This window comes from Amphibalanus amphitrite, unplaced genomic scaffold (genome assembly GCF_019059575.1).
Source record: "Amphibalanus amphitrite isolate SeventyFive unplaced genomic scaffold, NRLGWU_Aamphi_draft 002173F_arrow, whole genome shotgun sequence".
Taxonomy (NCBI): domain Eukaryota; kingdom Metazoa; phylum Arthropoda; class Thecostraca; order Balanomorpha; family Balanidae; genus Amphibalanus; species Amphibalanus amphitrite.
The window spans coordinates 1-55,365 of NW_024883666.1; the positions used below are offsets into that span (position 1 = coordinate 1).

The window sequence follows — 55,365 nt, forward strand, 5'->3', positions numbered from 1 at the left end:
GAGCCCTGCACGTGCGGAAGGGCGAGAGGGTGCTTCCAGCGGCTTGCGCAAAGCACCCTTCTAACCGGTCGCTAGCGGTGTACCAAATTTGAACGCAATCGGCCCAGCCGTTCCGAGATCTGGAAGCGGCATTCTGCACGTGCGCACGTGCGAACGGGGTCCAAACTGACTTTTGCACGGCACCCTACTAGCTGGTCCCCAACCGTACCAATTTGAGCGCAATCGGCCCAGCCGTTCTCGAGATCTGGAAGCGCCCCCTGCACGTGCGCACGTGCAGTAGCACCTTAACCGCAACACATGGAATGCATTGCCTGGTGGGTGCCTACCTGTATGCCAAGTTTTCATCGAAATCGCCCCAGTAATCCGAGTTATTAAATGGGAACAAATTTGACACCTCTTATTGTTGTATTTTGCACGTGCACTGGGGTGACCCACATGCATCGAGAGTATCCTATTTTGGGTAGAAGGGATGCTGCTACCCTACAAAAATTACCGCAAGTCAATCGCCCAAGCGGATGCTGAGATATGAGCCTCTCAAAATCACTACTTTTGCAAAACAGCTTGAACACCCTTGACTTTTCACGTGGCACGTGCCACGACGGTCACTGAGATGTATCAAAATTAGTCAATTACGGGGTAGAAGGGATGGGGCTACCCAGCAAAAAAGACCGCAGGCCAATCGGTCCAGCGGTTGCTGAGATATAAGCCTCTCAAAAGCGTTACAGGCCGGGCCGGGCCGGGCCGGGCCGGGCCGCTCATACTGAGATTTTTCCGTTATATTGAAAAGACTCACTTCGCTCGCTGCGCTCGCTCGCTCGTAACAACTGTGACTTGAGAGGGTGAAATACTGTGTGTTGTGTTTCGGTTCTCGTTTTTTTTTTTGCTCCCTTACACCTACCCATATGTGCGTCTGTACTGTATGTTCTGTCACGTTTTGTTCTTGTCCTACATGTCATTTGACTGATTATTATGTATTCATCGCTCTGGGTGATTGCTATTGGATTGACATGGATTGACGTGAAATGTATTTGCCGTCTCTTTATGATAGGTGCTTCCCCCATCTTGCCGTGCTACTATCTTTTGCATACTGTCATCCCTGACAAGTGACAATGATATTTTATATCTGATTTTATGACAATGATATCTGATACTTAACTTCCCATGGCTTGTAAGATTGACTGTCCCCTGCGAATTATCCACCATAGCAATGCATCCTTCTAAGTTTCTACCTTTTTTGACACTGTTCTCTTTACGACACTTCCCTTTGACTCCTCTGTGACCACCCAATTGACACTTTTCCCCTTTAGCAACCCATGACACCCCTTTTGACACCCTAAACCCCCTATAGTCTCCCTTCTGACTCTCTGTCCTCTGTCTCTGTTGCCAGACTGAAGAACACCTTACAGTAGTTACGCCGCTCCAGTACGTCAGACTGACGTCATACATGACGTCACACCTCGTCACTTGGTCCGTGTGTGACGTCACATCTGGCGAATCAATGTGTGACGTCACATGCTCCGACGACTGGAACATTTAGGGGAAAGTGTAAATTTCGGCGATTGTAGACGCGTTAGTAGCCAGCCGTTCAATCCAAACGCTGTGTTGTTGTAGTCTGAAGAGACGCTTTGAAATCATGACGTTGATTGTAGTAGAGCTGTCCTGCTGTTTTGAAGTCTTAAATTTGGGGAAGAAATGTAGTGTAAGCTTGCGGAGATATGTAAAATGTGTTGACTTTTATAGTTGCTCTTACGCAAATAATGATGACGATTCGTAATTCAACTTTATCAGTTTTTAGCTCCACTCCAATGCTGGATTTTACATGTGGGCAATTGAATCAATCAAGAATTGTGTGATTTGCCTTCTCGTTTAATTTCGGTAAAAGTTCTGTTCATATGGAGCCCGGGAGTATCGTATGGTGCCTGATTGCGCTGGTTTGTCTGTTTGTTGGTGGGCTTGACTGTCGGGAGGGGGGAGTAACCGGGAGGGGTTGGTAGTTGAGGGGGGGGGCTGAGGGTATACTCGTATGTCGGATTTCGCTGGGGCAGGCTTCTGCAATGCAGTGCTATTTGAAACGATAGCCGACGTAGCCTCTATCCAGGAGACAGCCGTAGGCTCTGCTGACGCGATAGATTTGGAGTTCGAATGGTTATAGCCTCTACCTGGTTTCAGCTAACGAGTGAATCGGTTCGAACGAGGCCTTCTGTTGTCTTCCTTTTTGGGACAATGACATGGGCTGCGAATGCACCTCTCAAAACGAACTACTGCTGATAATTTGTGTTTGTTGGTGGTGTGTGGTTTTTAACTATTTAAGACCTTTTTCTGTGCCCTAAACTACTTCATTCTTCTAAGTTTGCGATGCATAAATCTCCTTTTTTAACGAATATTTTGACAAATCTGGGCACATACGAAAACATCGGTAGAAATCTGCTTTAGAAACGCTGCACACTTCGAACTGTTAAAGGAAGGGTGCCACCTTTTGGACACAACGCAGTTTTTACAAGATTAGCCTCACATGAACCTAAAAACCGGCTTCACTTACCTATGCTCGAGACGGTCAGCATTGAATCCGCACGTGAAGTTATCATTTGCGAGTTTTGCTGCCAGCATTCGGGCAGGCAAAAATCTTCAGCACTATTTCCTCGTCGTGTTAAGGGTATTTTATAAAACATGAAATCAGCAAAGGTATGTATAAAAGTTATACTTTTGAAGCATGTTTTATCATTTTGAAAGGGTATATTTTTTCTTTATGGTATACACTTAAGTTTTAAAATTTTAATTGGGAAGTTTTTCTAGTAAGTTGCATGAAGGGTGAAGGGTTCCATAGATCTCTTAAGCATTGTAAAGGAAAAACCTTTACTCGACTTATTTGATGGGTGGCAAATATGGCCAGCAGTTACCTACTTGGTTACCTACAACTTAGTTCAAATCATGTTATCTTTTTCCTTTTTATTTGTTCATCTTTTTGTCTCAGTTGCGCCATCAATGCAAATGGCAGAATGATATGTTGCCATGACAACAGGATATGCCAGCCGTCCTAGCTGCCACATCAAACGACCTTGAGTTGTAGTGGTGATATAAACAACGATCTTTTTTTTGGCCAATGTATTAAATGCAATGTTTCGGTTTTTTGTATATTGTGGACGCGCTAACCACGTCTAAAAATTCAAATAAGTAAAATAGATTCATAGAACAAAAATTTCGGAAGGTGGCACCCTTCCTTTAATAATTGGCTTGCTAGAGGTTTTAATTTCAGCTCGTTTGCAAAACTGACACTGTACTTTCTGAGATTGGATTACTCTGGGATCGTTTTTAGTTAGCCGCTGCCCAGGATTCCACAACTTCAGCTAGCCTTTGACCAGTCTCTCTCCTTCTAAACTGGCCCTCCCCTTACCCGTTGTTTCTGTTGGACTTTGTTTGCGGTGTGACTGAACAGAATCAGCGGTTTAATTGTCATCCAGTGTGGGGGCCGCGACCCGCGTACGTTACAAATGATCAACTGCCACTTACAATGTCAACCCAACAATAGTCGGATCAATGTAAACTGTACACTGCACAGACGTGAAATTATATGTTGCTCGCGTTAATAGATTCGCTGGTCTATGTTGTGTTTCTTTACTATCAATTAGAGGAGAAAGTGGTAGCCAAACGGGACAACTCTTATGCAGGACAGCATCAATAGTGAACAATTATGACAAAGACATCTGACATGATGCATAACCAGTATAACGCCTTTTGTGGCGACTAACGGAGCGAGCGAGAGGGTGGGCCTTGCACGTGCGAAATTGCGAGGGGGTACCTTCAACTGACTTGTGCACGGCACCTTACTAACCGGTCTCTAGCGATGTGCCAAATTTGAGCACAATCGGCCTAGCCGTTCTCGAGATCTGGAAGCGGCACCCTGCACGTGCGCACGTGCAAAATGGGTCCCAACTGACTTGTGCACGGCACCCTACTAACTGCTCCGTAGCCGTGTACCAAATTTGAGCGCAATCGGTCCAGCCGTCCTCGAGATCTGGAATCGACCCCTGCACGTGCGCACGTGCAGCAGCACCCCAACTCTGGCACATGGATATGCATTGCCTAGTGGGTGCCTACCTACATGCCAACTCTCAGCGCAATCGGCCCAGTAGTTACCGAGATATTGCAACAATTACAAAACTGACACCTCTTCGTTTTGCACGTGGCACGTGCATAAGGGGTCACCCACATGCATCGGGAATAGTGCAATACTTGGTAGAAGGAATGAGGCTACCCTACAAAATTTACCGCATGTAAATCGGTCAAGTGGTTGCTGAGATATAAGCTCGCAAAAGCGTGACCACGGCCGGCCGCTCATACTCAGAAATTTCCGTTAATCTAAGGAAAGACTACGCTCGCTTCGCTCGCTCCGTAACGATATTATTCTTCTAGCGGGATGCGTTCAATGACAGAAAGTGATTAGGCAATTACTACTTATGCTCCAAACTATTTATTCTTTCCTTAGTCACGCGGCACAATCCAATGCATTCAATCGCAAAATATGTGAATGGGCACTTTCAATCCCGTGTAAACAATGTAACAAGATAAGGATTGGCGCTTCTAAGCACATACCATCCTGACGCCACCACATTACAAACACTTACGGGTGAGTGCGGCCCCCCTCCCCGCTCCATAGCCGTTGCTGACATTTCGACATTGGCCACTTTTCTGTCTGGGGTCGCAACTTTTCAAGTGTGTAGAAAAACATGTAGCCATCTCTCTGCTGGCTTTCACCGAGTGCATCCGATTCGCGGATTCGACTAACTCGGTGGTCATCGTAGCGGAACCAGCATTCGCGTTCAGCGCTGTAAACGGTGGCCACGAAGTGGCCCGCGTGAGTATCGCCGCCATAGTGGCTTACCACGCCTACTAGCTGGTACGCGTGGTCACCGGCCAGGTTCGCCGGGCACGGCGACAGGTTATCCCCCGCGTGGGGCTCTGGCAGCTGTGCCTGTTCAGAGGCCTCTGTCACTTCTGTTTGCCGTATTTTAACCTCCTGCGGTTCACAGTTTTTGTCTTCGTTAGTCTGTGGCGACTTCCACTCGGATTCGGCGAGGTCTAGCTTGGATGGCGGTATTGACATCTCTGCTGCAGCCACCTCTGACGAGGGAGGAACCGATGTCGTGATTCGCAGTGGTGCTGTGGCCCCGACTGGATCCTGCGGAGTGGCAGCTCGAACTGGAGGTGACGGTCCAGAGGCGAGCGGTAGTCCTGAGAGGTCCGGCTCAGACTCCTCGGCGTCGCTGAGCGTGCCCATTGTTGGGCGCCGATGTAGGGAATCGGTGACCTCACCTGCGACGTACTTATTTAAGGACAAAATCTTAGGAATACCAACACTCGCACGGATCTTCTTGGGCCTATCTCCAAGAAAGGCGCAGCGATTCAGCTGCAGGATCAGAGTCCTGGGTAGCTGACTGATCTTCAAGGTGACGCAGGATTCATCGTGGCCGCAGTGCTGGCAGAGCATGGTGCGTCGTTCGGGGCACATGCTGAGATGTAGCGCTTCCTGCAGTGTCGGTATGTCGGTGCTCTGGCGGCGTGGCACGTTGACAAACCAGCAGATGTTATTCAGGTGCTTCATCACCGTCTGACCACATTTGATGCACGTCTTACTCTCCAGGATCTGATGTTGAAAATGTTCTCGAACCGGGTTATCCGTCAGGTGGCACGCATCTATCTCGTCGCTCATGGTGCCCAAAAGGCGCAGCAAAAACTCGCCGGCGTCCTGCATTTCTGTGCCACCGTACACCGGGTCCATGTCGGCAAACACTTCGTGCAGCTGTTTGAGGTGGGTAGCGACTGACTCAGTGAGCGCCTTTTGTCGGAGCATCATAAGTTTGGCAACAGCGCTCGTAGTGTCACATTGGCCACTTTCCCACTGACAAGGACCGGAGATCAGCGACATCATCTCACTCAGAAATGGATGCAGGCCCAACAGTGACTGTGGCGCAGCGTTCTGGTAACATGTGTTGCCATGGTTAGGTAGACCGATGTATAACGGGTCACCGCTTTTCCAGTCCGCCTCTTGCTGTCGAGTAGCCGAGAGCGATTGTGCCTCACGGCTGGCGGTCCGCGCCACCCCGTCATAACGCTGCTGTGCCTGCACCTTGCTGCTTTCAACAGACTTGGGATGTGATGGTGGCTGATTCGTTTTCTGGCTATCAGCGCAGCTGGAGTCTCTGGCGTCACTCGACTCCGTTGATGTTTTGCTGGTGACTTGTTTAGTTGGTTTCCGGGGAACCCGGCCCTCTTGAATTGAGCATGCTGTTGCTAGGATGGCCGCAGCGTTTCCCCGAATGATGGCCAAGGACACGCGCTGCCGCAGCCAAGCGACCTCTCTGCGATCTCCTGTGAGCTCAGAGATCCTCCTGCCCAGCTCTGCCAGGAGGGCTGTGGCCGCTGGTCCCAGCACTCCGGTAGTTTCTACGGCCACTGGGACGAAGATGTGCCTCTCGGCAATATCTGCGTACTTCGTTCTTTTGCGAGCTTCCGCGGCTGCCGCTGGTGAGCCTGGCTCCAGGGCGGCTTTTGCAACGGCGCTGTCGGCAAATGTGTCTACGCAGGTTGCATCCCACACGAGGCTCTTTCCCTGCCTGTATGGGAAGAGAGTGACGCCGTCCGGTCTCTTGCCGTCCCCTCGGTCGAGTCCCTGTGGCTCTAGGATGGAGGGCATTCCTGCGCTGGTCAGCGCACGCCTTACCACGTCATTGAGGTTTGCGTGACGTGGAAGGCGCCCGGCTGACTTTTTGCAAGAGAGTCCATGGTGACCTTGAGAGTCCACTGGGCGGCTACATTGGCTGCAGTTGTGCGGCTTGCAGATAGGAGCTCCCAGTCGTAGAGCCACAGCGACTCTTACGGTTTCTGCGTCGAGATGGAGGCCAAGATTAGCCGCCGGCATCGCCTGCAGCCAGGCTGCCGTGTGAGGTTTGCAGGCGGCGAGGAGGCGGGCCCGGTCCACTTGATTTGCTGAATCGATCAGTCGTTCGCGGACTGTCTTGCATGCCAGGTCATCCCAGGCTCGCTGCAGATGTTTCTCGTGTTTTTCTGGGACGTCATCCAGGCTCAGAAGCTTCATGAATTCGTTCATAGCAGGCTCGACGATGCTGAGCGTGGGAATGCTGACGTCCATCGGGCTGATAGTCGCCATCAGCGAGGCTGCGGCGTGCAAGGATGCCAAGTAACAAGGAAGGGCGAGGGACTCAACAGAGCGGATGCCGATCCCCCCATGTCTTAAGGGCAGTGACGCTTGGATCCAAGTAGATTCAGATATATCGACGTTAGTAACGTCGGCTAGGGTTGACCTTACGATTTCATCGATTTTGCCAAGGCCAGCGCTTTCGATGTACAGTGGACTGGAGCGCAGTAGGTAGGTGACACGGGGCGCCGATACATGATGAGCGAGGAAGAAAAGGCCTGTGTGCCTATCCAAGAGGCGGATCCGCTCGCAGAGCTTTGAGATCATGTCGGCGACGTTTTTTGCCGCGTTTGAGAGTCCGTCTTCGTGTAAGGGAGAACCCAGAAGCTGAATAGATCTCACTGACGTTTCCGAGATCTCGGGGAGGGTGCGTTTCACTTCATAGATCGCCGTTTTTTGCTGGTCCTCTCTCATGTCGTTCAAGATCGTCACTTCACATTTGGCGGGATTTAGGTGAAGGCCGACCTCTGGGAGCATCTTGGTGACCGTTTGAAGGTCGGAGATGACGTCAGCAACCGGGCCTCCAATTGTGGCATCGTCCAAATACCATATGTTCAGGGGGGACTTGAGGCTGCGTGCGCACGTGTTGACAGCCAGTGCGAATGCGAGCGGGCCCAGCGGGTCGCCTTGCTGGACACCCGTGGAAGACAACAGATCATTCAGCACTCCAAACTTAGTGCTGAATGATCTGTTAAGTGCTTTTTGTGCGTTATTATTTCTGATCTCGCATTGCAGCTGGGTTAACCCTATTCCTGGCGGGGGGGGGGGGCCTCAGGAGCCCCCCCCTGAGGTTTTTTGGTTATATCTCCCAAACGCGTTGAGCTAGGAAGCTCAAATTTTCTGACTTTTCCTAAAAGGCTTCTACGCAACATGTCTGAAAATTTTGAGTTGATCTGACCTCAGGTCAGGTCACCAGAGGCGGTTTGGTGACGCTACCTCAGAAAAGTTTGCAATCACGCCAGAGCTAGAGTTTTTGACCGATCAATTTCTTCTCTTCAGGGTTTAGTTAGGGTACCAGTATGTGCAATTTGTATATCTCGGAATTTTGATGTCGGTGACCTAAGGTCAGGTCAATTTCGCGACCTCCCCATTATAAGTCAATGGGGGAAAAATCAACTCCCTGTTTTTACCACTAAAACGGGTCGGAATGGCCCCATATACCATACATGACTTCATATACGATCAACCTTCACTACCTTGAGGTCTGTTTTGCTGTTGGGCAGCTGTGAGGTCATGTGACGTCATCAAAGGTCACCAAAGGTTTTTGGCCAATAACTCCGTACAGGAACAAGATACAGACGCGTGGATGGTCTCATTGTGTTCAGCTCGTCAAGACGCATCGAATGATATACATGATGACCTCGAGGTCACGTGACCTGAGGTCAACCTTTGACCTTGACCTTTCGAGGTCAACATATATATCATTCGATGCGGATTGACGAGAGAATCACGATGATGCCCTTAGTTTGTTCCTATCTTGACTAATTCGAAAGTTATTCGAGAAAAACTCTCTCCATATCTAGTGCCGCCATTTTGACTTTTTCGACCCCTGTGACGTCATCTTTGACCTGACCTGAAAATGACCTTAGTAAAAATTGTAGATCTTGGCCGTGCGTATCCGATGCCGTTTACCGCTTGTCGCTATCTTGCTTCGTTCTCGAGATCTCAGGGGGGGGGGCCGAATCGGCCCCCCCCCGCCAGTTTCTTGTCCCGGCGGAGCCCGCCAGGAATAGGGTTAAAGGTAGTGTGCCACCTTTGAAAGATTTCCCATTTTATTTTTCCCAGGATAAGAAGCTTCTGTTTTTACCTAATATCGCAAAAAAAAATCAAAAATGGGCCTGGAATAGTGCCTTTTTCGCCTAAAAGTTTTTCGGTTTTTAGATATGTATAACAACTGTAGTGGGCTCACCTGCAAACAGGCGTCGGGCAACAATCGCGAATGCGGCGCACTTGTGACAATAAGCAAAGGTCATTATAGTGTTACGACCATACGACGTACGGGAATGAGTTATCAGCTGTCTAATCGTAGACAACACAATGTCGAGCCTTAAACTGTAAGCCCGTATTGGTATTGTTTCTTTTATTTGGCTGTCGAACATTATTTATGGTTTGAAATATGATTTTATGTAAAATAATTGATATGAAAAAGCCGTCTTATAAGTTATGACCCCATTTCACCACACGCAAGTGGCAGAAATGACAATGATCAGCTGACGCATTTTTCTTGGCCGAAGTCAGAGTGCGCGGCCCGACGCACCACGCGTATTTGGAAATTCCGACCTCGACGAGCATCAGAAGCCACCTAACAGGCGTGTTCGAAACCGCAGGAGATGATGATGAACGGGTTTATCGAAACTTGATTGGATGAGCATATCGGTAATAGCGATTTCAGTGTGTGCATTTATTGTTCATAGTGGTGTGAAATGTGGTTGGGGTACGACCGACAACCCGTCGGGGCGAATTTCGCACTGGGGTACTCAAAATTTGAAGAATTTAAGACGTTTCCATGAGTTTTGAAGGTATGGATAAGTTCTAAAAATCCGGTTCTCCTTATCTGGGCCATTAACTCCATACGGTCCAAGAAAGCTGGCACACTACCTTTAAATTGACAGAGGCTTCTATGTAGTTATAATTTCAAATGACCTTTTCCTCGATAATTAATTGAAAAAGCAATACAAAGCAAATATTATATTGTTTGACAAATTTTCGAACAACAGTTCATTCTCAAGCCACATGAAACAATTCATACTATTTCTTCTGACAGAGGCTTCCTTGGAGCGGTAATGCTTGGGTAATGCGGCCATCGCTGCTCAGTGTAAGCGACTGTCAGCCTACTCGGGTACTACAGCTTTGTCATATGGCCGCCAGGTGGCAGCGACGCACGAGCTATGGTGAAGCTCTGACTAAGGTCACCGCACTATTATAGCATCATTGATTTGTTTCAGAGCATAACTATTGTTCCAAAGTTCAGAAACGGTGGCGGATCCAGGGGAGGGCAAAAAGGGCAATCGCCCCTCCCAAACGGCATAAATTTAACATTACGCTTAGAACGGTGCATGGGGAGAACCAATTAGGCCTACCTAATTGTTATGGTTTGCCCCTCCCAAAACTCTGAACTGGATTCGCCAATGCAGAAACATGACTTTCATATTTTTGTGAGTGATATATTTGTGCTTGAAAGTCCAAAAAAGCTACAATGAAACACTTCGACCTTCGGTTTCATCACAGTCGTGCCTGTGGATGGTACGAATGCGTTACATCTCTTTTTCTTTCTCATCCTTGCTCTCTCTCTCTCTCTCTCTCTCTCTCTCTCTCTCTCTCTCCCTGCCTCCCTCCCTCCTCCCTCTCTTCCTCCCTCCCCCGCTCACGGGCATACCGGCGGGTTCCATGTCTGACAAATTGGCCTCAGATAGACCGACGTACAATAATAATCACGCCACCCTTCAGTCTGAATTTCCACACAGTCCTCATTACCATTATTGTTTGGCTGGCCGATTTTCCAATACGGTAGCTTTTCCGACACCTCGCCTTTGCCATCATCTCCAATGAACTGCCCCTCAATTTCCAGATCGTTGATCCCGAGCCAGCCCCTCCACCCTGCGGCAGCATCGAGAACACATTGGTTCTCATCGTCGGTTCTCGGAACGGCGAGGTGACCCTGGAGGTCTTCACAGGTGTCCATAGCCGTGGGATAGTTCTCATTGGAGACGACGTGGCGGTAGCAGCGTCCGGCGCAGGGTAGGAACAGGCCCGGACATTGACACTGCGACCAGTCTGTGAATAAAGGGGAGCCGTGGTTATGACGAGAGTAAGATGTCGAGACTTGGGCTTTAGCAAGAAATTGATTGGTGAATGCACGTCTCTCTCTCTCTCTCTCTCTCTCTCTCTCTCTCTCTCTCTCTCTCTCTCTCTCTCTCTCTCTCTCTCGCTCTCTCTCTCTCTCTCTTCTCTCTCTCGCTCTCCCTCTCTTTTTTCTTTTTTCTCTCTCTCTCCCTCTTTATCCCTTTTTCTTTTTTTCTCTATCTTTCTATCTGTCTATATATCTATCTAGCTCTCTCTCTCTCTCCTCTCTTTTCCCCTCTCTTATCTTACTCTCTTCTAGGTCTCTGGGTATTTTTCGTCATCTTTTTTTCTGTTCAGTCCTATCTACCATTTACAAACACGTTTAAGTTTCCTTCTATCCATAGCTTACCCGTTTCTGTTGTGGTAGCTGGCGTCGTTGATGAGGTGCTCGACATCGTTGTTGTAATGGTATGAGTTAGAAGGTCCCCGGTTCCTAACAAAGCCGACTCAAAAGCGGAATTCGTCAGAATTTCAGAATTTGCCACCACCGGCGCCAAGGTAGTGGTGGAAGCAGTTGTAGAACTTGTTGCTTCTGAGCTTGTTGTTTCCATTTCTGTTGGGTTTATATTTGTATTGCGTTCTGCATTTGTAGCTACAGGAGTTGTAGCTTCGATGCCCGTTGAGGGAACACTTGTGGTAGTGTCTACATTTCCAGTTCCGATATTTGCTGTTTCGGAATTTGGTGGAACCGCTCCATCAGCTTCTGTGGCAATGCTACTGGTCGTCGTAAGTTCTCGTGTTGTTTGGATAGTCGGGCTGATCGTTGTCTCTGAAGAAGCTGTTTGCACAGATGTTCCCAAAGAATTCAGTGTTGTGTCTGTTGGTATCGCTGTGGTAATTGCTGAACCTGAGTTCGTCATTCCCACCGTCATTCCTTGAGTCTGGTCTGTGGTTGTTGGCGTAGTTCCACCAATATCTCCAACCGTGACTGGCTGTCGCAGATAGATAGCCACATCAACCACCACATCTCCACTCACCCCAGACCCAGAGACGTTTGAGTAGCTATACATCCTGCAGGATCTTCCCCCTGCATCAAACGTGAAGGCGCCACAGCTTCCGGAAGCGGTGCAGTGAGCAGAACAGTGCAGCGGTGAAACGGCCGGGGTTGAAATCGAAACACCGTCGAGCTGCACGCTCTGGCGCCGGTACAAAACACTAGCGGTGGTAGCGAAAAGGAAGGATATCAAGAGCAGAAAATAGAACAGCCGCCGATGAGAGATGGCCATGGCGGCGGCGGCTGCTGTTTGTGTGATTCTGGTGCTCCCGCTGCTGTTGGTTTTTGTTTGGTTCTAAGGCTGCTGGATTAGCTGCTGAACGTACTTAGCTTTTACTGACGATGTTGCTTGTGTTGCTGTTTCTGCTATTTCTGTCGTTGTTACTTCGTCTGTTGTACGCGCGAGTGCCGCTCTCCCTCTTAGGGGCCTTTTCCTTTTTTATTTTTCTGTTCTCTCTCTAAATAGTCACCGCACCTGTCTCACTGCTTTTTCAGCTACTGTCTTAGACGTACTATCCTCTCTTCCCCTTTTTCTACGGCAAGTTCTTCTCGGGTCCTACAGAAGCCCCCACTGTCAGTGCGGCCACAGTGCAGCACCAAATGAATCCGCCATTCGGCGCCGTCCGACCTTTTGCTGACCTGGCTGGATCAACTGCCTAACACACCGTCTTGTGACTCGATCAACACTGTAAATACTATCCAACGATATTGTCTGATTGGATACCTGTCAGTGGCCGGTTATTAGCGATGTGGCTAAGGTATTTGCTGTCCTACCCAGGTCTGGTAATTTGATTCCAGCGTCCATCGGGTTCAGTGAAAAATAACGATTTTCTCGTCATCTTGTGGCCTGTGCAGTACACACTTCGTTACAATAACACGGCATATGAGCTTAGTTATTTTTCTTTTCAGGCAAAGCACTTGCTTTGGATTTCGGAAATGCTGGCGCCTGTTCCCTCTTCATGTTTAAAGGGACCCTCCCACCTTAACATTAGTTTTGAGTTGAGATAGCCAAGTTTGCGGCCAGGCTCAGAAACCACCATTTATCCTGGTCGCAACCCCTGCAGCTTTATGGTGTTCAAGAAATTTCTTCCCTTTACTTGCAGGGTGGGACCAGCGTGGTCCCTATCTCTTAACCATTACGGGAATCTGATGACGTCATCAGGCTTTCGAACGTCCGTTAAATGTTTGACTAAAACGTTTTGTAGCACGCGGTGGTATATGCTGCTTTGCGCGCAACAAATGCCGCACTTTCAAATAAAGTCGCTAGGAGCAGCGGAGATCCCAAAAAGTAAACAAAAGTAAAAGTCTAATATCTTGAAAGCCGGTGAATATTTTTCGATGAAATTTGGTAGATATTCGTTTTTGCTCTTTCTGAACCGAGCGACATCACTTTCATGCCAATTCATTAACTTTTTTGAAGGTGGGAGGGTCCCTTTAAATTAATGCTGAGTTAAATTTGCCTTCTTGGCTTTCGAGTCTCTACATTTATTTACGCTAAAATTAGATGGCCAACGACCTAGTTTGCCTCGCCTATCAGATGATCTTGCTCATGCTATTCATCCCTGATACTTGCTTACCTTGCCTTGCGTTTTCGATAGCCTTTTGCAGTTTGTGGCATACTGCTTCCCTATTGGTAGTTAGTCTACGCAGTTTGTGGCATACTGCTTCCCTATTGGTAGTTAGTCTACGCAGTTTGTGGCATACTGCTTCCCTATTGGTAGTTAGTCTACGCAGTTTGTGGCATACTGCTTCCCTATTGGTAGTTAGTCTACGCAGTTTGGGGCATACTGCCTCCCTATTGGTAGTTAGTCTACGCAGTTTGTGGCATACTGCTTCCCTATTGGTAGTTAGTCTACGCAGTTTGGGGCATACTGCCTCCCTATTGGTAGTTAGTCTACGCAGTTTGTGGCATACTGCTTCCCTATTGATAGTTAGTCTACGCAACACTCCCACAGGCCGCTTGTTCAGGCTCGGCCCACCCACAGCGAATACCGCCCATTAGCGTCCTCTACCGACTGCCAGCCATATTTGTTTTTTGTTTTGTTTTGTTGGGTTAGGCCCTTTCGGTCGACAAGACCATTGCAGAGCCGGAAGGATGATAGGAATTAGGGGGAGACATTGGTCTGGGCAGGCACCTTAGTGAGTCGCCGGGGCTGAGCCCGTCCAGAGGACAGGCCACCCAGCCCCAAAGCACTCACTGCACCCGGCTACGGGGTGCGCTCCCTCGGGAGCAGCGGTGCCGCTCCAAGGGAGCAGCCCGCATGAGATAAAGTTGCCTGCCCAGCCCGGTAGGGGGTTGTGGCGTGGAGGAGAAGGATTTCAGTATCCTGAGGATAGAAGCACGGACAGGTGCCAGCCATATCTTCGGTAATTATCGTTAGACTGCGCCGTCGTACACCGCGTCCTGCGGAACAGTCTACCTTCAGGCGACTACCACTAGTGACATCTAGCGGCAGGATTCTCGCCACTCGCCTTCCATGGACAGGGTACCTCCCAATGTGCGCTGAGCGCATTAAGGGAACTATATTTTATATGTTGTGATGTTACTTCAAAAGTTACCCCGAATCTGTTACCTCTCTTTTGGGCTATTTTATCAATTTCAGGTGGACTGTTAAGTTAGATGTTATTGACAAAAAGGAACACTTTCTTGTTGGCAGGAAAACCACGAAAACAGTGAAGCTCTGTTACACAGCTTACTAAACTAAGAAAGCCTGAATAAATCGGAAGGTTGAGAGAGACAGCATTTGCATAACAATTCTTATGTACACACCTGATGAGTAGGTTTCTTACATTTAGGCAGTAAAATGCCTTAATTGCATTCTTTGGATTAGATGACGTATTGCTTGCCTTGTTACTTCGCATTCCACCAATTTTGCCCGTATTTCGTTGTTTGCACCTCCGCGGTCCACCTAGCTCACATACATAAGACACGAACTCTAGGTAATTACGTGCATATTTACACAACTTTGATAGCTGACCAACCGATCTTGCAACCCAATTTTCCTTTCCAATATGTGAAGATTGCTATCTGAGCAACCCTAAGTAAATGGCGAAGTACCTACGCGTACACTGTACAGCATGATAATTTATATTTTAGGATAACCTTATCGCTCAATGATTTCAAAAGGCTTCAAAAACAAAATATGAAAGGAATCCGGAACAACTCAATCAACTCAACTAGCCGTTATTGTAGCAAAACAGTCTTTTTCAAACAAAGCACATACATAATCGCGGGAATTGTAACTGCGTCGTGTCCGAAGCAACCACACAATCACATTCTCTGCCAATCGAAGACGGCTGGTACACTCACTTGGACGGTTTTGCGTCTTGTGGCAGCAGCTGCGGCAGGGACCATATCATCGACAGCAGCATCAGAAATTACATCGCCAGAATGAAGTGGTAACGGTGGTAGCAGCAGGAGGGAACGGAAAGAAGGCGTAAGAAAATAAGGACACTAGTAAGCAGGACAAGAAAGCTTACAACAAATAGCAAAAAAAAAACAACAACAAACAACAACGAATATCAGCAAGATCAGCAGCAGCAGCGACCATGACTGCCAGTCGCCTGCTGCCCTCTTCGCTTCTGCTGATGTCGCTCTTCGTCACCGCCGTCATGGGCGTCTTTTTCGAACGTCAAAACGTACAGCTAGCCGGTACCGCGGCAACTGTCACCGCCATCTCGACGATGCAGTGTGGCGCCCAGTGCAGGGCCAAAATCGGCGCTTGTGAAGCCTTTGAGTTCCGCGCTAGCGATTGCGCATGTCGGATTTTTCGGAATGTCATCTTTATTGGTGAGCAGGACGATGGAGCTGGTGTTGTCAGCTACCTGAGACAGGAAGTAACACCAGTGCTGAATAGTGGGGCAGATTCAGCTGTGGAGACAACTGCTGACGCGATGACTTCGGACGCGTCGACTGCAGGTCCACCAGCTGCAGAAACAGAAACAGCATCAACAGGAGAGGCGACAGCAGAGACAACAGTAGCGATTGGAGGAGCTCCAAGCGATCTTACTGCAGAACCTACTATATCGGAGAGAGCAAGTGCTGAAGCATTGCAGACAATGGAAACTGCGGGAACGACAACAGCTGAAGAGGCAACGACGGAAACATTAGCAGAGCAAACGGTGACGGCGGCAGTAGAAAGTACGACACCAACAACTCTCGGACTACCAGCTGAAGGATCAACATCTGAAGACACAACTGCCGCAGGGACGACCACTTCAGGAACAGCCATTTTGAAAACAATAGCGGAAGCAAGCATGCTCGAGCAAGCATCTGCAGAAATAGCTTCGGAAAGCACAGCTGCTCCGCACACAGCAACGCCTCACGGCACAGCCCGTGAAGCAGTTAACTCAGTATCTGAAAGCAGAAGCACGGAAGCACATACCACTTCCACTCCGTCGATTTCTACTTTCTTGACCACGCTGACTGCAACCACACTGACTGCTGCCACAAGTACTACAACCGCCACGACAGCTGAACCAGCATCTCAACCAATTACACAAACAACAAGAGCGGATACCACTAGTTTACCAACAGCTGAAACTCACCTAGCTACTTCTTCAGCGTCTGCTATCTCCTTAGCTTCCTCTGCCTTTGTGTCGCCCACACAGACGCAATCTTCAGCTGAAGCTTTACAAACTCTCGACTCCGAGACGACGACCTTGGCATCCGATACGACAGCGATTAACCTTAGTGGCGATAAACTTGCGGGGAGTATGAACGGATCGATTCAACGACTTTCGACGCAACCTACACTGCAGTCAGCTGAAGAGGCTGCTGCCGCGGAGTTGGCCACTGGAGAAACAGCAACTACGGAGCCTTCAACTGCAGAACATTCAGCAGCTTTAACTGTCATTCCTTTAACTACCATTCCCATCGCCACATCAAACACTATCACTAATCCTTTCACCACATCAACTGCCATTACCCATACCACTACCGCCACTATCACCAGTGTCCCTACCCCTACCACCACTACCCCTACCACAGCATCTACCCCTACCACAACATCTACCCTTACCACAACATCTACCCCTACCACAGCCACTATCCCTACCACAACCACCATCCCCACCACAACAACAACAACTACAACGACGACGACGACGACGGCAGAGCCAAAGACGACGGGTTCGACGACTGGTGAGTGAAATTATTTTGCACTTTTTGTCGCCATTTATTATCGGCCACCCCATCGCCAACGCAAAGTAGCGAAAATATTGTTTCCTAATTTTGTTTGTGCTTGAGATATCTTAAATCGAGTTTGGTAGTCGTTGTAGCTCGTAATTCGATTTTGCTTGTTCACCAACTAATTTTCCAAGTTTATCCGAACTTGAATGACCGATAAATCCCCGGTAGTTTCTAACCTGATACTTTCCAAGTGCTCTAGAGTTAGTGTTTGTTTACCAGTAGTTGTGTGGCCACTGATCCTTCAATATCTTCTCACTGATGAAAACTAAACAAATGTCAGTCGTCCATTTAGTCTTGCCATTTTCAGTAACTTAGTAATGGACTGTTATCTAACCTGTAACTCACCCCTCTCTTTGCCCCCTACCTCACTCTCTGTGCCCGCAGTGGCCCCAACAACACGTGACTGGAGCGATTGCACCTGCCCTACCGGTCACGCTCTCTGCGCAGGACGCTGTTATCTATTCCTGGACATCATGCTTAGCTATGGAGAGGCTGTTCTCCGCTGCAGTGAATTTGGCTACGGTCTGGCGGTACCCACAACCGACGAAGAGTTCAACTGTCTGATAAAAATCGCCATGGGCAGGAGGGCATGGCTGGGGGTACGACGAGCAGCTAGCGGAGATCATTTCGTTGGATGCGGCGGAAAGGTCTCGTTTGGACTGGACCATCATTTCTGGGCGTCGGGTCAGCCGGGAACCTCGAGCACGGAGAACTGTGTGGAGCTGCTACCTGACGGTTGGAATGATGTCCTGTGCACCAACTCAGGACCGAGAATGTTCTGTCAGGTGCCCGAGCCTCCTCTTTGTCTTCACTGAGATGTTAACGTGAGCTGACATGCTGGATCAAATTCCGTACGCTCATTCCAGTGGACTGGTTGCTCTACTAGGAATGGCGGCGTGTTCGTGTGACAATGGTATACCTATGCACCGTGTTAGGCGTTAATTTGGAAGAGAGGTGTTCTCTGCTCTACCTGAGATTGGTGTAATGGAGGTAGGGGAAGCCGGGGGAAGCCCGGGCGCGGGGGAAGCCCGGCCACCCCGTTTCCGGCTAAATTATTCACAATAAAATGCTCAACTGTTTGTCCTTTCAGAGTGGCAGCTAAGGTAACGCCAGCAAAAAAGTTAAGGCTAACAAAAATTGCATATTGTTAAAGTTATAGAGAAAAAATGATATTTTAAGGGTTTTTAGCTAAAAAGTGAGATATGTTGCACTGTTAATGTTATACCATACAGCACTAATATTTATACGAATGTTATGTTAGGACCGTTTAAGTGTTTGTAGTGAGGGGTGACGAGGCAGGTTGGCTTAAGGATGACATTTTTTTTCGAACATCGCTGTTCTAAAATAAAAAATAGCACATTGGGGTAACCCCGGGCGAGTGGCCAAGCTTACCCCCAACCGAGAGCAATGCCACTAAACCACTGTTTTCCATGAGATAATAGGTACTGAGCAGGTTTGGTTTACATCTAGATCAAAGATAACTTTCGAAAATAAGCATGTTATCATAGACAAAGCCAGTCATGTCACTTAAGGTCAACTAGGGTCAAACTACCTTTTTGCAGATAACGCGACAGACAATGAAGCTAGAGCTTCAAAAATGGTGTCGTTGTGTTCTTCTTCATCAGCCGAGTCGAATGATATGCAATATGATGCATTAACCCGCGCCCTGCTGGGGGTCCTGGATTTCCACGCCCTGCTGGGGGGGGGGGTGTTTGAACACCCCCCCCCTTGTAACTCGGCTCCTGGGCCACGTAGCGATACGCGGAAGGCGGCGTTCGAAAGAGCGTCAAAAATAATGACGAAATCACTTCAGTCAATTTTTTGGTCAGGTCAAAGGTCAGGTCACCAGAGGTCATTGAAGGCAAAATTTCGCCGATTTCCAGGTCGAATGTCGAAAATTTCCAAGAAGCCAACGCATAACTCGGGAACCAATAGAGCTACAGCGCCGCGGAAAAGCGCATTCGATAGCCCTATTAACGCCCTTTCTTAATAATTCTCTCAGATTTGACCTAACGTCAACGGTTTTGCCTGCAGGGGGCAAAAACTGCAAAAATAGCCGATTTTTTCGAAAACAGTTTTTCTGCAATAACTTTTGACCCAAGCCTTGAACGAGCTTACTTTTACCGGCATCGTGTTCCTCTTGTCAAGACGCATCGAATGAACTATAACTTGACCTTGAAAGGTCAACTTGAAAATTTGACCTCAGGTCAAGGTCATGACCTGACCGGAAAGGGTCATGTTGCATATCAGTCGATCCGTATCGTCGAGCTGAACACATCTAAGGCGTTTTCATCGCTCTAGCATGCCTCTATCAAAAGTTATTTGCGAAAAACTGATAGATACCATTCGTGACCTAAGATGACCTCAGAGCATAAACAAGGGTCACGGACACCATTTTCATGTTCAGTGTGTCTAAACCACTTGTAATTCGGTGTTTGGGAGTGTTCATAATGTCTTTCATCCAAAAGAGGCGCATTTCAATTTTCTCCCATTGACTTATAATGGGGAGGTCGCAAAATTGACCTGACCTTAGGTCATCGATATCAAAATTCTGAGATATACATTTTGTACATGCTATTGCTCTTAGCAATCGCTGAAAGTTTCAAAGCGATCGGTCACTCGGTGTAGCTATGACAGACATTGAAAGTTTTTATGAGGTGAGGTCACTTCAAGTGACCTGGTGACCTGACCTTGAATGACCTTGGCCTGAAATTTTCACAACATGTGTAGAATTGATGTATGATAAGGTGTACCAAAAACGGCGGCGCTCCGCGCCGCCGTTTTTGAGATATTCGCGAAAAACCACAAGGGGGGTGTTCAAACACCCCCCCAGCAGGGCGCGGGTTAAGGTAAAAAGAAAAAATAAATTTTAAGGAATTTTGAAATACACATTTTTTGTCAATTTTGCATCACGATTGTCATCGACCTGTACTGTATATGTGGTAGACGCTAGCTAAAATGCCAGTAGTGACATAAACTCTAAGATATCCAGAGCTAATCAGTAGGGGAGACCCGGGAGGTATGGGCCCCCTGGAGGTATGGGCCATCGCAGTTTTGAAGAAGTGTTGCGTGTTTTTACACATTTGACCGCGTAAACTGGTAGCAGCCATTCCGTTATACAACCCACGTGATTTTCAAAATCTTCCTCAGTCTTCTTTGGCAATGAGCGGTGATAAAGCGTTTTTGCCCTCGTCGAGTAAAATACTGTACATACAGGAAATTTGTGATAAATTTGAACCAGACTCGTTTAATGATGCCAGACCAATGCTAACATTAAGTTTAAAACATGCAAATTAAGGCTAGATAGACCATTTGAAGCTTTCTTGCAAGATTATGAGCTGAGATGCTACGCAAATTCTGGCGTCCTAACCGGGAGGTTCGGGCCATCCACTCCCGTTGATCATAAATCAATAAAAAGATGCTTTCATGGAGTGTCATCTTCAATAAGTTTTATTTTTTGTCGCGCAAGGTTGAAAATTTAGCTTCAAATTTCATTCGAACAGAAAAATATTATATATTTTATTTCATGGTGCATGATTGAGTTTACCAAAATACACATGTGCCCAAGTGACCTCCATGAAGTAAGCTGTTCGCCGCCTATGCGGTTCCTGGGCTCTAAGAGAGATCAAGGTAGATACCAGCAACGAGTATTGTTCTCATTGTCGAGAAAAGGATATGAAACATGGCACCGGCCCATACCTCTCCGGCCATGGCCCATACCTCCCGGTGTATTTTGATGGATCGAAAAAGCGCATGATTTATTAAAAGTTATCTCGAGACAAAATAGTTGATCCCAGATGCCTAATATCAGGCACACTTTGCAAGCGAAAGGCAATTTCACGTGGACACAGTGAAAAACCGGGTGTAGCCACTGCCCACTGGAAGAAAATTGCCTTTTCACAAAACCGGCCCATACCTCCCGGGTCTCCCCTACCTTAATATTTCACTTTCCGTTAATATTTGGAAGACACATAATGGTTTCATCAACTCGTTGTAAAGCGCTGGGGAGGTGGCCGGCGTTACCCCTATGCCGGGCTTACCCCAGAAAAATCAACGCTTTTTAAAACTCGATTTTCTCAACCTTATACTTATTCCACGAAACCGAATTTTTGGGAAGACACAGCCAATGAACTTAGCTAGCTAACAGGATATCAACATTTTATACAGCACGTATGGTATGTAATAAAAATGAAAAAGAGCTTACTATGCCGGGCTTCCCCCGGCTTCCCCTAATGACGCTTCAAGGTCGCTCGAACGCCCATAATAGCCGGTGGCCTAGGATACAACGACTATTGATGTATAATTTTCAGTTCGAGGTCGATCCTTTAGAGGACCACCAACTGCAGCCTCATCGCACTACTGATATTCCCGACCATTGACCACTACATACAATAAAGAAATATGTGGTGGTTTATGCCTTGATCTATGTCATCTAGAGATAGAGCTGTCAATATAAAAGAAAAGCACAATAAAGTTTTATTGTCTCTGGGTAACCATTGACAAAATCATTGAAGTTTTGTCTAGATTCTACCTCTTTGTTAGAACTTTTTCACATTTTTTTAGATGAAAGCAGATGATGATCCGGTTTTCCTTTATAGTAAATGTGGACTTGTTTTAACTATTCGTCCCCCCCCCCCCCCCCACCACAAACCCATCTAGATATTATGTAGGTAGTTCTCAAGCACAATGCGGATGAATTTCGGGCGAGACTGAACTCATGCTGAGCACATGGCCGGTCACATGACAGCCTGGGAGCCCACAGCTGACCTGAGGCTGAGGCGCTCCTTTGATTAATTAATTTACCGCAATTGAATACGCCAAAGCTAAAGACCAGTTATGTAGGAAAACAGACAGATCCAGTAACTAGGTAAAATATGTTATATGTTCAATAACATGAAATACCTATAATGGCGTTCAGCATACGTTATCCTACCTACCAACTAGTTGTTTCATGCTGTCATTGACAACATATTACGAGCGCTATTACGAGCTCGTATTCAGCGCTATTGTAACTATATTACAGGATAACGAACAATCATTGACTAACTGAAAGGAACATATTTTGTGTACACTGGAATGCAATATTTCCATCTGTCTAAAAGAGTGATTTTGCCAATGATGTATTTACACCATGGGTCAATCAATGACCCATTGTGACCCGTCTGGTTGTGTGCGGATCGGTCGGGGAGGCTCGTCAGTCTGATGTAGCGGGCCAGTCCGGCCGGTTCGGATCCCTGTGCAAACGGTTTACTTGACTTGCCGAATACAGATCACGAGACTCTGCTCGGTGTTATCGATCAGAGACTTCATAAACAATGAATGAAACAATGAACTAAAGGCAAGGAACTAAGGCTCTGTATCAAGTATCAACTCATGACGCAGTCTCTGGCTCAGTTGCCGTCTCGCCTCCTCTGTCAGCTCTTGGCTCATCATTCAGCTCAGCTCCAGACTCCATCCACTTCTCAGCCCCTGTCTCAGTCTCTACCTCAGCCCCTGTCTCAGCCCCCGGCTCCGGGCTCCGCCCCGGCGACCTGGGCCAGGTCAGTGATACGACAGGCCTCTGCCGGCACCTGTGACCTCCAGAAGAAGGGCTACGGCGTCATCACGGCAGCTGTGTTCCTGACGTCCACCTCCGTGGGCGCCAACCTGTTGAACGTGCCGCAGATCATGACGTTTCTGTGGCAGTCCAATCACTCTTTCATGTACTCTTTTAACTCTTCTATGCTAAGGCGCAGACAAAACCTAAAAACTAATTAGCTACATTACAAGTGCATTACAAGGTAATCGTACTAAGCACCTAGCACAGGCATTCGTACCTTTTTGCGGCCATTTTGTCTCCTGCTACTGGTGCTAAGCGTCTGTATTGACGTTTGTGCTTGTTACATGGAAAATAACTCACACATGGATAAATTGATATGTATTTATGTACAATGTATAGCTTCATAAACCTACCTAATGATGTAAGAATGATGTAAGGAGGAAAGTCATCTCCAATATGTTTACCGCCGTGCCGTGAGAACTTCCAGGCACAGTGACCTTTTCCGATAAATAAATATTCCTCAATGCAACAGGGTTTTATCATTCCGATAGAGATATCGACGATATTACCACCATCTTATGATGAAAGCAGTTAGTTATGCATAATTTGTGCTAATCGGCAGTGTTATCTGTTGAGAAGTCTTCCCCTCCCCCTCCCGAAGAGGAAGTAACCTTACGTAAACAGTCGTCTGGACGCCATGCTGACCCTGCGCTGACCCACTTTTGCTGTGCCTGCGGTTGGGGGCTCGACCGGTTAATATTTCATAATGGTCACGAGCTGGATGACATGACATAGCTTTCGCATCAAAAACCAGTAACAATAATGACAAACGTCGTGTTTATAGGAGTTGATGCTCACTGGTTTGGTCGGTGTAGCTGCTCATTTCCTCGTTTGTGGCTAGGTGCCAATCGCTAGGATTATCGTGACCCTCCAATGAACAAAATATCACCGCACAGTGTCAGCAAAGTGTCACACATAGGATCCCGGAAAACGGGCGAGGAAACCAAGAAACGATGAATGGACACTCGATACAAACAGCGGGATATCAGAAATAACTTTTGCTAACTATAGTTCCGACAATGGAAAGCAGCAAGCACTGCTCTATTACTTTGTGCTACCTATATACTTTAACCCGCGAGTTGCTGGGGGGGGGGGCGTTAAACGCCCCCACTTTTTTCGCCGGGCCATAGCATAAAAACGGCGCGCCGCAGGCGCGCCAAATTTTGGGTACCTGTAGGGAATTGAATGAAGTTTATTGACACAAAGTTTCAAAAAAATCGGTCAGAAAATTTTTGAGATATCGAGGTTTTAGTGACGTCATGATTTCTGAGTTTTCGACCAAAAACGGCATATGTTCAAAAAATCGTATAAAATCACAAAATAGACAAACAGACATGCCGTAAACGCCATTAGAATGCCAATATCTTGAACAATTAAATGGCTATCTTCGATTATTGATTATCGTTCCGCATTTTCCAAAATCTTGAACTGAACCTTGGCAATTTCTCGTGACTACTTCACGACCATGATACATGCATTTCTTAAATTGAATTTTTTGAGCCAAACACGTACACATATGACAAAATGAATGTCACCATCGTGTTCTACGCCCCAAATTACCCATAAAACATGTGTCACAGGCTGCGAAGATCAGTTTTGCTTTTCGGGGATATGTGCCTACCCGGTTGACCTGACCTTGACCCTGACCTATGCTTGACTGACCCCTACATGGAGCTGACACTCTTGTTGACCTTATATGATGGATTGTGCACCGTTTTGACAGAGTTTATGACGAGAGGCGCCCATTACGAAGTCCTGAAGTCCATGCTACTGAAAGCCCGATTTCAGGTGTTTGACCTGACCTTGACCCGACCTGTGACCTCAAAATTCAACTTTAAAGTACTCATCTAAAGCGTCTCGTCGCGTTCTTTCGTTTGCCGCCTCGCGCGTTTCGCTGCGCCTATTGGTTCTCGAGTTATCGGCTGGGGGCGTTTAACGCCCCCCCCCCCCCAGCAAACGGTGGGTGGCGAAATACCCCAGCAACTGCCGGGTTAACACAATATTTTGTACAAATGCGATTTGTGTAAATGAGTGCATGTCTGGCTGTGAACCACCATTTATGTCGTCATTTCTCAGTCCGGAAGCCGACCCGCCGCTGGCAGGCTGACTGGGCCTGTCGCTGATGACCCTTTGCGTTGCCCCCGGCTTGCCGAGTCTGCCGATGCTGGCCGCGGCTGGGCTTCGAAATAAATACCTTTATTTATTCCAGTGCAGACACTCGAATCGAAAGTATTCGAGAAAAACTCGTATAAAATTGCAAGACAACACTTTTTATAGATAAAACGGCAATGTTGCTTTTCGATATTAATTTTGTACCCATGTGGACGGATGCATTTGCTTAGAGAGCGGTGAGTTCGCAGACAAAGTGGAAGGCCACGTTGCAGTAGGTATCGTCCCAGGCTCCCCCCTCGGTTTTCCAGATGTAGGCACAATCACAATCCGTGTTGTCAGGTTGTCCGGCATCCCAGTTCTGCAAAAAAATCGTGCATTTGTAAGAAGGGAAATATGACTCTCGAATAGCATGTGATTGTGATTACGAGGGAGCGAGCGCAACGAGCGAAGCGAAGTCTTTTCAATATAACGGAAAAATCTCAGTATGAGCGGCCCGGCCCGGCCCGGCCCGGCCCGGCCTGTAACGCTTTTGAGAGGCTTATATCTCAGCAACCGCTGGACCGAATGGCCTGCGGTCTTTTTTGCTGGATAGCCCCATCCCTTCTACCCCGTAACTGACTACTTTTGATACATCTCAGTGACCGCCGTGGCACGTGCCACGTGAAAAGTCAAGGGTGTTCAAGCAGTTTTGCAAAAGTAATGTTTTTGAGAGACCCATATCTCAGCAGCCGCTTGGGCGATTGACTTGCGGTCATTTTTATAGGGTAGCTGCATCCCTTCTACCAAAGGTCGGATACTCTTCATCTATGTGAGTGACCCACACTGCACGTGCAAAATACAACAATAAGAGGGGCCAAATTTGTTCCCATTTCAGTAACTCGGTAATTACTGGGGCGATTTCGCTGAAACTTGGCATACAGGTAGGCACCCACCAGGCAACGCATTCCCATGTGTTGCGGTTAGGGTGCTACTGCACGTGCGCACGTGCAGGGGGCGTTTCCAGATCTCGACGGCTGGGCCGATTGCGCTCAAATTTGGTACATGGTTGGGGACCGGTTAGTAGGATGCCGTGCAAAAGTCATTTTGGACCCCGTTTGCACGTGCGCACGTGCAGAATGCCGCTTCCAGATCTCAGGAACGGCTGGGCCGATTGCGTTCAAATTTGATACACCGCTAGCGACCGGTTAGAAGGGTGCTTTGCACAAGCCCGTTGAAAGTACCCTTTCGCCCTTCTGCACGTGCAGGGCTCACTATCTCGCTCGCTCGTTCTTCGCCCAAAAGGCGTTTTACTGGTAATAATGCTTGATTAATTGAGCGACTAGTTACGTAAATATACACTAGAATCGATACTATTTTTACGTTATTCGGTGAAGTCTAAAATCGTCCGCTCTTTGCAAATTGTGTCAAGTCATATGTCTATTCTACAATCAAGAAGCATGAAAGTTCGCACATTATCACCTAAACGCAAAAGTCCGACAAGTCTCTGCAGTCTGCTGCCTCTTATTTACCGTGTACACCAAGGATTCACCGTTGGCCCACTTCCAGTCACCCTCTGTATCCACATCGTTCAGTCCGATCCACGGCTGAAGATGGCCGAACTGACTGTTGATGAAGGTGTTCTCATCCCTGAATCCACACATCGAATTGTGCTCAATGGTTCTGGTTAGCGTGGATGGATTAGCGATTCATTCTTTCAGCGGCTGGAATTTTGATGCCACGAATTGTGATTATTTACGGACGTTTGTAATTACACAGCGGCAAGGCTACTTTTACGGCAAACATACGGTATTTCCTTTTTGTTTTACAATTATCTACGAGCAGCTGAGTGCGGCACAACAGTCGGCTATATAATCCTCACGTTCAATGTTCTCAATCAACATCTCTATCCATTTGAAATGCAATTCTTTCAATGCATTATAAAGGACCAGTTAAATAAATCAAACGAAAAAAGTCGCTCACTCGGTAGTGATGGAGGTCAGATGAGCGCCCCACTGCATCTCCTCACAAATCTGCCTGGCGCCATGCCATGAGAAGTTTGAGTTGGATCCATAGTAGCAGCTGCCATATTCCAGCTGCTGCCATATCCATATTCCAGCCAGTCGTCGGGGCATAAACCAAGACCACCTGAGGGAGGAGACACATAAAAAAGAATAACACTGACAAATAATGTTAACAAAAGCAAAATATATATAAAAAATATTAGGATCCTAGCCGCTTTGAACAAGGACGAGAAAAAAGCCATCCTGTGTTTGATCGGTGTTTGAAAAATTAATGGTAGTTTGAGCGGATAAAAACAGCAACAGAGACGACATACGGCACATAAAATGGAAGATTCAACTTTAGCATAAGCATGGTTCGTAATGATTGATATCTAATACCGACGAATACCTTCCATAGTTAGAGGTATTTGTCGCTGTTACTCACCGGTCGGTAGCGTAACTAGCAGGGCTGATATTAGCTGGGTTATTGGTGAGAGCGTAAGAGACCGGAGAGGCACCATGGTGAGCAGTGAGAGACTCTGTGATGAGTACTGAGAGCCGGCAGGTGTGAGAACCAGCCGGGGGGGGGGGCGTCCCGACGCGATAGAATCTGTTAGATAGCAGGGGCATCACACCGGGCAGGGGAGCGACCTTGCCGCAGGGAGGCAGAGAGGTTGACAATGCTACATAGGGAGAGGTGAAACGAGAAGGGAGAGGAGACTCATAGAAAGAGAGGATGAGAGAGAGAGAGGGAGAGAGAGAGAGAGAGAGAGTGAGAGAGAGAGAGAGAGAGAGAGAGAGAGAGAGAGAGAGAGAGAGAGGAGGGATGAAGAGCTAGTGAGGGAGGGTTGTGAGTTCGGAGTAGCTAGCTCGGAAAAATCTACCCAGTGATAATTTCTGCGGGGTAAAAACTGGATGAATATCTATCGAACGTAATCGGAGAGTTACAATTATTCACTGCACCATTGAAGTTTGGGAGCAGGTTTAGTTCAATTGTCCTAGCCAAGAATATTTTACTCACTACTTCGAAACAAATAAGGGGTAACTACGTTGCTGGAGAGGGAAGCCTCTGTGTGTGTTCTCGCCCAGCCCAGGAGTTTTTCATCTATCCGAATCGATTGAGATTATGTCTCTGTCGGACGGACTGGGAAGATTACAGGGAGGGAGAGAGAGGGGGAGAGAGAGGGAGAGAGAGAAAAACATGTAGGGGGAGCAAAGAGCAAAGAATGTACAGGATTTATTAAAATGAGTATTTTTTAATTTTATTTTCAACATGAGCTACAATATTTTTTGCCTTTTCGGCTAGATAGCAGATGAAATCCAATTCAGGCTCGCGAGGTACACATCGTTGATCGCTCGTAACGTTTGCGTTAGTGTTACACCTGTCCTCCAAAAACACAACTCCCTGTCCCTGGCGGCCCAAAGTGGAACCATCCGTTCCATGCGCCCTGCCCACGAGGGTGGACGTTGGACGCTCACAGCCCACACCGGTGTGCTGCTCATTGGCGTCGATATGCACTGAGTACTGACGCTCACACGATCGACCGCGCTGCACTCGTCAGTCTGCCGGTGACCCAGCTGGGGCGCTGGTGGTCGCCGCTCGTGGCTCGTGGGGTAAGTAAGGGGTTGGTGTCAGAGGTGGTTAGTGAGCGAGTTGGTGAGGTTAGTGAAGCCAAAGTGGTGTATTGGTGTGGTTTTTGAAGTCACTGCAAAGTGCAACCCGAAGTTGAGCTGCTTTTAGCAGCGACGTAGCTGTCATTTTGATTGAAGTGTTTGATTGCGGCGAATGACTAATCGTAATTGCTTTTGCTTCTAAGAGTATCGCAGTGTCGGTATTTGCCTAAGCATATACACGCATATACATTTACAATACAAGCATATAACCATTTGTCTAAGCATATAGGAGCAACGATATAGAAAGTGCAGGCCGGGATTATTTGATGTAATTTTTTGTTACACCAATAACCCTTTCAATGGTTGTTTGTCTTCTTGATTTATGGCTTGCGCTAATGTTTGCCTGGAAGCGATGCATATGATGAAGTGCTTGTTATCCAAAGGCACGTAAGAACTGCCGGCGCATCACAGTCCACTAAGGTCATGATCATTATATATGTTTTGCATGGAAGATTCGCTTACGCGTATTCAGATTGCCACTAGCGTGCATAGCTGCCATTTTCAGGGAGATTGGCCCACGTTTCCGAGTCGCCTAAATAACTACAAAAACTACAGCGTATAGGCGCAAAATGACGGTTGATATTATGAGTGGTTTATCTTGAAATGCTATCGTCTCATTAGGGATGAAAACATTGGAAATTAATTGCATTTTGTCGCTTATAAGATAAGGGAAATGGTTGGTACAGGGCTATCAGCTGACGAATTTAATATTTGTCGTTTTCTCGTAAAATGCCATAGGGAAAACACAATGGCCTCGTTTTCCTATCTTCTTGCACAGTAAGCGAATTAACCCTCGCCCCGTTGGGGGGGGGCCATTTTGCCCCCCCCCTGTGGTTTTTCCTGAATAGCAAGAAAACGGCGGCGCGCAGCACCGCCAAATTTTCAGTACCTTCCCGGGCATCAATTTGACACCTTCACACCAAATTTCAAGTCTTAGGTCACCTTAGGTCAGGAGTTATTGAGGTCAAACTGAGGTCATGTTCGAGCAAAAATGAGCAAAAAACATGCAATCTTGAAACGCTCACCAAATCTACAGTTATCAAGCAATTTCAAAGTTCTTTATATGGTCTAGTAGACAAAAAGCGGCGCTACAAAACTGTTATCTCGGATTTTCAAAATTTTGGGTTTTTGACCCAAAAAATTTCAAAAAACTGATTTTTTTATAAAAACTAAAAAAAATCCAAAAGTTTTCCGAATTTCGGAAAAGCCGGAATATATGTGATAGTCCCTGCGCTCTTCTATATACATACCAAATTTCAGATCGATATCTCGTTTTTTGGCCAAGTTATAGCGAAAAAAACTGTTCAAAAATGATGACGTCAAATTTTTGAACTCAATTTTTAGCGATTCTAGACCTCGTACGGCAAAACAAAGACCACCATTGAACTCCCCGTGACGAGCTGCATCGATTCGATACCCATTTTATGCAAAAATATCAACTTTGAAATTTGACCTAATTTGACCTGACCTTGACCTGACCTTGACCTGACCTTGACCAAAACGTGACCTAAGCTGGCCCCAAAGGCTGCCTGACCCACATAATCGCATTTGTCATGTAAAATGGACCATAAAACATGTATCACACGACACTTTCATATTGTGACCCCCCAGTGACCTGACCTCTGTGACCTGACCTGGTATCAGTGACCTCAACTAGCAAAATATGTGTTTGAAGAACATTTCCCCATCAATGATTTTCAGTGAAATGCATTTTACTCGATTTTACAGCGCATTTCTTGAAATGCCTGTAAACGGTGAAAATTGGACCTTTGACCTGACCTGTGACGTCATCGGTTTGACCTAGGTCAATAAAATTGGGTCACAAGGTAGTTCCCTGATAGGGCTATCCAACACCGTTTGCCGCTTGTCGCTACGTTGCGTGGTTCTCGAGATCTTAGGGGGGGGGGCCAAAATGGCCCCCCCCCAACGGGGCGCGTTGCTCGGCAGAGCCCAACGGGGCGCGGGTTAATAGAAATTAGTTTACCATGAAATATGGTATTTCAATGGCGAGTTATCTTGCTGATTTGCTGGATGTTCTCCCAGGTAAAAAAGCTACCAGACACCTTCAGCTTCAGCAAACCTACCAGAACACCCTCAAAACATTTGGAGAGTTCTCGGCGACATGATGAGCTTTCGGTCCGGTATAACAAGAAGCGCGAGGGCATTCTTCTTTTGGATTGCAACTGCCGTGCTCCTGATGGTGGGAAGTCTGCAGATTTATCAGTCACAACGGTACTTCAGAAACTTCGGTAAGTCACTTTGTTGAGATGTGCTGCAGTGATGTACTTACGTCGTACTAAGTAGTTACTAACTAAGTACTAAGTAATAAGTAGTTAGGTCGAATAGTTGGATGGTAGGCGTTGAGTAGTGATGTAGGTGCGTACTTGCTGCTCATCCTGGTGAATCGGAAGCAGCATCAGACAACATGTGCATTATGCAGCTTCAAGAAAGTCTTTATCACTTGTGGCCAGTAGCGGCGGAACGCCTTCGCCCTTCAATTAAGGGGGGGGGGGGGCACTGCCGACTTTTGGTCCCATTCTTTCCATGCAACGCCCATTGGGGTAATGTTAAAATGCCAAAATCAAAGGGGGGCACGGTGCCCCGGTGCTCTCCCCGTTCCGCCGCCTATGTTTGTGGCTTATTGTAAGTAACATGATACGGAGGTGGACTGCGATCTATACCAACTATGTTTATTTTTTGTTAATAAGGTAGTTAATTGGCGAACTACATAACAAGGTATTGAAAAGAACATACAGTTTTTTTTAAGAATTTCAAAGTGTATTGTAGAAATTGTATCGGTACATTATCATTTCTATAAAATCCGTATAAAATTGTGCGACATTTTATAGAGGTCGTAACTCGTAACACATGGCAGAACATCTTTCAAAAAAATGTCACAAAAGACATCTGCGTGACTTACACCTTGGCCATATGCTTTCGCCATTTTAACAAGTTGGCCTAACGGCATTCGCCGCTCAGCCATAGCACAGACCGTCAGATTCTATTATAGATGTACTGTTAGGTCGGAATTTTTCCCTTTATCACACTCGTCAGTAATTGTAGTTTTTATATCAGCCGCGTGGCATCAGTCCACCTGGGCAGAATGGATCGCCCCAGCACACAAAAAGTAACGGCCCGCGGCCATGGGAGCCTCAACAAATATGTCAAGCTCGAGTTTCAAGCGGTGGCGAAAAATTATTTTGTATCACTAGTGTACTACGCGATGAATTTTAGTAAATCTCTGCAAATACGTGCAACGTTTGTGGTCATCATCAGCATCATCATCAACCAGTTTATTAAACATTTTGTAAGACATTGCTTTTAACATGCTGCAGACAGACGCATAAGCGATTCGCTTGATTTGCAGCGTCGTGTCTGAAATCAAACTTATTAAATAAAGATACACGAAACAAGGTACTGCGAAAGAATATGTTGAAATGGCGAAGGGTATGTACATTTTTAACTGTTATTTACGTTCATCACGTCGCCCAGCGCTGCTAAAGCGAAAACTTAGCTCTTGTTGATGAAAATTCATGAAGATCTAGCGAATCCTTTCCACGATGCTCTTTATCTATTTGTTCACCAGCTATAAGCAAAATTTCCATAAGCGTCTTATTCTGATTTTTTTACTATTTCTTACCTCTGGCGGTTTGATGTCTTACATTTAATCATGTCTTAAAATAATGGAAATGCCTACACGTGACGCTACAGCAGCGAATTATGTATGTATATTCGACGGATGGTCCCAATTTTTTCATTAAGTTGCCCTCCCTCGCTGTGCGGTTGGGTGGCCGCTAGACCGGGGCATATATAGTGATCAAGGATGAATGATAGGATGGGTTGGCCCTGAGGATAGAAAGGATGGATGTGTTCCTAGTCGGATTTGTCTACCACTGAAACGCTCATCGCCTTTCTCAGGACTGAGAGATTCGAGGATTCATTCGATCCAGCCTTATCCAGCAAAGCGTCGCTACCTTTTTCCCGGAGTGCTTCAGGGCCCATCAAACGCGATGGTACAGCGACGAAATTAATGTTAACCCTCGCCCTGGCAGGGGGGGGGGTCGATGCGACCCCCCCCTAAGGTTTTTCGAAGATAGCGTAAAAACGGCGGCGCGCAGCGCCGCCAAATTTGGCACAGCCTATGGGGCAACCTTTTTACATATGACCTGAAAATTTCAGGTCCGGGTGACCTTGGGTCAGGTCACCAGGTCAGAAAAACCGGTACAAGGTCATGGTCAAATTTCAATTTTCTTTTTGCACCTGTCCAACTCACAGTTTTGGACTGATTTCCTTCAAACTTTCAGGATGTGCTAAGTTCACCGAGTTGTATAACATATAGTTCGGGTTTTTTGAGGTCACTGACCTGAGGTCAGTTAGAGGTCATTACGTCGTAATGTTAAGCCTATGGGAAAATACTAAATTCCGAAAATACTGGAGATATCTACTTCTTTCTATCACTTTTGTGCTTTGAATCCATAGTAAATAACAGCAGGTCACTTGGTGCTTCGTTGTTTGGTGTACTTATCCATGGGTCAGGTCAAATGAGGTCAACTGAGGTCAAATGACGTTTTTGCCAATAACTTGGCACATAATGACGCTAGAGCTTTAAAAATGGTATCATTGTGTTCCTGGTGATCAGCCGAATCGAATGATATGCGATATGATGCAATTTGGTTAACTTGAACTTAATTTATAATTTTAAGTTTACTTAAAATTTAAGAAAAACTTTAAGTACACTTAAGCAAGCTAAAAAGTATATCATTCGACGCGCCTTGACGTGCTGAGTTCACTGGTGCTTTTCTTTTTGCTCTATCTTAATTAGATTAAAAGTTATAAGCGAAAAACTTTTGACCCGTTTTTAGCGAAATTTTTACATTAATACCCCCCAAAACCCCCCTAAATATTGACCTAGAGCAACCAAATTTGCACAGGGGCGAGAACTCCAGGGGGCCCACCTACCTACCAAATTTGGTGTTTCTAGGTGCCATAGGAGCCAATCGCGAGGGGGGGGGGGTCGCATCGACCCCCCCCCCCTGCCAGGCCGTGTTATGAAAAATGCCCTGCCAGGGCGAGGGTTAAAAAGTTGCACACAATGCATAGGTGCACCATGACGGAACGCTACTGTAGCAGGTTCGATTACATGGATAGCTCAGACAGTATCATTCATTTTATTCAAACAATCACACAGACACCAGCAGCCTTTGTGGCGGATGTTATGTTGTGCTGAACTGATGTGTTGATTGTATATAATGATGGCTGACATGGTCTGTGAAAAATCTACAGACCATTGCAGATTTGTAGTTGAATATCGCTGTCATGTGGTATACCCACTGGGCTGAGACGCTAGTATTCCCCCGGTATTTGCACATGATCGCGGCTCATTGGTCGGGATAGACATGCTTTTGGTTGGCTACCTTTCTTTACAAAGCACGCCGCTAAAACATGCTCTATTACGCTGAGACGCGAGTCGTAACGGTCCGGATGATCCATCATCTGTCTTTCGCCGTATGCACCGTGCACACCTCCTGGACTTCGTGAGCTGCCCGATAGGATCTCAGGTCATCGTGAACTCTGCGCCCGAGTCAACCGGGACGAACTGACCGAGGGATGATCGGCCTCTTTCGCGGTTGGATAGACCCAGATTGACGGTCACGGTTGGAAAGACGGCGATCCGCCGCAGCCTGCGTAGTCTCTACATATGATGTGTTTGGATGCTCCGAATCCGATGTTGGCATTACACATCAGTCAACAGTAATTCATGTGATACATTTAATACCGAAAAGATATAAATGACGTTTGTACTTATTAACCCACGAGCCGCTGGGGGGGCATAAAGTTGCCCCCCCCTTACGTTTTGTGAAATATCTCCGAAACCTGATGAGCTACGAACGTGAAACTTGGCATAGCTTCAAATGAATACCTAGGCAATGTTTTAGGAAAGTTTGGTGGTTGTAGCACCTAAGATGACGTCACAGTGACGTCATAAAGTTTTGTCGTTTTCCGATATGGACCGTTTCTGATGACGCTGAGCATGAAACTGGACTGTAAATGAACTAGACAGCACCTGCTGTCATCCTAAAACATGTTACTACACTTCCATCTAGTTTCTGACCAATAATCGGCCCTTTATATTCGGTCCCATATATGTGATGTATCGTGAGGAATATGAGAGTCGCAAATCTATAATTTCACTTATGACGTCACTGTGACGTCATTTCAAATGGGATCGACACCAAATTTGGACACAGCCTCGGCTAGGTATTCAGGAAGATGTGTGCAAAGTTTCGCTTCTCTATCTCTTCGCGTTGCGACGATATCGTCGCAGAAGTAAAGGGGGGGCAACTTTATGCCCCCCCAGCGGCCGGCGGGTGGCGCGGAGGCCCAGCGGCCGCCGGGTTAAATAATGTCAGTGACACCAATAGTATAATCGAATGCGGCCGCCATGAGCATAAATACATGAGCATCATGGTGCGTATACTGACGAGTGACGCGTTTGAGCAATAGAAATTCAGCAAATGCTCTCTAATTGTATTATATTGTATTGTATTGTACTGTATTGTATTGTGTATTAGAGCAGCTTCCACAATGTGGCTGTTACGGTTCCACGTCAGGTCCACGTCAGGTGTACCTACAGCACAGCACAAAACTCACAACCCATCCATATTTGGCCACCATAAAATCGTTAATAAAATAAAATAAGAATAAAAGATAAAAAGTCATGATGAAAGGTGTTTTACAAGGATCGCAGAGCTGCTCAGAAGAGCTGTCCCGCGCCGCATTGGGGAGCGGCCTCCAGGTGGCAGCTCCGCGATAAGAGAAGGCTCTGCGGCTGGACTCAGGCCTTGTGCGCTGCAGGTGCAGGTCACCGCCTTCGGACGGCCTCGCGTCGCTCGAGCGGATACGTCACTCCGAGGTGACGGTCACGTCACTCCTGATCCACCCAATGCGCTTGTTCGGATCTCCCCTTCCTGAGCGTAGGTATATACGTGAGCGTGACACCAATTTGCATAGTGCATATGTGAGGTCCGGGTCAACTCATACCCAGTGGCCAGCTCAGTGCAGCGTGAGCTGGCAGATGTGACTGACCTGAAATGACCGAAACATCTGCGATCAGGTCTTCAGCTCAAGCATTAGCTCGCATCACCGCCTGTTTTGCACCGAGCAACACGTTAATAACTCACCCAATTAAGCAGTCATGAGTGACATAAGGAATTATGAGTGAATGATGCATTCAGTGTCACGGCCACATGCAGCAACTATATAACCCAGTACAGTGATTGATTACCGGTTGCATCCAGTTTTCTCTCACCAGGGTTCCATGACTGTGATTCAGGCATGGTTCCACTGGCAGCGCGCTGCACGGATGCTGGCTTCTCCCGGATGGAGGTCTGCATTCTGACATTGTGGCCGGCTGTGGCCACGGCTGGCTGCACCACTTCCCTTCCCCCCCCCCATGGCTGTTCAATGGCTGTAGGGTGGGGTGGCTGCAAAACAAAAATGTTTTTACAGTTGCGAGCTATTCCATAAATGTTCCGAAAGCACGGCGATACCCACGGCACTGAGCTTTGGACCTGAATTTTGCAAGCTAAATTCAACATTCTGGCGAGCAATCTATTTTGAGAGAGAGAGAGAGAGAGAGAGAGAGAGAGAGAGAGAGAGAGAGAGAGAGAGAGAGAGAGACAGACAGACAGACAGACAGACAGACAGACAGATGAGAGAGAGACAGATGAGAGAGAGAGAGAGAGAGAGAGAGAGAGAGAGAGAGAGAGAGAGAGAGAGAGAGAGAGAGAGAGAGAGAAATAGAGAGAGAGAGGGAGAGAGAGAGAAAGAAAGAAAGAAAGAGAGAGAAAGATGGAGAGAGAGAGGGAGAGAGAGCGTGAGAGAGAGAGATAGAAAGAGAGAGAGAGAGAGAGAGAGAGAGAGAGAGAGAGAGAGAGAGAGAGAGAGAGAGAGAGAGAGAGAGAGAGAGAGAGAGAGAGAGAGCGAGAGCGAGAGAGGTACCAACAGCTTTGAAAGTGATGGAATTTATGAAAACTTATGCTTGCTATTAAGCGGGGGGGGGGGGAGGTCGGGTGAACCTTTGGCCTGCGACCCTTTCTTGAGACCATGTCAGGCCAGAATCACGATTGGATGCAAGTCAGCGCACATTATCTGTGCACGTCCATCGTCCATACTTTTTGTAATTAGAAACGTGCCAACATGTGAAATCATGTCAGGCCAAATGAAATATGGCTGGTGCCAAGTTCAGATGAGTGTCACTTTACGGTCATTGACCTTAGATAAGCTCAGTTGACATTTTTGGTTTTACAACATTTATAGTAGTTTTTTTTAGCTGATTTTAACTTAGCACTAATTTGAGTTGATGGGTTAAGTTGAAGTGACACAATTTATAGCTTTGATATGATTATGGTACGAAACAAAAATAGCCAACTTACAATTCAGCACCTCATGCAATGCACATACATACAAATATGTTTCGATTTTAGGTGCAACTGCCGCACTGCCTGAAGTGTACTATTGAAGTCACTTGGGTTATCTGTCGCAATCTCAATGTCCCAGCACTACGTTTTTGTTGTTGTTTTTTTTTTATACTTAATTCTGACTTCTGGCGTTTCACCTTTCAGGCCCGCTGTTTGTCAACTGCAGTCATCGCTACTGTCTTCCTTCTGGCCTTTATGGCCAGATGTCGGTGGGCTTACCGGGTCAGAAGGCCTTTTACGGCGTGCCAGCAGGTAACGTACCGCACGGTTCGCGGGTTTACCAAGTCAGGAGACTATTTATGGTGCACCAGCACGTAATGTGCGGACCGCGTATTGGACTGGCCACGCTAACAGCTGAGGCAGCAACATTTAGTTCATTTGCTTCGAATAGTGTTCTGGAAGTACACCTATCATTGCGTTAAAGTACACATAATATCGTTCGGGATGTTTCCCATGAAGTTCGGAATCAGCATTAGCGTAAATGCGTGCAAAGCGTTGCATATGCCGCAGTGTTATGTCATGGCACGAAATGAAGATACAAATATATTTTGTCACATTAGCAATGCTTAATGGCACTAGGAAATCGATGGCAGGGGTGGCGTAGAAACCAGTTTGCTACTACGTAGTCGTAGGTACTGTGCCTCTCCATTCGGCAAATAATCCTCTTTACCTACAAATTACTATAGTTGCCACAAAACGTTTGCAGTTTTCGTGTCAGGTGCGGCTGTTGGCTGTCATGTTACTACAGTTCTCTGTGCGCTAAAATACGATGTCCTGAGACCTCTTTCACCAATAATCAGCTTCTGGTGCATCTGACACACCACAAGGCTCTACCGTAACGCTTTACTTATCAATTTTGCCAAACAACTGTAGCTGCATGTTATGAGCTGTTCCAAAATAATTGACCTCCGTAGGTTCTGATTGCGAAGTAGTTTGCCGACTTTACCTCGCTAGGCATCCTGGTGCAAACCTCAGTGCTACTATTCCCAATCTTCTCAACTCTGGGGCTGTTCGAGTTTCGCAATGCTTTTCGTAACCTAACCGTTATGTCCTGTGTGCATCATGACCGTTATGACCGTTTCCGCTACGTCCTGTCACTCTGCAACAGCCATCAATCTTCGCTCCACTCTGTATTTTGCAAACCTGTGCTACTTCCTGCCACCCCTGCGCCCCATTGATCGTTCTACCAGTCACTGAACCTCCCTTTCAAAATAGCTGGGAGGGGACAGCGGGAGGGGAGGGCCCCGACTATGGGAGACCCCCCAGGGCACTGATCAATGCGCACACACGCTCATTGCCATTGCATCGATCCCTTTACTGCTGTCGTGTTTTGGTGACAACATGGCACATCCGCTGTGATGGGTGTATATCTTGTATGAATACATTACGACGCACGTGCTTCGTGGTACGCCTTTGACCTCGAAACTTGTGTGGGTGTGTTCTCTATTCATGGAATGTAGTGTCATGTGTACATAATAGGTTGAATGTTTATTTATCTTCTATGGTGTCAACACATTATTTCGTGACAAATGCTAGGGCGGTGAATCTATTGAGCGTTTATACCACATTCAGAAGGTTTCCGACTGAAAGCAGCCAGTCTGCATCGGTATTGCAGGCATTCTGTACTGACTATTGTGTCTAAATAATTGTCAACTGCTGTGGATTCACGAATTTAATCGTCTTACCCTTACATGCAAGTGAAACTTTATGTGGTGGCGTGAGGGCTTATTGCCGGTGAAGCAAAACTGATGTGTGGACTACAGACAGGGGCGTCCCCGACGGGGGGGTCGCGGGGGTCGCGACCCCCCAATCATGAGAACCGGGGGGGGTGGGTGGGGGGTGGACCCCCCACTTTTAGCGATGCTGAGTATGCCTTTTTGAGCTATCTTGTCAGTGAAGTTGGCGTCAGCACTCAGCAACATCATTAAATACAACGTCAGATTCAGAATCGCTTCAAGAGCTCCCTAGTCCCTCTTGCTTATAGTTCAATAAGCTGTGGGGTGGAACATCAGCATGACAATATTTTAAAGTAGCCACTATTCTAGTTCCTTTTTATCCCTCAAAGGAGTGGGCGCGCCAAAACTGACCCAAGCGTTCGTCTGAACTCTGATTGTCAAAATAATGGTTGCAGTCGATTCGTCGGATGACGTATCAACTATCAGCAACTACGAGGTACCTACCAAGCCTCAGCCCTGGCTACCCTCCGGCCTGCCTGCATAGGGGGAAGGGGGTCAGATGGTGGACCCCTCTCGGGCTTTCCCAATAAGACGCTGAAAAGGAGCCTATTGCAACGAACCTTCCAGTGACCTCGAGTTTATCAATTTTACACCTACTCTAAAATTTATTGGCCCTGATTCGAATATAGATAACCTTGGTTCAGTTTTTCGAGTTTTATTTGCTTCCATTTACAAGTGTAGTTCTTGAAGCTGATTTCGAGTTTAGCGCCCGTTTGAACATAAGAAGTAGTTTTGATAAAGGTTATGTAACATGTTACGAAGCTATCGGTGGTGGTTGTCACCCACTCTAGATGGCCGGCAGGAAGCCTGTAGGTCGACCTGACCTGACCCGACCCGATCTACCCCAAATGCATGAAGTCATCATCTTTGTTCAAAACTAACATGGAAATCGTACTCGGGACCCCGATATCAGCTACGGCTCACAAAGTTCTAGCAGGTCCCAATTTTCCCTATATTTTTGGGCGTTGACATAAGATGACCCGGCCAAGACCTTGAAATTGGGCATCATCGGCTTTCTTTCATCACGGGCAGCATTCTCGCGTTTCTGCGAAGCTCTACCTCGATCAGGGGCCGAAAGCATACCTTAGCGTTACGTTGGTAAACGTTTTACCTTAGCGACCCGTAAAACACGAATAAGAGCTACAGCGACACAGAAAGCGTATTCGATAGCTTTTTTAACCCGCGCCCGGCTGGGGGTCCTGGATTTCCACGCCCTGCTGGGGGGGGGGGGGGTGTTTGAACACCCCCCCTTCTAACTCGGCTCCTGGGCCACGTAGCGATACGCGGAAGGCGGCGTTCGAAAGAGCGTCAAAAATAATGAGGAAATCACTTCAGTCAATTTTTTGGTCAGGTCAAAGGTCAGGTCACCAGAGGTCATTGAAGGCAAAATTTCGCCGATTTCCAGGTCAAATGTCGACAATTTCCAAGAAGCCAACGCATAACTCGGGAACCAATAGAGCTACAGCGCCGCGGAAAAGCGCATTCGATAGCCCTATTAACGCCCTTTCTGAGCAATACTCTCAGATTTGACCTAACGTCAACGGTTTTGCCTGCAGAGTGCAGGGGGCAAAAACTGCAAAAATAGCCGATTTTTTCGGAAACAGTTTTTCTGCAAAACTTTTGACCCAAGCATTGTACAAGCTTACTTTTACCGGTATCGTGTTCCTCTCGTCAAGACGCATCGAATAAACTATAACTTGACCTTGAAAGGTCAACTTGAAAATTTGACCTCAGGTCAAGGTCATGACCTGACCGGAAAGGGTCATGTTGCATATCAGTCGATCCGTATCGTCGAGCTGAACACATCTAAGGCGTTTTCATCGCTCTAGCATGCCTCTATCAAAAGTTATTTGCGAAAAACTGTTAGATACCATTCGTGACCTAAGATGACCTCAGGGCATAAACAGGGGTCACGAACACCATTTTCATGTTCAGTGTGTCTAAACCACTTGTAATTCAGTGTTTGGGAGTGTTTATAATGTCTTTCGTCCAAAAGAGGCGCATTTCAATTTTCTCCCATTGACTTATAATGGGGAGGTCGCAAAATTGACCTGACCTTAGGTCATCGATATCAAAATTCTGAGATAAACATTTTGTACATACTATTGCTCTTAGCAATCGCTGAAAGTTTCAAAGCGATCGGTCACTCGGTGTAGCTGTGACAGACATTGAAACTTTTTATGAGGTGAGGTCACTTCAAGTGACCTGGTGACCTGACCTTGAATGACCTTGGTCTGAAATTTTCACAACATGTGTAGAATTGATGTATGATAAGGTGTACCAAAAACCACAAGGGGGGGGTGTTCAAACACCCCCCAGCAGGGCGCGGGTTAAAGCTCTTTCGCCAACTTCGCCTCAGATTTGACTTCGGGTCTATGGCATGTGTACCACAGAGGCCAAACAGATAAGCGGACGGATTTTGCCGAAACATTTGTTCTGTGACAACCTATGATTCAAAGAATGTGTACGATATTCATGTTATCACCATTCACCTTCGTGTTTGTTTCGTCGAAACGGGTCGCATGGCTTACAATTTGAACTTAAAAACTTAACTATAAAATTTGATATCAGGTAAAGGTCATGTCGACCTGACTGGAAAAGAACCTGCTGCATGTGGATCGATCTGTGTTGCTGAGCTGAACACACTCCAGGCATGCTGTCATCGCTCTACAGCGTCTCCATCAAAAGTTGTCGAAAATGTGTTAGATGACCAAATGACTGACCATTCGAGTCATTACTCATTAGTGGTCATTAGCTGCACCTTGTCCTTAAAATGACCAGAGGTGCCATGGCTACAAAAGTATCTAGCTTTTTTTAGCATATTCGTTCAAAACAGAGCGCATTCGTGCTTCATCCCAAATCTTATCATGATGATTGGTGAGGTCACATATTTGACCTGAATCACTTCTCAAATGTAAAATCCCAGAGTCATGAACTGTTGGCACTTATAATCCCATTCATTACACCAAATTCAGACTTATAGGAGATAATCTATAGGAATGACAAGATTGCAGTTTTTAGAGGCATTAAAACTGACCTTGACATGACATTGTGACCTGACGTCAGGTGACCTGTGCTTGATTTGTATGCCCGATGCAAATGTGATATACGATAAGATATGCCGCTGTTTTCGTGGCGCTGCGCGCCGAGGTTTTTCTCAACACACGAAAAAAACGGGAGTGTGGCTAAAAACACCCCTACCTATCAAGACGAAGACCGGGAACCCGACCCCCGCCCCCCCCCCCCCCCCCCACTGAAAAATCCGTGGCGACGCCCCTGACTACAGACCTTTGCGTGTGTGTTGCCTGTTGCTGTGGTAATGTGCAACCCACCTATTTAGATAGAGATTGTGAATGGACATTTGAAATACTCGTTTGATGATTGCGTAGCATGTGCCAAGAAGTTCAACTGAACTTCAAAACCTACCAATACCTGAAAACAATACAAAAACGTCGCTGACACTGTTCAATGGTCATGCCATTTCATGCATGCATATGCAATATGCATACTGGCAATGCTTGGTGCAAAGTTCGATAGACTCAACTTTGTCCGACTATTGAGAGCTGTAACTATCTAGCTATAGTATCCTCGAACAACTATTTCGATAATAAACTTGAGAGTTTACCGAGTAGTGTCAGTTGCAATACTGAATACTAGCCGTTTTCACGACGGGCTATCCGGCGAGTGCACCTAATTTGACCAAATCTGCACCTAAGCTCTTTTACAGCAAATATCTTTATTTGATGAGTATATTTCCGTGTTTCAATCGATGAATCTCTCTGATAATATGACAAAGCAGGCATATAAGCAATTAGTGCAACCCTAGCCGATGGCTACTAAGAGACACACTGAGCCTCATTTGACCAAATCTGCACCTAATCTGCACCAGATATGCACCAGATGTGTACCAGATGGCCGTCGTGAAAACGGTTATTGTGAATTGTACCTATTTCTCTTCTACTGTTTTCTGCGAACATAGCAAAACCCTTTATGGATACCAATGGACAACTGACCTGATATGTGTGATTCCACATTGGTAACCTCAATCCCCCATTTTCAGATGAGTCGTCAGTGGTACAGGACGGGTGGCGGCCACACCCGGTAATTCCGCCGTCCGTCGCCCGTCCCCGTCTGGTGGTGGTCGTCTCGTCAGCACCGCGCAGCGGCTCCAGCTTTCTAGGTGAGATACAGACTGGTATTATAGATGAAATCAAGTTTTGTATGTGAGCTCCAGCTTTCTAGGTGAGCTACAGTCTTATATACGTGAGCTCCAGCTTTCTAGGTGATTTACAGTCGCATGTAGGTGAGCTCCAGCTTTCTTGGTGAGCTTCAGCTTTCTAGGTGAGCTACAGACTTTTATGTATACGTGAGCTACAGACTCATAGGTGAGCTACAGTCTTTTATACGTGAGCTCCAGGTTTCAACTCATGATGTCCAGGCTTTCCATCGTCGTCTAGTTTTCTTTTATTTTCTTTCGGCATTTTCATCGTAAATGTGCTCAAACCACAGTCATTTCATATTGTGTTATCGATGATAACTAACACTTTTTACCAGTCTCACTTGACTATATAATTCTATGACCTCCGTATCATATGATGTGTAGCCATCCGTGACCCTTCTTATGGTGGAATAAGCGGTCAATCGGTTAGCTGTCGTCATCACATCCCGTGTTTTAAATAGGATCGTACAGTCTTCGTACCATATGGTGCTGTCGACACCGTTAGTAAGGGGTCAGGTCAACCATCTGATATGTGATGCATCGCTCGGCTGAAAGCTAGCTGAGTGCCAATATCCGTTTGCGAGGCATACGATTAACCCTGTATAGGCGATGGGTGAAACGGCGCTACGACAAGTATGTAAAAGAAGGTGAATTATCTTCGTTTTGTTCCTTTTTTCACCTACTCGATTCCTTATTCACTGGCGATCGGAGTGTAATCGCCACGCCGATTGTGGATTGCTCTTGATCGTCAATACATACATACATACATACATACTCCCCATACCATAGTTTCATTCGAAACTCCATAAGACCTTAAATTACCCGCGACGCCAGGACAGGACATCCGTTATCTTACACTTAATTAATTCACACAATGCCCAGTAAAATCTTATGAAACGATCCATTTATTTAATAATTTTAAAATGGCATTTAAAATTTCAAAATAATACATCAGGGTAAGCAATCAATGGGACATACCTGATCCTTGGCGGCGCTCCCATTCCACCAACTAATCACCTTATTAGTTTCAGAGGCAATACTCTTACAATACCTTATGATACTCACAAGCAATGACGTAACAATGACAATGTGAAACAGCAAAGTAAACGTTGTTACCTTGTCCACAGGTCAGCTAATGTCAAGTCCACATAGCGCACTGTATTTCTTCGAGCCTTTCTGGTTTTACAAACATCTTTACAACAATAAGACTGCTGCTCCGTACAACTATGAAGCAGCAAGCGACCTCCACAACCTGCTTACTTGCAAGTGAGTTTGGCGGAAGCCGTAAGCCGCACATCAGGTCAACCGAATAATAATCTGATCTTTCGAGTAATAAAAACTGAGAAAGCTGCTTTGTCTGATACGAGTACATATAGGTGGTGCGAACCCCAATCCGCCTCAACAGAATTATTAGACGCGTTTACATAGGGTTTGTTGCAAGCTTATATCTCCGTCCGTGATGTTGCAAAATATGCCAATGGTGCTGAACCATTTACAAAATGATCCCCTCTAAATATTTAAAGACCACTGCATCGAAATTATCGCCAAATTAACGAGCTAGAGCCTCGTCAAATATGCTATGTAAACCGGGTTATTGATGCTCTTACCAGATGTGCTGTAGTCTCTTACCATCATTCGTTTGAAATCAGGTAAACATCAGACGTACCAACTCTCTTTTACTACTCACTCCTATACTCATACTTACCGGTTTAGGCTTGATGCGTCATTACTTAGTGATCATGATCATTACTTAGCAATAGCTAATGATTACTATTCGATTCAACGGCTGCAAGCATTCCTCATGTCAGCTAGATGTTCACTCTTACATTCGCTTTTTATAATCAACTAGAGGGACAGCATTACGCGCAGCGTAAAGAGAGACAGCATTACGCGCAGCGTAATAAGTCAATTTAAAAAAAAAATCGGCCCAGTAGCGGCCGAGTTATGGCCAGAATAAATTTGGCGTCTCCAGGGGCGGATCCAAGGGGGGGGTCACATGGGTCATGGCCCCCCCTTGAGGCCCGGGGGCCCAAAGACCTGCCAGGGGCACCACCGGCCTATCAGGGGTATCACAGTCCTGACAGGGGCACCACAGGACCGCCAGGGGCACCACAGGCCTAGCAGGGACACCACGGGCCTGGTGCCCCTGGGCCCTGACAGGACTGTAACGCCCCTGACAAGCCTGAAGTGTCCCCGGCAGGCACGTGGTGCCCCTGACAGGCCTGAGGCGCCCCTGCAAGGCCGGTGGTGCCCCTGGCAGGCCTGTGGTGTCCATGGCAGGCCTGTGGTGCCCTTGCTAGGCCTCTGGTGCCCCTGACAGGCTTGTAATGCCCCTGGAAGGACTGTGGTGCCCCTGGGCCCTGACAAGCCTGAGGTGCCCCTGACAGGCCAGTGGTGCCCTTGCTAGGCCTGTGGTGCCCCTGTCAGGCCTCTGGTGCCCCTGACAGGCTTGCGGTGCCCTTGGAAGGACTGTGGTGTCCCTGGGCCCTGACAAGCCTGAGGTGCCCCTGACAGGCCCGTGGTGCCCTTGTTAGGCCTGTGGTGCCCCTGGTAGGCCTCTGGTGCCCTTGCTAGGCCGCTGGTGCCCCTGGCAGACCTCTGGTGCCCTTGCTAGGCCGCTGGTACCCCTACGCCCGGAGAGGACTGGTGCCCCTGAAAAGTCTGAAGTGCCCCTCGGCAGGCCCGTGGTGTCCCTGACAGGCCCAAGGTGCCCCTGCGAGGCCGGTGGTGCCCCTAGCAGACCTCTGGTGCCCCTGGCAGGTCTGTGGTGCCCCTGGCAGGTCTGTGGCGCCCCTGGCAGACCTGTGCTGACTGGTGCCCCTGCTAGGTCGCTGGTGCCCCTCACAGACCTGTGGTGCCCCTGGGCCTTGATAAGCCTGAGATGCCTGGCTATGACAGGCTCGTGGTGCCCCTGATAGACCAGTGGTGCCCTTGCTAGGCCTGCAGTGCCCCTGGCAGGCCTCTGGTGCCCCTGCTACCCCTGCGCCCGGAGAGGACTATGGTGCCCCTGAAAAGCCTGAAGTGCCTCTCGACAGGCCCGTGGTGCCCCTGGGCCTTAACAGGCCCAAGTTACCCCTGCGAGGTCGGTGGTGCTCCTGGCAGGCCTGTGTTGAATGGTGCCCCTGCTAGGCCGCTGGTGCCCCTCACAGGCCTGCGGTGCCCCTGGAAGGACTGTGGTGCCCCTGCCCCTAGGGGTGCTCATGGGCCCAACAGGCCCGTTGTGCCCCTGACAGGCCTGTCGTGTATACTTGCTAGACCTGCGGTGCCCCTGCTTCCTGGCAGGCCTGTGGTGCCCCTGGCGGGCCTGTGGCGCCCCTACAAGGCCGTAAGTGCCCCTGGCAGGTTTGTGGTGTCCCTGGAAGGACTTTGGTGCCCCTGACAAGCCTGAAGTGTCAAGGACAGACTCTTTAGAGTCTAAAGGGTAGGGGCGAACTTGACCCTGGCGTCTAAAGTTTAGACGCCAGGGTCAAGTTCGTCGGACTGACAACGATTTGCTTACCTGATAACGTTCCTGGTAAGTACTCATTACTCAGCGTCCACAACACAACATATATACACATAGCACATTCATATATACTTGCTTACAATTGGTAAATGTGGTTGTGGCTAAGAGTTAAGATACTGACTAAAAAAAAAATAAAAAGAAAAAAAAACTGAAAATGGGGGCACCGCCAAAATGAAGTGGACGAAATCCGTTGAGTTTTTAATTTTGGGTATAGGTAGGGGCACCACTTCGATTCATGACCCTCCCCTTGGAGTTTTCCTGGATCCGCCCCTGGGCGTCTCCTCTTGGCCGGCGGTGCTCTGTTCCGGTATTCATTGCCAAAGGTCAATGACCTGCCGGCTCTGATTTCGCTCAGTTTTCGCAGCGAACAATCTGAGCCTAGAGCACGTGCTCTCTGCTCGGCGCCGGCCGCGGCCCAAAATGCTGCAAAGATGCGCCCGCCACGTGCACACCGCTGCACGCACCCCCTCCAAAATTTAATACAACAAACAGATGCACGCGTCCGACTTGCGCCCAAAATTCCACCCCCGTAGCCCGCACCGTTCCGGAGCAATAGCCCGCCAAGCGTGACGGACGCGTTACATACATACATACGGACATTTTGATTTTTATATATGTAACTAGAGGGACAGCATTACGCGCAGCGTAAAGAGGGACAGCATTACGCGCAGCGTAATGAATCAATTTTCATTAAAATCGGCCCAGTAGCGGCCGAGTTATGGCCAGAATAAATTTGGCGTCTCCTCCTGGCCGGCGGTGCTCTGTTCCGGTATTCATTGCCAAAGGTCAGTGACCTTCCGGTTCTGATTCCGCTCAGTTTTGCAAGCGAAGAAACTGAGGATAATGCGCGTGCTCTCTGATCAGCGCCGGCCGCGGCCAAAATTCCGCAAAGATGCGCCCGCCACGTGCAAACCGGCGAGCGCACCCCCACCAAAATTTAATACAACAAACAGATGCACGCGTCCGACTTACGTTCAAAGTTTCACCCCCGTAGCTCGCACCGTTCCACAGCAATAGCCCGCCAAGCGTGACTGACGCGTTACATACATACGTACAGACATTTTGATTTTTATATATGTAACTAGGTGCCGAGCATTACGCGCAGCGTAATTCAATTTTAATTAAAATTGGCCCAGTAGCGGCCGAGTTATGGCCAGAATAAATTTGGCGTCTCCTCCTGGCCGGCGGTGCTCTGTTCCGGTATTCATTGCCAAAGGTCAGTGACCTTCCGGCTCTGATTTCGCTCAGTTTTGCAAGCGAAGAAACTGAGGCTAATGCGCGTGCTCCCTGATCGGCGACGGCCGCGGCCCAACATGCGGCAAAGATGCGCCCGCCACGTGCAAACCGCCGAACCCACCCCCTCGAAAAGTTGATACGACAAACAGATGCACGCGTCCGACTTAAGTCGAAAATTTCACCCCCGTAGCCCGCACCGTTCCGGAGCAATAGCCCGCCAAGCGTGACTGACGCGTCACATACATACATACATACATACATACATACATACATACATACGGACGTTTTGATTTTTATATAGGTAAATTCAGAACCAAATTATTCTCATCCTTAATGACATTGCTTTGGCTCAGGCTGGCGTTCAACCCACCCAGAAAGCCGGTGGAGGCTAGTCTCTACTTAGGAGACCGTTTGGATGGCTTGGTGACCTTTATTACTTGAACACTCAATTCTAACGGGATAGGGTGGTTGCTACGGCGGCGAACCAGCAGAGGTGTTTAAATCAACGCAAAGTCTTAACCCTCGCCGGACCTATTGGTTTTTTACATACGCGCCGGCCGAGGGGGGGGGGCGGGTACGACCCCCCCTCGCCGTTTCGCCCCTGGTGGAGCTAGCGCGTCGCGGAAAAAACGAGCGTGTGCGCCGTTACGAGACGCAGAGATTGGTACCCGATTTTAAGGTCCTAGGTCAACCGGTGACCTCTGAGGTCAGGTCAAGTGCCCCAAGGTACGGTTCAGTTTTTGGTGAATAACTTCGCAAAAAACGGCCGCAGAGCGCCGATTTTGGCAGCATCGTGTTCGTCTCGCTCAGGCGCGTCGAATGATATACTTTTTGTCCGGGTCAGGTCAACTTGGGGTGTTGACCTCAGGTCAAGGTCAGGTCAGCACCCCCAGGTCACGAAGTTGGTCAAAAGAGGTCATGTCGCATATCATTCGATTCGGCAGGTCTTCCTGAGTCCATTGGTGGCTTTCCCGACTCGCTAGCTCAATTTGATCAAGAGTTATTGACGAAAAACTAATATGACCTTGATGACGTCATAAATGACGTCACGCAAGGTCAACATTGCAAAAGTGACGCATCTAACCTTGCAAGGAGTGCATCAAATCACGATTCTGTGTGCTTGAGATAGTTAGAGATCGTTCCCGGCGCCAGAATAGCAGTTTGAATTTTTCCCCATTGACTTATAATGGTGAGGTCACGAAAATGACCTGACCTCATATGACCTTTAGGAAAAATCCGAGATATACAAGTTGTGGGACTCATAATGGATACTAGATCCTGCAAGTTTCATTTCCCTGTGACATCTCCTCTGGCAGTGAGGGCGTTGCGAAGTTGCGACATCTGAAGACCGTGCAGAGGTTCACTTATGACGTCATAGGTCAGTGACCTGACCTGACCCAAAAATGCGGTTGGTGTCAAAAGATCCGGCTTGGATCAAAGGTCAGGTATGCCAAGTTTCAGCTCGCTATCACCAGCGTGTTCGGAGCTATCGCGAAAAAAACCCTATGGGGGGGGGGCGGCACCCGCCCCCCCCCTCGGCCGGCGAGGGTTAAGTCTCAAACTTAACTTCTCACCCCAACGGTCGTGAAATGGTCTAGAAAGATACAACAAAATATATCTTATCATCTAAATCAGTCAAGCAATACGATCTCAAGAACGACATACCTAATTCGCTCCCTAACTCTCGCTCACTCTCGCGTTTTTTTCCCGTTCCCCAGTTTGGACGCCCTGCCGCCCATGTTTGCCGAGCGAAAACACCGTGGCTTCATCTGGAGGAAGCCCAAGGTACTGAAGCGCGACCCCAGTAGAGCGCACCTGACTTCACTGTGTCTCAGCACTTCAATACGTGTTATCAAGACGATCCGACCCCGGCTGGCAAAAGTCTTACCTCTTCTGGAGGTAAGTACTTGAAACAGGAATTGGTTAACTTTATAGGGATGGAGTGGGGCTTGGTAGAGGGTTTTTTATGGAGTTTGTTGCCCATTTCCTATGGCCAAGATTATATAGTGAGCCAAACGATTGGCTAGGTGCATTTAAGATAACTTGTTCCTGGTTTTGTCTATGAATTGAACATCTTCAAAGAAGTCCATCCTTGTGGTAGGTGTAGGTCTATATGTGCATTTGCATTTCGTGTCTGTGCGAGTTGTTGGGTACGTGCATTGCAGCTGAAAAATGCACAAAACGTTCCTAAATCACGCTGTTCCGTGTTCAAGCTCAAAGCATAACATTCATAACAAATTGTTATCACACTCTCATCCGGCGTCCACATAACTCCGATCCACATTTCCACTCTCAGCGGACGGATCTGGATGTGCGGGTCATCCACCTGGTGCGCGATCCACGTGCGATCCACAACTCGCTCGTGTCGAAACATTACGCATGGCCACAGCGACGTAGGAACGCCTCACTGCTGTGTGAGGACATCAGAGACGATCTACGGGCCTCTCAGAGCATCAGCAGTGACCGCTGGACGGGCGTGAGGTGGGTCTCTGAGATCTAGAGGAGGCTAGAACTGGGGAACTGGGGGAAAACTGGGGGAAACTGGGGGGGGGAGGAATGGATATTAGGGAGTTCGTTATGTAAATATGTTCGGGAGATTACGGCTCAAGTATCTGTGAAGGGTAGAAGTGTATGTGGGACTAAACGACACCACTGTCAAAACCACGACAAAGACTAAGTTTATAAATGCCACGGAAATTTCGTTTTCTTGTAAGGTAACTTGTAGTATCCCGAGGTCAAGCTTTTGTTCTTTTTCACCCATAGCTGTTAGATCTCGATAAGGATGGACTCGATAATCAAATTAATTCGTTTTTTTAGTGTCGCTTGTTTTATGAGTCAGACGTCAAGTGAGTTATACTGTTCCGCTGTTTCACTTGGAAACAGATCTGAAAGCTCTAAGGTGTTATTGTCTCTGCGGGTCTGGTCTACATAAAAAAATTGTCTTCGTCATTTGTGTCCTATTTATCGTTTGAATTTGTTTCTTCGTACACACAGGTACGAAGATTTGGTGGAAAGACCAGAAGAGGAGGCCAAACGTCTCTTTGAGTTTCTGCAGCTGCCACTAACAAAGGAGACGTCAGACTTTATACGAACACATGCTCAAACTCAAGACTCTCCTAAAGGTCCTGACCCTGCGGGAAATTCCACGAATGAAAACAGCGGTCAAACGGGCGGAAACCGTGGCCAGGATGTCGCTGACGGAACCAAAGATGAAGAAACTCAAACAGTGGTACAAGAAGAAAACAACCGCAGCCAGAAGCGAATAGCAACAGCTGAAGACAAGCCCTCACCACTGACAGAGGCCGATCATCATGGCCAACTCCGAAACACCGTGAAAGGGATTGCTGAGGGAATGGGCCGAATTTCTGAAGCAGTGAACAGTATTTTCGCAGCTGTGGGCGGCTCAACTGACGAGAAAGGATCGCCTGGTTCGGGTCGATTCGCCCGAAGGTTGCATAGGTACGTAACAGTAGTCATGCACCTTTTCATGGTCATAATTCATGTCAACGTTTGATTGTTACGTTTCCTTTACTTCTCAATCGTAATGGTATACTTTTCTTTGAAGTGTCGACAATTTACAGGCATGAATGTAGAGCCTCAGTACATAAATAATGATTCGGTGATCGAATCACGACCTTTCGCTTCACATAGGAGTTGTGTAGTTTCAGAGACAAGAAATGCATGCTGTATGATATGACTACAATCCATGCATGTATGAGGCATATAATAATACAAACGGTAACGTCGTAAAGCTGCCACGTCACGTGGTTTGACATTTCTGACAGAGCACGCGTTCTTTTACAGGTCCAATGTATCGGGACACATTCGTCCTGATGCAAGAAACACCATTGCTGGGGCCACACGAAGGCGACGAGACACTGCACTGGTCAGGACATATCGCGGCACACCACGACGCCTTCTAACAATCGGTGAAAAAGACGAGCCTATCCAACAGAAACTAAAACCAAAGACCAGAGGGAGTCGAGCGCCCACCTTCCGCCGTTTGACCAGAAATGAGTATGTCAAAGCCTTGAAAAGACGGGAAATCTTTAAGAAGAAAAATAGACGCAGTTATTATTTTGATACTGTGCGAGGCGCAGAGTTCGATAGACTGCACTGGATTCGTGAGCTGCCTCCTGCCGAGCGCAACAACGTTGAAAATGTATGTGAAGACGTGTTGGCTAGTCTAGGCTATCCGCTTCGCTACCCAGATGAGAATAATGGGCTGTGATCAATTCAAGAGCAATTTATCAAGGGCAGTATCAATTAAGCTGGGTGACGATCAGGTTTTACATATAACCTAGAAATGTGATATTAGCAAATATGCAGTTCAATGGTTAGAATCTTCGTCATGACTAAGTACATGGTTAGATTGCCAAACATAATTGCCAAGAGGTTGGCATGCATTTTTATATAGGAATTTAAAGCTAGGAACCATTTCCAACAAGTGAAACCCAGAAATACGTAACATGACGTCAATGTAATGATATTGCTATTTTTCTGATGAATGTGTATAGTCCAGGGTCTTACATCAAATTGGTGACATCTTACACTTGTCCCTGTGGTGACCACGTGATTTAGTGTCTTGTGCCTCACTTTTTGGACTGCAGGGGGTTTCTTGTGATTGCTTTGTTGTCTCATTGTGCAGAAACCCCAGATTTTAGGGGTCTGTAATGCCTCGCTTTCGGGATATGTGTGATTAGGTGGCATTTCCTATTGCATGTTTGAGCAACTACGCTTTAAACAAGCGTGAATGCGTGATTGTGTGTGTATGTATATTTATGAGTATATCATTATGTGGGTGGTTGCCAAGCTATATTGTACACGCTTGTGTTTCACTTCTTTGCCTTTTTTCATAATACCACGGTATATAAATATTGTTCGCATGTTTGACGGCTAAAAACACAACGTGTCTTGTATAACATGTGTGGTATCGGTCAACGTGAAGTGCCTGCTTTATTCTGCTTTAATCGTAAACGGTAGTGCAAACGAATGTATTCTTTCATAGTTTGACGTAACGTTATTTGATAACGTTATTTGACGTTATTTGTTCTTCACAACTAACCGCGTTCGTTTTGATTTTTTCGCACAAATAATTGGTAAAGGGTCAAAATATGTAGGTGTACCTACTGACTAGTACTATGTTAATGTGAACATCAAAAACGAAAACATCCACACCGAACAGTCGTATTTCAACGTTCATCGCATGTAGATGACGTCATGGCTCCGATGCCGACATCCAGCCACTCAGTCAAAAGGTAAGCGCTCGTAAATTGCATTTGCAATTGCTGAAGATTACATTGCGTACGTTTGATACAGGCTATCACGGTATCATCAATTCGCGCTTTGCATCGACCCAGAGCTGAAGGCTTGGCAAAGACTGTACTCATTTGTCATCAGATTTCTTTTTCTTCTGGTGTCGATTTGCTTTTGCTGGAACACTCGGAAAGGTCAAGTAAAGTTTGTTCGCTAGCATTCAAACACGTTATTCTTGGCGTTGGCCAGACCCACATGACCTTAACATGCATACAATGACACATCAATAACGTCACCCTCCTATTTCGACGAAACAGTAACCCTTGTCCCGTACATTTATGTTTTCAAATGCGTCGTTTCGTCCGTTTTATTCCATTATCATCGACTGGGTGATAACTCGTCTCTGAGACCGGTGTGGAACAACGTCTCAGCAGCGACACCAAAAGAGCTTTACCAGCCCGACTCCTGAAGCACCTGAAGGCGAATCACCTGAGGGACTTCAGAAACGGCAGGTCATCAATGCAGGTACGTATACAGCGCGGATATTTTGATTGCTGACATTCTGTGTCTCTGCGTCTCATTCTGTGTCTCATATTATTATGTGTCTCTGGGCACTTTGGTGGGCTGAAGCAGCACTTGTCAACGAGGTACCGTATACTGTCTCAAAAGAGCTGATGGAAACGATCAATACCCGATGCTCTGCTGTTTTTTTTTTTTCATGGGACCGTCCGGCTGTCTTTGTCGAGCCGAGACTCATTGCTTATGTCTGTCTGAAACTCGTGTGTGCCTGTTGATACTCCCGCGGTGTCGGGGATGGGAACCCAGTGTGTTTGAACAGTTCTACTTTTCAAATATTCGCTAACACAACTTCAGTACAATTACCTTTGTAAAATGTTCGAACCTTGAATAATTTTTGTTGACCAGGTAGCCATCTCTCATGTCAGACACCATCTCCGCTGATCAGCAACCGATGCTCCCCTGGATTTCATGCCTAGCGCCGCCTCTGCCAGTCGCTGCCACCCGCCCCAGTTGCCGTGCCTGGCGCCGCCCCTGCGACTGTCTTGCCCGCAGGCGGTGACCGGTCGGCCGGAGCGAGGCTGGCCGCCGCGCGCGCGAGCTTTTGCTATGCGGGCGCTCGGTGCGGCCGGGCGGCTTCCGACGTGGTGACTCTGGAAGAAATTCAGATAATGCCTGTAATAGGTGAGAAAAGATTTAGCTTTGCGGACGTGGTTTTGTGTGTTAGTAACAGTTTTACATTGTTACTTTTTGAGTAAATTACATTGCGAACTTTTAAACAGTAGGCTAAGCGCTGCTAAGCAAACGAGTAAATGAGAACTAAATATGAACGTATCTCTTTAGCGATGCATGCTAATGTACTTTAGTGTGGTAGGTGAACAAAGCATATTGCCATTCAAGTATTTCTTGATCTCGTGATTGTTATTTCTATGTTCATATGTCCATCGGCGGCGGACGAAGGGAGCCATCGGTGGTAGACCGCCATCGTCACCGCCGTCCTGACTGTATACCAGAAAAACAGCGGCGGACCGAGACAGCCGCAGAGCGGCACCGGGCGGCCACTTCGGAACGGAACGGTGAGAAAGGTACCGTAAGGTGGGGCTATTTGAGACAGTGGGGCTGTTTGAGACAGTATTTAAAACTGCCATAAAATAAAAACCACTTAAAATTTATGCTTAATTTTTTGCCCAGGCGATTTACTGCTCGATTCCACACCTTCCTGAACAAAAATATCACACACAAATCAAACGATCTTCATTTTATAGCGTTTTTTAATACTGTCTCAAATAGCCCCACTGTCTCAAATAGCCCCACTTTACGGTATGTGTTTTGGTGCTTGTAATGGCAAAGTAAACAATTAACCGTCGATATGTGACCGTCTATTTATCTTTTGTGGCATGTAATGCTGTGTGTTTGCCGTGATGTGCGGCCGTATTTTTACTGGTATGTGTGGCCTTTATACGTGGTTAAGGTAAACATTTATTTGTATTTGATAAATATTGTCTATGTATTTGACGTGAGCGTCTATTTGATGGGGTAATTGTAAGTTTTTTTACGCGCTATATGTGACCGTCTATTTGATTTGATATGCGTATTACCATCCATTTTCTTTGAATGTTACTGTCTGTTTTTTTGTGGTATATGATACTGTCAATTTAATGTGGTATGTGTGACCGTCTATTTGTCGTGGAACGCGTGACCGTTTTTTATGTGGTATGCACTACCGTCTATATTGTGGCACTGTTACCGTCTATCTGTTGCAGAATGTGTGTCAGTCTATTTGATTGTGTTACCATCTATTTTTCGTGGTAT

At 47.1% G+C, this 55,365-nt stretch overlaps 2 protein-coding genes across 3 annotated transcripts; one reads left to right on the forward strand and one right to left on the reverse strand.

Annotated features, from left to right (window-relative positions):
- Positions 1-25,020: 25,020 nt before the first annotated feature.
- On the reverse strand, positions 25,021-29,709 carry LOC122376506 (lectin BRA-3-like). 2 transcript variants are annotated; one of them, XM_043356396.1, is made up of 4 exons: positions 27,377-29,709; positions 26,912-27,076; positions 26,461-26,578; positions 25,021-25,310 (listed from the first exon to the last, which is right to left on the reverse strand). In XM_043356396.1, the coding sequence occupies exons 1-4, from the start codon at positions 27,559-27,561 to the stop codon at positions 25,179-25,181; spliced, it is 600 nt and encodes a 199-aa protein (XP_043212331.1). In that variant the 5' UTR covers positions 27,562-29,709; the 3' UTR covers positions 25,021-25,178. The 2 variants fall into 2 exon arrangements, with proteins under 2 accessions (XP_043212331.1, XP_043212332.1); XM_043356397.1 differs by having other exon boundaries at positions 25,139-25,310; positions 26,461-26,554.
- LOC122376505 lies at positions 28,485-52,705 on the forward strand. The gene is made up of 9 exons (XM_043356395.1): positions 28,485-28,545; positions 30,649-30,854; positions 37,230-37,337; positions 42,882-43,001; positions 44,168-44,306; positions 49,500-49,680; positions 50,078-50,262; positions 50,776-51,240; positions 51,586-52,705. The coding sequence occupies exons 2-9, from the start codon at positions 30,728-30,730 to the stop codon at positions 52,010-52,012; spliced, it is 1,752 nt and encodes a 583-aa protein (XP_043212330.1). The 5' UTR covers positions 28,485-28,545; positions 30,649-30,727; the 3' UTR covers positions 52,013-52,705.
- The last annotated feature ends 2,660 nt before the right edge of the window (positions 52,706-55,365 follow it).

Excerpts from the sequence above, each read along its gene's own strand:
- LOC122376505 (XM_043356395.1), top strand. The coding sequence starts at position 30,728 with ATGATGAGCTTTCGGTCCGGTATAACAAGAAGCGCGAGGGCATTCTTC. Across the intron at positions 43,002-44,167 it reads CAGCGGCTCCAGCTTTCTAG|GTCAGCTAATGTCAAGTCCA; the intron begins GTGAGATACAGA and ends CCTTGTCCACAG. Across the intron at positions 50,263-50,775 it reads GACCGCTGGACGGGCGTGAG|GTACGAAGATTTGGTGGAAA; the intron begins GTGGGTCTCTGA and ends TCGTACACACAG.
- LOC122376506 (XM_043356396.1), bottom strand. The coding sequence starts at position 27,561 with ATGCCCCTGCTATCTAACAGATTCTATCGCGTCGGGACGCCCCCCCCC. Across the intron at positions 27,077-27,376 it reads GCTAGTTACGCTACCGACCG|GTGGTCTTGGTTTATGCCCC; the intron begins GTGAGTAACAGC and ends CTCCTCCCTCAG. Across the intron at positions 26,579-26,911 it reads CTGACCTCCATCACTACCGA|GGATGAGAACACCTTCATCA; the intron begins GTGAGCGACTTT and ends GTGTGGATTCAG.